Source organism: Canis lupus, chromosome 9 (assembly GCF_011100685.1).
Source record: "Canis lupus familiaris isolate Mischka breed German Shepherd chromosome 9, alternate assembly UU_Cfam_GSD_1.0, whole genome shotgun sequence".
Classification (NCBI taxonomy): domain Eukaryota; kingdom Metazoa; phylum Chordata; class Mammalia; order Carnivora; family Canidae; genus Canis; species Canis lupus.
This window is the reverse complement of record NC_049230.1, coordinates 10,100,835-10,172,923: the sequence shown is the minus strand read 5'-3', so window position 1 is coordinate 10,172,923 and position 72,089 is coordinate 10,100,835. Positions and strand designations below refer to the sequence as shown.

Genomic DNA, 72,089 nt, shown 5'->3' with positions numbered 1-72,089 from the left:
AATATCCACAATAGCCAAACTGTGGAAGGAGCCTCGGTGTCCATCGAAAGATGAGTGGATAAAGATGTGGTTTATGTATACAATGGAATATTCCTCAGCCATTAGAAATGACAAATACCCACCATTTGCTTCAACGTGGATGGACCTGGAGGGTATTATGCTGAGTGAAGTAAGTCAATCGGAGAAGGACAAACATTATATGTTCTCATTTATTTGGGGAATATAAACAATAGTGAAAGGGAATATAAGGGAAGGGAGAAGAAATGTGTGGGAAATATCAGAAAGGGAGACAGAACATCAAGACTCCTAACTCTGGGAAACAAACTAGGGGTGGTAGAAGGGGAGGAGGGTGGGGGGTGGGAGTGAATGGGTGACGGGCACTGGGGGTTATTCTGTATGTTGGTAAATTGAACACCAATAAAAAATAAATTTAAAAAAATGCATCTTGTCCTCTACATGGACTTCTTCCTCCCTATAGCCATTCATTAAATAGTCCTTTGTTATATCTATGATGCTCTAGTATTTTTCTAGGTGCTTAATATCCAGAAGTGAGTAAGATCTGGTGCCTGCTCTTTCCAAATGCAAAAGAGCAGTGTTTATCTCAAGTTGCTTTGTTCTCTCCTTGGTAGTTATATACGTGGTGTGAGTTGAAAGGAAGTTGGTAATGAGAGAAGTGAATGGAGAGTCATTTGCCTTGTCCTCCTCCTACAGCATCCTTTTGCAAGTGGAGTAAAGCCCTATGATTAAATTTAAAATATATGAGAGGTACCCACAATATGAAGGTTTTTTTTTTTTTCTCAACACACTGAAAATCCAGTATGTTTTAAGATAATTAACTCAGTAGGATACATTTTGCCTTCTCCTGGAAGATTAACCCATATATTCCAGAAAGCCCTTCTATCGGTTCTTCTCAATTTCTCCGATACTGTCTTACACTCCTCCTGAAGGCTACATTCAAATAAAATGAGCTTACCCTTCTCCTTTGCTTCATGGAAATAACTCAGTCTGCCTAGGCTGACAGGTAGTTCTACTAGAAGAACCTGATATTCCTTCATAACCAGATCAGAGAATTTAATATTTTAAAGTCTTGAGCCAACTTCTCCAAGTTGTTTTGTTTTATCCGTCAGTGCATGAACCAAATTATTGTTTAATGCAGGAGATACATGGAAAGAGCAAAGAGGAGTAATTATTGGTACATATTCTATTTCCTTTAAGATTTTTAAAGGTTAAAAAAAGATTTTTAAAGGTTTTTAAGGTATTTAAACATGGGACAATATCAAATGTTTCTATAATCTTTACATTTAAAAATGCCTGACATCGCCTTGAGAGAGTCTGAACAAGTAGATATCACAAGAGCCTCTAGGAATCTGTACCTTTTCTTTCTAAACCTGAATCTTTCTGGATAATATTGCTGATTGTCTGTCCAGCCTAGGGACCATTTCTCAGATACGGATTTTCAACCCTGGATGTGGATTAGAATCACATAGGGAACCTTAAAGATTGTGATGTCGAAGCTGTATGCTACATCAATTAACTCAAGAGTTTCCAGAGGTGGAACTGAGCATCAGTACTGGTTATTTCTCTCAATGGAGAGAGAAGCAATAGATCTTGATCTTTGTGATCTTTCAGTTAATGAGAAGGGAAGGACAAGGAGACAGAAGTTGAGAGGGAAGAGAAGTAAGAATATGTGTTAACCCTCTTCTGTGTGTTTCTCAACTGAAAGTCAGGCACTGGGTACTTTTTAAACTTCTCTTCTTTGGCATGCAGAAGATACAGCAAGGAAACTCTTCAATAAAAACTTCTAACAGTTTTATCCCTCTTTCAGAAATGATATGGCTATAATCATACTAACACAGAAATGAAGTCAGAAAGGAGTCAGCAAGCACCAGGTCTGCTCACACTTTCACAGATACCACGGATAAATCTAACAACTAGAGATAGAACCTATAATCACATAAAATCGGACTTGAATTCAGGTCCCCACACTTCAAATCTGAAGATCACTTTCCAGTATACAATAGATGATTACTCCTCAGAAGAATTGGTGATGAAAAAAAAAAGAAAGAAGAATTGGTGATGAAAAACTAGTAGAAAGAAAAACCCATCTCAAACCATTTCACTATAGCACATTACCTCTCTATTTTGTGTCATTTCTCACCTCACATATTTACCTTTTTTTGTTGTTGAAAATATTTAAGTTTTACACTCAGCAAATTTCAACTATAAACACCATGTTCTATCAGATCCTCAGGTTGTAGGCACCTTATAACTGAAATTTTATACCCTTTTGTCAACCTCTAGGTATTCTCACTTTACCCCAGCCCCTAGCAACCACTTTTCTACTCTTTTTACAAGTTTGACTTTTTTTTTTTAAGATACCACCATGCGGTATTTGTGTTTTTCTGGTTTTTTAACTTAGCACAATTGCTACTGAATTCATCTTTGTTGTCATAAGTGACAGGACTTCTTTCTATTTTAAGGCTGAATAATGTTCCATTGTATATACTATACCACATTTTCTTTATCCCTTCATCCACCAATGGACACTTAGGTTGTTCCCATAATACCTTGGCTACTGTGAAGAATGCTATGAACATAAGATTACAGTTCTCTTTGAGATAATGATTGTGTTCCCTTTGGAACACCACAGATTAGATTGATAGATCCCACAGTAGTTCTAGCTTACACTTATTGGGGAACCTCCATATTGTCTTTTCATAATGACTGTACCAGTTCACAACCAACAGTATAAAGTATTCCTTTCCCCCACATCCTTACCAATGCTTATCTCTTGTCCTTTTCCAGTGATTTTGTGGTTTTGATTTGCATTTCCCTAATGATGAGTGATGTTGAGCACATTTTGATGTTGGCTGTTGGCCACTTGTATGTTGTCTTTGGGAAAATGTCTATTGAAGTCCTCTGCCCATTCTTAATTGACATATATATCTATATCTATCTATATATATATATATATATATTTTTTTTTGCTGTTGTGTTGTGAAACCATCTTGTGTATTTTATATACTAACCCCTTATGAGATACATGGTTTGTACATATTTTTTCCCACTCCATATGTTGCCTTTTCATTTTGTTGATGGTTTCTTTTGCAAAAGCTTTTTAGTAAAATGTAGTCCCACTTGTTTAGTTTGCTTTTGTTGCCTTTGTTTTTGGTGTTAAGTTAAAAATAATGTATTTCAAAAAAATATTAAAAAAATAATGTGTTTCCAAGACCAATATTAAGGAGCTTATCCCCTATGTTTTCTTCTAGGAGTTTTATTGCTTCAGATCTTGTGTTCAAGTCTTTCATTCGTTTTTTTCTTAAGCTAGCCATGGTCAAATTCTGTGGCTCAAAACTAAGAATTTTCATGGACAGGGATTCTTTGGGGTAAGATTCTTCACTTCATTTCCACATCTTGCTGTCCATAACACAGCCTAACTTACAAGTTAGGGGACTCTGGGAACACAGATTAAGTTGTCAGAATGATAAGATAGCTTAATTGGTCAAGTAGGAGCTAAAAGAACTGATAATCCAGTAGGACTCCCCTTTATAGCAATGAGAAGAGAATCCAATGCACAGATTTTGAGACAATGATAGAATTGGGATTGAATTGGGCCAATCTTCCTAACAAAGGGGTAAATCCAGGATGTGAAAAATAGCAGGACCCTGGAGGAGAAGGGTTTCCTTAGGTACATCTTTCTTGATAATTGAGTAATTCACAGAAGAAAAGCTAATGTTGGAAGCACAATGAGCAGAATCCAGCTACTCAGAAGAGTTGGCAGGCAAGCATGACATCACAACATTGCTATAATGCCAGGAGAGATCCAAATAGTTTCAAGAAAACCAGGCAAGAATATTCGCCTCTTAGCCTGAGCCAGCAAGCTGGGAATGAGGAAGCTTGTGGGCTGACAGGGATCACTTAGTCAAGTGGACACTGGGTAGATGCCAGGTAGATAGAGTATAGTCAGGGGCATTACTGATTCCACTCAGTGCTCGCTCTGAGGATTTAGATGTATTTCTTGCTATGACTTTGAAATTAGGCAAAGTTGAAGAAGTTTGCTTTTTCATTTGGCTAGGGTTTGAGAAGACTGTGCCTGATGAGGGCCTTGATTAATCATTATTGTGGCTCATTCTCATCAGAAGGCGATGGACGATGGGCAAACTGTTCTCAGCAGATTAGAAAATCAGATGTCTATGGCATTCAAACCCCTGCTTCACCTTTGCACAGCACAGGGCAATACTGGTCTTTATACCTGACTACTGACTACTTTTGGATTCAAGCGGTCCAAAAGATGCCCTGAAAGGTGTTCTAAAACCTCATACACAGAGTTATTACTGGATTTAATGACCTCAAAAATATTGACATTAGGAGGGGAAGAGAAAAATCATAGACAACTCTGGAACAGAGAAACTATTGACGTAGTCAACTGATGTTTTTAGTTACTTAAACATCACAGATCAGATCCAGTCTGTGCTATGACATAACTACATGGATGAGCTGAAGACTGATGTAGCACTGAATGCACCTCCAACCAGAACTTGACAATGACCAGAGACCTATGAAATTCTTATTTCTTGATCATATTGTATTCCTCATTTCTTGGTCCTTTTTTTTTTTTTAATTAATCTTTGCAAGGCAATATTGTTTCTTTCTGACCTCATGGGACTCTGCCTTCTTTGGCATGGAGTTTCCCTGGTTATGTTTTCAGGATACTCTGAAGGACACGAACAATCACATAACAGAAAGGACACAATCCTCATTCATGTTCCAATTAGGTTAGTGCACCTCAATTATGTTTCTTGTTCTCCTGTTGTTTGTTGTTATTACCCTTCCTGTATTTGTTCCCAGACACCTTAAAAACATGAGTCAAGATCACTTTTTAGGTGATAGGAAGGTGGGAAAGGGGAAGAGGAGTCGGTAAGAGGGCATGAAGAATTTTGCCTTATTTCCTGTATTAAATTTATTAAGCTTAAATTTTATCCCAGGGTTCTACATCTGTTGCATCTGTACCTTCATTCTTGTATTTAATTGCTGAAACTACATGATAATCAATATTCAGGCAACACTGTTTGTATTGCAATAATTTATTTACTGTTTTCAGTGTCGGGGGCTTTTTATATGCCCTCTGTGTCCCATCTTTTATGCTTTAAATGAGTCCTTGGGAGGAAATCTCTTATTTATACAAAGAGAGAAAGATCCATACAATTCTTATTTATTAGAAATTCATATCTAATTTTCTCTTTGTCCCCCTGAGGTGTGTGCATGTTTCCACAGATATTGTTAATGTATCACAAAACCATGCAATAATTGCCCTGATCATATGGAATTTTTTAAAGGAGGTATTTAGATTTTTACAATTCTACTAACCAAGAGCAGCAACTTTTTCCTATAAAAGCTAGATTGTAAATATTTTCAACTTTTCAGACCACATGATCTCAGTTGCACTCAGATCTGCCACTGTAGTGTGAAAGCAGCAATAGACAATATATTAATGGATGAATGTATCTGTGTTACAATAAAACTTTATTTATAAAAATAGGTGGCTGATCATATTTGGACTACAGTGTATAGTTTCTCAAATGCTGAGCTTGAGTTTCACTCTAAACTCACGTAGGGTATGACTCCCCAAATAAAGGTATATAGATATAGATACCTAGAGGTTTTCTTTAAACTAGAGTTTTATGAAGAAACAAAAATAAGATTTAAGGAAGGTTAAATAATAGATTGCTTGAAATTCACTGAAGTTCACTGAACCATCTGCTATGATGAAAACTGCACACATTTATTGAAAACAAATGGCAGGTACATTGAGATGACTTCAGAATTAGTTTCCCTCTTTAATCCTTAACCTCATGAGAAATGGAGTGGCTCTGGAACATACAAGTTGCTTTGGGAAGCACTGTTTCTGGCCTCAGAATCATTCTCAGTGATCACAGATGTGTTCTTTGCCTAATTATCTCTGATCTCTGATCTCTGAGATCAATACAGCAGATGAGCATTGCAGGATTGTGGTCTCTCTGTCGGATCCTTGCTCATCTACATCCTAAAGACGAGCTGCATGAGTGTAACATATTTAGTTGGGAAAGGATACTTTCTTCTTGAAAATAGAATTAAATATCAAGTTCTTATTATACAGAAACATTGCTCATCCTGTGTAAGAGCATTAAACACTGAGTGTGTCCCAAGACATACTCCCTCAGACACAAGTGTGAGCTTGGGAAGCTACTCTTAATTGATTAATGTCCAGTATGTGTTCTTTTCCCTTACTGATGTCTCCTCAGGAAGAGAGAGGGCCATCGAGGTCTTGCTACTCAAAATGTGCTTGGTGGACCAGTAACATTGGCAGCATCTGGGAGCTTGTTACAAATGCCAAATCTCAGCCCCTACTCGGAGTTCTTTAAACATAATGTGTATTTAGGAAGTTTCCCCAGGTTACTCATATGTACATTAAAGTTTAAAAGCAACAGTCTACATAATCCATATTTCCAACTATCTTAAATCAGTTGTAGACAAGGCATAATGCAAATAAATGAAATCACAAAAGAATGAGTGAATGCATGTCATTATTAAATGAGCAAATGTTTCCATAGATATATAAATGAGTGAATGAATGAATAACTTTCCCTGAAAAATCAAGTTTATAGAGTGACTAAGTAGTTTCATTAAGATGAAGTGAAGTTAATTATGTGAAACCCACTCCCAAACAGTAAAGACCTACATAAAAGACAGTCTAGCATTGATAATACAGGCCATCTGGTGACACATCGCTGATAATGCATAGAACCCAGTAATAAAGTCTCCAATGCTTACATAATTATGTTCATTTATTGTGCACGTAGCTTAAAAATCTCAGCCTTCATTCGTAAAATGCATGGGAAAGTGTTCATTAAGGACATTGGTGGGTGACTGCATGTTATTGTGTATGTGGCCATTTCCAACTATTGTTCCTTCTGTGTGAATTGAATTTTCCTGTGAGCGCTTGCTCTTTCCCTCCCCCCTTCTCTCACTCCCCTCTCTCTCTCACACACACACATACAGACACACATCTTCTAGCAAATATGTACAACTCTCGATCTCTCCTCCATGCTGGGGAATAGAACAGAGTATCTTCATCTTTGTGTACGACAGAAAAATCTTGGCTTACCAGTGTGGTTGACTGGGAAATGTCAGTTTGAAGAGATGACATTTTCCATCCTTTGGAATGAAAAATACATATTATTCAGTTCAGAAATACCCTTATCTTCAGGAACAGATCATTCCTCCTGTTAAGAGTGTGCATTGGGAAGGTTTTAGGCAAAGTTCAGCTCAAAGAGATAAAAACTGCATTAACTCAATTTTAAAGATATACAGTTTATTCTGATAGGCTGGAGGACCACTGAGCTAAGGAACAGACAGAGTGTGGAACAGTTGGCATGGAATGCCCAGGAGTCAAAGAAATAGCACATTTCAAAACTTGACCTTGATGATGTTGAATAGATGGGCATGTAATGGGCGAGTGTATATTCAAGGTGTTTACACTTTAGCTGTGGTTTAGATTTTGCATAGGATAATAAATTATTGAAAACTGTTTATCTCCAATACATTGGCAGTTAGCTGAGGAAGGAACCCAAATTCAGAATAAACTGAAATAATTCATGTTAACAAGTTCTCCAGGTCATTTATATGCACAAGAGAATACAGTAGGAAATGGAAAGGCGAAACCCAAAGACAAGGCTCGACATTTGCAGTCAAGAAGGGTTAAGAATAGAGGCTATATTTTAGTTTGAAACTAGAACCACATATTTAAAATATAAATATAAATCACACATCTAAGAGCACACATGTTAAATGAAGGTACTGCTTGGATATATCTGGGAGAATATAAAATTTTTAGCACAAAAATATTGGGTAAATTGAATATATTTGCTAGACCTTCAAAATTATACTGACTACAATAAAACATTTATGAAAACTAGGCTGTTAATAATTCAAACTAGAACAAGTAAAATTCATAAATAAGATAAACAATTTAAAATATTAAAACCATTCAAAATTAAAAGGAAATGACATTTCACCCCTCTTAAAAAAACACATTTAAAATTCATCCTCAATCAATGTTAAAAAAGGATGTGATAAAGCTAGCAAAGTTATTTAATGCTGTTGACACTATAAATTGATTAAACCATTTGAGAAATACATTTTGAGCTACATTTAGAGAAACAACACATTTGTAGGAAATCATCCCAAAGTAAGAAATATATGAAGTGACTTATTGCATTTTGATATGCAATAAGAATAGAGGAAGTGAAATTTCTCACATTAAAACCACATAATTCCAGTGAAATATTGCATGACTGCTTAATTATTATGTATACCTGTGATAATATGGCAAATGCTTATACATTTTAAAGATCATAAAATGAAATTGAATCAATGAAGATTAAATCCTTAGAATAAATGTAAAAAATATACAAGACTATATGAGGAAAAATTTTAAACCCTATTGAGAGACATAAAAGTAGACTAAAATAAACGGAAAAGTACTTTCTGTTCTTAGATAGGAAGATCAGATATTACAAGAATGTCAGAATTCCCTAAATGGACTAACCTTAAAAAAAACACAATCACAATGTATTATATTGGAAAAGCTTGGGGAAATTGGCATTGCCGTGAATTGCTGTCAAGAATCCAATTTTGCACCTTCTGAAAGAAAATTTAGCATCACCTAACAAAAATATATTTACACTTGCCTTTTGACACAAAATCTTACTTCTATGAACTTACCCTGAAGATACATGTACAATAGTATGAAACTACATATGTCCAAGGTTATCCTTTCCACTGTTGTTTAGGAAAGATGGTCTCTTTAATAAATGGTCCTAGAACAATGAAGTAACCATTTGAATAAAATCAATAAAATTGTATTCATACCTCATGCCATACATAAGAGTAAAGCCCAACTGGACTGGGGATATAAACGTGAGTATTAAAAAAAAAAGAAAATAGAAATAAACTATGCAAATAATAGAAGAAAACATGGATGAATTCCTTTTTGACTTTGATAATAGAAGCTTTCTACAATTCATAATCAATAGGCAATAAAATAAAAACTAACAAATTTTCATGAAAACAAAAATTTTGCATGACAAAACCACCATAAAGTCATTAAAAAATTGATAAGGAGAAAATATTTATAACATGTATCACTGAAATATTTGCATATTTTGCATATTTTTAAATATTGAAACCAAATATTTCTGGGAAAATGACTTGTTGGAAACAGGAAAAATTATTAACAAGGAATTCATAATATAAGGTAAAAATGAGCATCTAACATTTGAAAAATACTTATAATTAAAGAAATAAAATGTAAAACACTGAGCTACTATTTTTTACCTAATGGACTAACCATAAAAAATAAATCGTGATGTATTGCATTGGAGAAGCTTGGGAAAATTGGCATTGCCATGCATTGCTGGCAAGAGTGCAACTTTGCACATTCTGAAAAAAAAAAACAGCATCACCCAACAAAACTATATTTTCACTTGTCTTTTGACGTAACAATCTCACTTCTAGGAACCCACCCTGAAAATACATGTACGATAGTATGAAAGTACATATGTCCAAGGCTCTTCCTTCTGGCACTGTTTGTAATTGGAAATAACTCACAAACCTAAATGGCCATACTTAGGAAGGTGGTTAAATAAATTATGGTGCATCCACCTAATGGAGAGCTAAGCAGCTGTTAAAAATGGATAAGATCTCTGTGGAATGATATAATGGTAAGAAAAAAATATATTCAAAAGATGACCTAGAATATGCTAGTCTTCATGTAATAAGGGAAATAAGAAACTAGACGTGTATATTTTTATTTGTAAAACATAAAGAAAAGATCAGGGACTAAAGAAGATGGGTCACTTACAGAGGGATGGTTGAAAGAAGTAGAAAGAAGGAGTAAACAGGAATGGGGTTGTAAGAGTGAGCAGAAATGCTATGACATTGTGTGTATCCTTTTGTGTAGCTCTGATTTTTAGAGCCATTGTAATTAACCACCGTCCCTAACTAATGCAATATTAAAATCAACCAGAATGTACTAGGAAAACCTCAAAATGTAATAAAATTATATCAAATGAACCTAACTGTATTATAAATAAATTATAAAACCATATTGGAGGAGTGGGAAGGAAATAAGTAACATAAATAACTTTAGGAAACAATTTGTTGACTGAATCCTCTACTCTAAAGATGAAAAAAACTGAGGGCTCCTAGATAGCTCAGTTGGTTGAGCATCCAATCCCTGGTTTTGGCCCAGGTCATGATCTCAGGGTCATGGGATCATGTCCTGTATTGGGCTTGGTGCTGAGCTTGGAGTGTGCTTGAGATTCTCTCTCTCCCTCTCCTTCTGCTCCTCCCCCCATTCTTGCTCACTCTATCAAATAAATAAATAAAATAAATCAAAAGAATTATACATAAATACTAATTCCATTTAGTAAATTTATCTCTCACCTTTGTGAGTATCATAACATAACAAAAATTTTATGTGAGTATCATACTGAAGGAACAAAAGCCTTTTTAAATGTAATGAGAGCTGAATGTGTCACTGGTGGAGGAAGAAGTTACGAATAATGAAAGAGGAAGGCTAAAATGAACTCTGTGGCACTGGATTGGAACCAGAGTTATCACTATGAAATCACATGCTCACGTACACACAGACACAGATTTGTGTATATGTCGACATTAGCATATGGCATACATTTCCCAGCTCTGTCTTCTAGAAGGGCCTGAGAGCAGTGAAACCCTGATAATGATGAGCACCACTAGCACCCAGACATTGGTTCCTAAACATCATTTTCCAATCAGAGGAACCAGGCTTCCTTGAGGAAGTGGTCAATTGCAGGTCTAGGGCAGAGAAAATGCACAATGAGCCTGGAGTGTTTGTAATACCAAAAATAAGAGTGTGTTCAGAAAAGGATGAAGCATAGTGAAAGGTCACAGCATCCAAACTGAAGGGGGTCCTAATGGCCAAATATAGAATAATCTGAGCAAAATAATGATAATAATTGCATTGGACTATCACTCATGGAACAAAATAATCATCCATGAGCCCACACAAAACTGAGCAATTGAATGAAAAATGAATGTCTCAGAAGGGACAGTTCCTTCTTACATAGGATTTCTATTTTTTTTAATTAGTTATAGAGCAGAAGCAGGGGGAGAGGCGGATGGTAGTAGACAGAGAGAGAGAGAGAGAGAGAAAGAATCCTCAAGCCAACTCCATGTGAGCATGAAGCTCTATGCTGGGCTCAATCTCATAACCCTGAGATCATGACCTGAGCCAAAATCAAGAGCCAGAGGCTTAACCACTGAACCACCCAGGTGCCCCCATTAAATTTCTATCAATACAATTAGGAAAAAAGAAGGGAACGGAATATCACCTGCAGGTAAACATCACGGTAATAGTTGTTGCAGGCAACATCTACCAATGAACACTAAAATTATTAAAATTATGTAATTTTGAGAAGAATACTATATTCACACAGCCTCAAAGTATCTTCCTCAGGATATTTATTACATTCTCCTGGATACACAAGGAAAAATGATAATTTTGCAGTGTATAAATTCACCTAAATCAAGAGATCAAGTAGTAACACACAGTATCATGAGTGCCATGATAAGATGCACTGAAGAGAACACAACGTTACTTCTATGATGTTTTTGCCCAAAATATAGAGCTTCAGTCTAAGGAAGAAAGAAAAGTATGGACAACCGCAAATTGACTTTCTACAAAACAGCCGACCGGTAGTCATCAAAATTGTCAAAATCTAGAAGACAGGGAAAGATTGAGGCATTGTTACAGATTGGAGGCAACTCAACAGACATAAAAACTAAGTATGATATGAGATCCTTAATCAGATTCTGCAATATAAACAGGATATATGTAGAAGAACTGGCAAAATGCAAATAAGGTCTATAGTTATAGTATTTTGCTAATGTTAATTCCTAGTTTGATCATTTTAGTACGTCTTATAAGATGCTAATGTTGGGGGATGCTGAGTGTGTTAAGGGGATCTTTGTGTTACTTTTGTAACTTTTCCGTAACTCTAAAATTAGATCAAAATTTAGAACCTTGAAGAATGAATCTATACTATGATTTCTCAGATCTATGGCTAACTAAAAACTTGGTATTCAAAATTTGGATAAAAATTTTAAAACAACATGGAAGAGTCAAAACAGGTGTTAGAATGATGGATATTGAGGATATGTATATAATCGTATATTTAAAACTATTGTCAAAAAAATAAAATAAAATAAAACTATTGTCTGCAGTTTTGGATGTGATTTGCATATGGCGGGATCATGTCTATTGCTAATGGTTCCTGCAGGACAGGAGCATCATTGGTAAAGCCTAGTGAAGATTTTGGGAAATGCAGATGTATAATTTACATAATCACAGCATCAGAAGCTCTACATTTGGCAGGGGCCTTGGAGAACCTTTGGCCAATACAATATCTCACAAGAATAATTAAATAATAACAATTGCTCAGTTTTCCTCTAATCGCCCATATACTGTCCTCATTTTAAGCAACATCTAACTTCACTCTCTACCTTTACTTCCTGAAGCGTGTTTCATGCAACTCTTCCTCTAAACTATCTAAGATGCTTCTTATATTTCCTCAACTTCTTTGGAACTTATTATCCATTGTTATATTGTCATCAGAGACTAACTCACTAAAATAAAAACTGAAAATGGAATTTAGGTGTTATCTTCATAGTAGCACACTTTCGTGGAGAATCTGGTGTTAGCCTAAGGCAATTACTAATAGTAGAATATCAGGTTGTCATAATATTTGGCTGATGTGGATTTCTGAAGAGAGGGATAATTATTTCCGATTAGCCCCAAGAAGACACATATGCATAATAAAAAAGCTCACATTGCTTCTTTTTTGTTGAAAATTGATTTGTTTTTCCTCCAGCAAGACAGAACAGCAATAGGATGGCATTTTCTTTCAGAAAAAAATGGATCTTGAAACACTAAACTCTACAGTTTATAAAATCAGAAACATTTCTCAGAAAGTAAAACAAAAAAATAGTTTATTTTTATTCCTTCAAAAGTAGTTAGTGCTTATTTTGCTGGGTAGTATAAGGGAGAAATGTATTAAATGAGGGAGAGGAGAGGGTTCTCAGAACTCCTGGACCCTCACCACTCACTCCATCCACTCTCCTCCCCCAAATGCTCAGATAATGATTTCTGAAGATATGTTCTGGGTCATTTTCTAGTAGATTTTGCTAACACTTGGCTACAGAGATTTTATGAAAGTCTTTTCACTGCCTGGGAGAGATCAGAAGAGAATTCATGTTGCTTTTGGTTTGTATCATTAAATACCAGTGCTCCTTTTGTTTGCCAAACCATACAACCCTAGGTGCCATGACATCCCCTTCTTTGATCAACCTTACCAACCTCCTTTCCATTCCTCTGCACCAGTAAAATTATTCTTTCTTTAGGCCTTTTGCACTTGCCATTTCTCCCATCAGGAATGATCTGGTGGCTCTTCCCATGGCTGGTTCCTTCCTCATTTTCAAGGTCAGTCCAAATATTATTTCCCCAGATAGACTCTCTCTGCATAACTCCCTATAAACTAGACCTGACCCCATCTTTAGAAATAGTTTTCTATTACAAAACACCCTATTATCAAGGTACTTGTGAATTCCAAAATCACCTATTTAGTGGTCTTTTAAAAAATTTTTCTGGTTTATTCCCCCTATCGCCATGAAAAAGCAAGGGTTATAAAAGTAGAGGCCATATCTGCTTACTCTGTTCTAGACATTGTCCTAATGGTACCTCTTGGAAGTTGAAACTATTACCATATTAAAGCTGAGAAACTTGTTTCAGAGATTAAAGGTCATATAGCCACAACTCAAATTCAGGCAGAGAGAGTACTCTTAGCCACTTTATTGAACATCAAGGATTCGATAAAATCAGGTACATGATATACTTACTACAAGATCGGGCACATCGCACTTAATAAATAGCTATGTGATCCCATAAAATCCTCAGAATTGCCTTAGGGAAAACATACCTTATCTTCATATATATAATATATATAATAAATGAGGTCCTAGTTGCAACTAGAGGGGTGAAATGATTTGCCCAAGGAAGTGGTAGAAATAGAGTCAACAGCTTGACCTGCTTTGCTTAGGTCTTTGCCAAGACACTCAATCCCTGGTAAACGAGGTCAACCTGCTGGAGTCCATATTGTAATCAATTTTATTTGACTCCCAAACACTTTCTCTCTTTCTCCCAATATTATATTAGATAGGCTTATACCTCAAGACCTATGCTGAATTTAATTGAGTTTATTGAACTTAATTTCCCCCCTATTAAGACTAAATTTTGGATATTCCTAAAATAACAGAAAATTTGAGATGTTCATCTTTTGACAAATTCATGAAAGCAGTCTTGTATTAAATCAATCCTTAGAACCCTGGGAATTGTATTGTTGCAAGCACAGCATTATGTACCAGCAAACAGCTGGCCCAGCCACACAGCCATGTGTACTTCCATGCCGAAGGGAACCAGGTGATTGCTCTGACATTGCCAGCATTTAATTGAAGTCTTTTAGACAGAACAAGATGTTCTGTGAGCTCTGTTCAAGGTCTACTCCAGGACTTCACATAAATGAGCACAGTAATTCTAGACAATTAAAGATAGACTAGGAACACTCCCTCACAGTTGAACCTCAATATCACTGTCAAGGGGACATTAAGAAAAAAAAAGGGGGGGACATTAAGGATGGGAAAGTTTTTTTTGGGCAAAGGATTGAGATCTTTTACTGCTTTTCAAGAGATTGAAGAGCAGAGAGGACACAGGGAATTATATAAAACAAGTTGTGTCTAGGTGGATAGAGAACCACTTCACACATGCCACTTAAGGCACTTTTTGTTTGTTTTGTTTTTCAGAGCGCTTTTTTGTTTGTTTGTTTTTTAGTATCCCAGCAGGATAAGTTAGGGAGTTAAAATAATTGTTTTTGGAATTCTGCAGCACGTCTTAACTTTGATGATAAAGAATATATTCTAAGGGCACTAAATGTCCAGATCAATTTTCCCTCGTTGTTTATAAGCACAGGATAACTGCAGAATCTCTGATTTACCTACTTGGAAACTGTCAAAATGTTCACTTTCTAAAGAATAATCAATCAGGGTCTGGAAGCTTATCTGTGAGCTCTGTGGATTATCTCTAGCATGCAGAACTTTATGTCACACCCAGCTTCATCATTCTCCTTCACAACCTACTAACCTTTATGTTCCTGGGATTTCTTATGCAGATAACAGATCTCCCATTCTTTAAGTCTACTGAAGAGTTTTTAATTCCAAGATTCAAAAGTTGGTTAGATTCCTATGAAAGATATTTAGAGGTATTATACAATTTCCAATCACCCAACCAATCTCTTAAACATTATGCGGTTCCAGCGCTTTTAAAGACTTGATTTGCTTGGTACTATTAGTTCTGTATTAGCCAGGAGGTAAACAAGTACATCGTACACTTTTATGGTTATTTCTGACAAAATTGTATGGTATGAACTAGTCAAGAATACAACTGATACAACAGTGAATTACAGGCCACAAATCAGATATTTATACCCATGATGGCACCAAACTATTTCTTAATTTATACTAACGTAAGCTACGAGAAAGAAATAAGAAACAAAATTTATTATTAGCTTCCCAGAGTTTTGCATAATTTAATAATTACTCCATTTTTTTCTAACATGTTTTGATTCTGTTTTTTTTTCTTTTTATATTTCAGAGTTAATAACCTTTGCCCTTCAACATCTACATTTTGTGTGATTTTTCTAGCTTTGTTTTGATAAAGAAAGGATCCCCATTTCCCTTCAGCCACTTACTCTCCATATTACCTTGGGCACATCATGTATCAAACTCTCTCTCTCAAAATGTTGACAATTATAGTACATTCTTCAGAGTTTCCAAGAAGATTGAGTTAGAATTTAAGTAAAACTCTTAACATATTACTTAGCAAGAAATACAATATTACTACCAACTATAAAGAGAAAAAAAATAAGGCTATGCTTTTAAAATGACTATTGCCAATGATGATAAATTTTGAGCACTTACTATACATTTATACTGTGTGTTTCAGGTATTTAGGATCTCGTGTAATTCCCAAGAACAGGGTACTATTAGTATTCAGTTTTACAGGTGTAAAATAATGCTAGGCAGGGAAGTTAAATAACATCCCCAAGGTCACATAGCCAATAAATGATTGAAATCATGATTCAGACTGTGTTAGACTAACTCTGGAGTCTACATTTGTATCCATTAGGCTATGCTTCTTCTTATACCAGTAATAATTATAAAAGAGTGATATCAGGGTTCCCAACTGGACACTTTAACAAAAAAATAAAAATAAAAATAAATAATAAAAATAAAAATAAAAATAAAGAAAAAAAAGAAAAAGAAAAAGAAAAAGTAAAAACTAAGTGGGAGCTCTTCAAGGTAGTAATCAAGAAAGTGCTTCACATTCTAAGGCAAGATCAGATATTGAAACCTAAGTAGGGATTATGGGTGACACAGAATAAACCAAAACAGCTACCTGACATTAAACAAATACAAATCAATCAATCAATCAATCAACCAAGTAGAAAAATAATATAACTTATAGTTACATAAATATGTAAGTAAATATTCAGAAGTTGGAGGCAACAAAGTATTGATGTATGTATATATTATATGAAATAAATTATATGTAATATATATTTGTGATAGCAATGTATTAAAAGGTACTATATGAAAATACAGTGCATTTGATCTAAAATTATCATGTAAAGTGAGATCAAATATTATAAATATTTCCTTTGAAGATCATTTGTATCACCCAGGATATATTATTAGTATTCCTCAAATGACAATTAAGACCCCTAAAGAATACATTGCAGTTAACTGGTATACGTACACATATCATTGTTTATACTGAAATATTTTGAATGTATAGTCTACCGATAAAATGACAACTCTTGGGATTATCAGAGAAATTCATCTCTTCAGCAAGTTCTAGCAAGTCTACTACTACTTTAGTTCTTTACTGATCTGACTGTAGACCACTCTGAATCTGTCTGGAGATTTCAAAGCATTAACCATCATTCTTTCCATCTTAATTTGATCAGCATCTACTAGTATCCCTCCAATCTGGAGTGACTTCTGAGAGACAAGTGTATTTTCACACAACAGAATCGTTCATAGCTTATTGATTGGAATTAGAGGCTGGTATGTAAGGATGCTTTGCAATTCCTAAGTTTCTATATATACTGAATTGAATTCACCACTGCCACACATGAATAAGAAAGGATCTAGGGGGTTCCTCGGTCGCTCAGCCAGTTAAGCATCTGACTCTTGATTTCGGCTCAGGTCATGATCTCAGGGTTGTGAGATGGGTCCCCGCGTAGGGATTCAAGCTCAGCATGGAATCTGCTTGAGATTCCCTCTCCTTCTCCCTGTGCCCCGCCCCTGTGTGCTTGCTCTCTCTCGCTCAAAATAAATAAAATGTTTTAAAAAAAGGTTCTAAATAAAGCTAAAATTCACCTTGAATGAGTGATAGGATATTCAATCTCAATTGTTACTGGTCTATCTCCCTTCACCAAAGAAAACTAAGGAAATGTATTATGCTAAAGAAGGCTCTCCAGTCCTCAGTGCAAATGCAGTGCTCCATGGGTCACCATCCAAGCTGGTCCTCTTGTTAGGAGTTAATTGGACAGTTAGGGAGTTGGGGCCAGGATCCCCAACAAGAAAATATGGAGTCAGGACAGCTAAGATAAAACAGCACTGATACTCTGCTTTGCAGCCTTTGCATAAATGACTTCTGAAAAATGTCCTAAAATAAGACAACCGCAAAGCATTTGTCAATATCATAGGCAAGAGGCAGTTAAAACCTACAACCCCAGATGTCAGCAAAAGAACACCATCAGCATGTGGGCATTAACCTAATAAGTTATATGACCAAAGCCCTGATTGGCACAACTCAGCACACCCTGATTGCTTAAGATAGTTCTGCAAAGAGTTCATAAAAATCCCAATACTTAGAAACTCTGGGGGCAACCCACTTAGGTTGGGTTGCCTCTCCAGTAACTCTGTACTCTTGCTTAATAAACTTTGCTTTGCTGCCCACCACTCTTCATTTGATCTACCTCCTCATTCTTCCAAGTGGCATGACGGAGAGCCACAGGCACTAAATGGGACAAAAATCATATAACACCCCCCTGTCATGGCTGTGTCTCCATCATTTCCCTTGAGTAGGAGGACCCATGTCTTAAGTAAAAATATCAGCCAAATATCCATAAAATGGGAACAGTTTGCATGTTTGAAAAATATTTTAAGAGTATCTGTGCTCAATATTCATAGATATGCTTGGCTTCCTGTAGCATAAAAATAAACTCTTCACTCAAGTAATTGTTAAATAATTAGAACTATGTGTTCCTTTCTGCTGCTACCAAAATGAAATCTATTGGCAGTTGACTAAGGAGATCAGCTAGCTAGATTGGAGTGGGGGGTGAGGGGAATCAATTGTTTCATACATATTATTAGGGACACTTAAACAATTTTATGTACTTTGTAAAAGATGTTGTAATCAACTTAAATGTTTCCAAAACCTTCTTCTGTTCATTTTTAATGGATACGCAGGAACAGATTTTATTAATAAAAAAAAAAGAATTCTGAAAAATAAAACATTTTGCAGGGGTTCTTATAATTGACATTCAAAGCAAATTAGAGGTGAATTTGGATGAAAAGTAAAGGCATCCTCTCTGATTGAGGAAACACCAAGATGGGGATTGGGGGTGGGTGGGTTACACATTGGCAAATACCACATAATGAACTTTATGAATGAGGGAAGAGAGACCTCGTAGGACTTTCACGTTTGAAGGCATATTCTAAGGCACACATACAGATGAATCTGTGAAATGAACAGGAAGCAACCAGATGTGTGCATGTCACTGTCAGCAGACAGAGAGACCTGCAGAAATGCAGAGGGCATACCTGCCCCTTCATGTACATCAGTAGTGACCAAACATTGGGAAAGTGTCTGCTGAATACCAACTAGGGAACCTATTATGCTTAAAAATATTGCCTTGGACTTGCCTGATAGCCTTGGAGCTGTTCAAGAAGAGCATGGTCAGCGAGGTACAGAGTGTTGGTTCTCTCTGTTTTCCAACTGCATGTCACGATGAGTAACACAAATGGCATTTTTTCTTGGATTAGACGTTGTGTTCATGACTATTGGTTTACTGGCTCTCACAACAAGTTTGTGTGGAGGGAGTTTTATTAGCTCTGTTCTACAATAGCAGAAACTGAAGGTTAGTTTAAATGACTTGCTTCATGTTCTCTCCACCTCTCCAAGTCCACCATCCAAACCAAAAAAAAACAAAAAGGAAAGAGAAAGAAGAAAGAAAGAAAGAAAAAGAAAGAAAGAAAGAAAGAAAGAAAGAAAGAAAGAAAGAAAGAAAGAAAGAAAGAAAGAAGAAAAAGAAAGAAAGAAAGAAAGAAAGAAGAAAAAGAAAGAAAGAAAGAAAGAAAGAAAGAAAGAAAGAAAGAAAGAAAGAAAGAAAGAAAGAAAGAAAAGAAAAAAATACATTGAGGAAGCAAGATTTTCAGCTCAGCCTTGAGAATTTTAGGACATAATTCTATACTTATCAAAATTCTATGGTGTGAGATTTTTCTTTTCCTTTTAAGTCTTAATAAATAAAGATTTGTAAGTGTCTTGAGCAGCCACATGCTTCTTTCTGTATCTCAGCTATGCCTACAGAAAGCCTCAGTGGTGTTGTTGTTTAAAGATTTGATTTGTCTCAAAGAGAGAGAGGGTATGAGCAGGGGGAGAAAGAAAGGGAGAAGCAGACTTCCTGCTCAGCAGGGAGCCTGATGTGGGACTCTATCCCAGGACCCTGGGATCATAATCTGAGCCTAAGTCAGACGCTTAACTGACTGAGCCAGCCAGGTGCTCCTGAGAAAGCCTGTCTTTATGGCCACATCCAAAGTGACACTATCATGCTAATGGTGAATTATCATAACCTCGTTTATAGGTAAAAGAAAAGTTATAGAAGTAACAGCAAATAGCATAATAATGGTGGTAACTAGAGGCAAAAGAAAAAATTAACTTTCTGTAGCGTTTTCAAATCAGGAACTTTAGGAAAAGAAGAAGAATGAAGTTATTGCCCACCCCACCCCCACCCACCCCCATCCCAAAATCTGCATTTTTCATGGCTGTACAAATATGTTTCTAAAAGGACCTCTAAAATGCATGGCCATGCTATTTCTGGGTGAAGTGGTCAAAATGCCAGCTAGTTTCTGATATCTTTGTAGTATATTTTTCAAGCTTTTTTTTGTTTTGTTTTTTTGAAAGAATTTAGGTAGATTCTCTTGTATTTCCCTTTCTTGTTTTAAACTGGTATTAACTTAATATTACTTTCCTGCAGGATGAGCTATTTATGATTGGGAAGATAAGATGCTGACACCTTAAGTGAATTGCAGACTAATTCAGAACAGCCATTGTTATGCTTATCATTATTGTTTTGTTAAATCATTTGTGGACTAGTTTTTTTTTTTTTTTTTTTAGTTTGAAGCTCCTGTTCTTCATGTAAACATTTTAGAATTTGAAGGTTTTCAGTCATCTATCACCAAGGATACAAAGCAAACTGGTTTTATTTTTTTTTTAATTTTTATTTATTTATGATAGTCACACACAGAGAGAGAGAGAGAGAGAGGGGCAGAGACACAGGCAGAGGGAGAAGGGAGAAGCAGGCTCCATGCACCAGGAGCCCGACGTGGGATTCGATCTCGGGTCTCCAGGATCGAGCCCTGGGCCAAAGGCAGGCGCCAAACCGCTGCACCACCCAGGGATCCCAGCAAACTGGTTTTAAATTCCAAATAACCAAACCACCGTAACTTGGCTTTCTGGATTCCTGGGGGAAGGAATGCATTTCCTATAATACTCTACCTACTTATCTATGATCATCTATTAGTTATATATAACTATGATTGAGAACAGTATAATTCTATAATTGAACATATTCTCTGCTAAAAAAATAGAAAAGTGGCAGACTTTGGCAGCTTTTAGAATTCATTTTTCATGCTTCATGTGTGTTTAAACCTAAGTAATGATTATTTCTCAACTTCTCCTATTCCAATAATATTTCATTTGGAAAAGCCAATGTCATTAGCATGGCAGTGGTACTCTTCTCCCTGGAAGGAATTAATGTCTCGTGTATTGGTATTTGTGGGGAGACCCCTCACCAAAATCATTATCAGTGACCCTTCTGCATTTCCTTATGCCCCAGACCACATCCTTGAGAGTTATGTCAAAAGCATTCACTCCGAAATATAAAAGTAATTCTTAAAACAAAAATAAAATAACTCAAAGAAAGGGCAAAAGATCTGAATGGCCACCTCAGTAAAGAAGTTATACACATGGAAAATATGCATATGAAAAGATCCTCCACATCATATGTCATTAGGGAAAGATAAATCAAAACAACTGTGAGGGATCCCTGGGTGGCTCAGCGGTTTAGCACCACCTTCAGCCCAGGGCGTGATCCTGGAGACCCGGGATCAAGTCCCACATCAGGCTCCCTGCATGGAGCCTGCTTCTTCCTCTGCCTGCATCTCTGCCTTTCTCTCTCTCTGTGTGTATCATGAATAAATAAAATCTTAAAAAAAAAAAAATCTGTGAGATACACACACCTATTAGAATGGCCAGAATCCAAAACACTAACAACACTAAACACCTGTGAGGCTATAGAGCAGCAGGTGAGCCACTTTGGAAGATGGTCTTTTACAAAATTAAACATCTTCATAGCAAATAATCCAGCAATCATGTGGCTTGGTGTTTATCCAAAGGAGTTGAAAACTTACATCCACACAAAAACTGCACACAGATGGTTTGTTTATAGCAGATTTATTCTTAATTGCCAAAACGTGGAAGCAACCACGATGTCCTTCAGGAGGTGAATGAATAAATAAACTTTGATCTATCCGAACAATGGAATATTATTTGGCATTTAAAAACAACAGCAAAACAAAACAGAAGAGCTATGGAGCCATTAAAAGACACAGAGGAATCTTAAGTCCACATTTCTCAGTAAAAGAAGACAATCAGTCATTTGTATGGAATATGGAGGCTACATACTGTACGACTCCAACTATGACATCCTGGAGGAGGCAAAACTAGGGAGACAGTAAAAAGATCAGTGGTTACAGGGGAAGGCTGAGGATTGGAGGGATGATGAGAATAAGCACAGAGGATTTTTAGGACAGTGAAGCTATTCTGTATGATGCTATAATGGTGGATATGTGACATTTACATTTGCTAAAAAGTAAAACCCATAAAATGTACCATACCAAGAGTGAACCTTAATATAAACTATGGACTTCGACTGATAAAGATATAGGAATATAGGTTCTATTCTGGGTAGTGGGGTGGGTTGTAGATAGTAAAGGATGCTGTGGCACATTATGTAGGAATTCATGATACTTTTCATTTAATTCTGCTGTGAACCTAAAGCTGCACCAAAAAAAAAATAATAATAATAAATCCTATTTAAAAAGAGGGGGAAATCACTTTCAAAATATGCTCATAGAAGGTAGCAGTACAGGAGAATGTTGGCTTCTCTGTCAATATAGCTCTTAAAAGAAAACGACCAGTTTCTCTAAATCCAAGTGCTTTAAACACATTTATCCTTCGGCATTGTCCTTGAGTCCATTAAAAATCTCTTTTATTTCCTCAATCTGTGCCATATTGTGTTGAAAAAATAAAGGACTAGCTTTAACGATGAAGGAATCATTATAAATCATTAATAATTCAAAACTATTAAACAACAAAATACAATAGCGGCATTTCTCTTAAGGGAACTAGGCAATGTGCTCTGTGCATTTTGGAGGCTTTATTCTGGCTATCGTTTATCCATCTCTCTGGCACAGATGTGGTTATTTTCCGCCTTTTCCTCATTTGCATTCTAATAAAGAGTTAGCAGTGAAAAAGAGATTGTAGATTGGAACATTAGAGATTCAAAAGTATTTTTAAATATTCCAGAAAGCAAACTTGAATGTTCACTCTAGGTTTTGTGGTAAGACCTGTCCCATCTGTGGAACTGGAATTTTCGCATTTTCTACTGCTGATATCTAGCCCAGCCATGTTGAAAATTAACAACTCTGGGTCAATTCAAGTGTTTCTTAAAACTCCTCTGACCAAATGGCTGAAATTAATAATGTAGGAAACAACAGATGTTGGTGAGGATGCAGAGAAAGACGAACTCTCTCACACTGTTGGGTGGGAATGCAAGCTGATGCAACCACTCTGGAAAGCAGAATAGAGATTCCTCAAAAAGTTCAACATAGAGCTACCCTGCGACCCAGCAATTGCACTACTAGGTATTTATCCAAAGGATACAAACATAGTGATTTGAGGGGGCACATGCACCCCAATCTTTACAGCAGCAATATCCACAGTAGTCAAACTACAGAAAGAGTCCAGATGTCCATCAACAGATGAATGGATTAGAAGATGTGGTATATACTTCTTAGGGAATATTATTCAGCCATCAAAAAGAATGAAATCTTGCCGTTGGTAGTCATCAAACCTTGCCATTTGCAATGATGTGGACAGAACTAGAGGGTATTATGTTAAGTGAAATAAGTCAGTCAGAGAAAGACAAATATGATATGATCTCACTCATATATAGAATTTAAGAAACAAAACAGATGAACATAGGAGAAGGGAAGGAAGGAAAAACAAAATAAGATGAAAATGGAAAGGGAGAGGGAGGCAAACCATAAGAGACTCTTTACTATAAGAAACAAACTGAGGGTTGCTGGAGGGGAAGTAGGTGGAGTGATGGGGTAACTGGGTGATGAGCATGAAAGAGGGCACTCAAAGTAATGTGCACTGGGTGTTGTATGAAACTGATGAATTACTAAATTCTACCCCTGAAACTGATAATACACTAGATGTTAACTAACTTAAATTTAAATAAAGAATTAAAAAAATAAAACCCCCTCTGACCAAAATTTACACAGCTAGCTAGAAGAATCAGACCAGTTATTTGGGGGGTATGGTAGTGGTTATTCTCCTAATGGTGGCAAAGATATTTAAGAAACTAGAATCACAGAATGTAAAATTCAGCATCATGTTAATACTGAAGCATCATTACATTTTTCTCAAATTATGAATGGTTTTAATATTTGGGATTAGAGGTTTATAGTGAAGGGCTAGTAGGGAAGTGAAGGTCAGGGAAACCAGCACCCAAGTGGGAGCTTCAGCACTAGAACGGATTCTCAGGATCTTGCTTACAGTGTCTCCAAATCTCAAGAATCCCTGAGATTAAAAGAAGAATAAGAACCCCTGGGAATCTCCTAATGATTTATATCAGTCTGAAGTTCCTATGTGGATAATTATCAAAAGTTCAGTGAACACACATTCTGCTTCAGACATCCTGTCAAGGCCATTCATCCTTCTGTCCAGACTTCCGAGTTGGACTCCAATACCTGCCTTTCTTACTTGTTAACCCTGAATCAGATACATGAGCACATTCTGGAAACTGTAGCTCTCAGTTCCTTCTCTGCACTTACAGGAAAACCTGAGAAGGAGCTGGCGGTGATGTCCAGTGAAAACAGTCAAGTGCATGTACCATGATCCTGCTTCTTTCACTTTAAGTATCCAATTCAATATATCTACATACGTATTTTTTTCTACATACATATTTTTAAAAGCAATTACAACCCTGACGTATATGCCTGAATGGCTTATTTTACTATTTGGAATTTAAAATTCAAGAATGAAAGAAAAAGACGTTTGGGTATACGGAGCTTCTTGGATCTATAGATTATTGGCTTTCATTAAATTTGCGACGTTTTTGGCCATTATTTCTTCCACTAGTTACCCCCTTTCACTCTCTTCTCTCCTTGTGGCACACTCATTACACACACATGTATGCTTGGTAGTGTTTCAGAGATCTCTGAAGTTTTGTTAATTTTCCCATTGATCTATCTTCAACTTCATCGATTCTTTTTTATTTTCTTTTTCCTGCCCATATGACTCTTCTGTTGTAACTGTCAAGTGAACTTTTCATTTTAATTATTTTACTTTCCAAATCCCAAATCCTCATTTTTTTTTTCTACAACTGCCATCTCCTTAATACGAGTTAATACAAGTTTCTGTTCATTGAATCATTGTCATCATACTTTCCTTTTACTCTTTCAGTATGGCATTCTTTAGCTATTTGGATTCCTTTGAATCTAAAACCAGGGCTGGGGGGACATACACACACAGTTTCTATTGATTACCCCTCTTTTTTCTGAGTTTGAGGCACATTTTCCTATTGCTTCACATATTTTTCTGTGGAATATTGCATATTTCAGACAATATTGGCTTTTTTTCTCCTGAGAATTGTTTTGGCTTTTGTTTTGTTGTTGTTGTTATTGTTGTTGCTTTGTTTTGTTTTTCTTCATTAAATCTGTGATGTATGTCTCCCTCTAAATGTGTGGCTTTGGATGTTTCTGCTGAGTTGTTTTTGTTATTTTATTTTTATTTTCAAGTTTGCTTTCCTATGTGTATTTCCTAGGAATAGCTTACTGTTCAGTACAGGATTAAAGATTATTTTCAAACACCTCAAACTTATGAGTCTTTCTACTCTCTGCTGACAATCTGTATGCAAGTTAAGGAACAGATTCAAACAGGCTGCTTTAGATTTATCCTTTTTTCTTTCTTTTTTTCTTTTTCTTTCTTTCTTTTTTTTTTTTTTTACTATCCATAGAACTTTCTTGTGTCTCCTTTGAGCGTGTGCCCTGGCACCAAAGGCCAGAGATGTACAAGCAGCTTAAATCCGTTGTGATCTCTGCTGTATACCCACATTGCTTCTGGCCAATCCCAGATGTGTAGAAAGCTTATCAAACCCCCTATGTGTGCTCATTTACTGGAACTCTTGTTTAATCACTAGCTATGCAAATTTAAGCAAATAGAGCTCCTAGCCTCTCTTTTCACTTGCATCAGGATTGCCCTTGTATTAGTTAGGGTTCTCCAGAGAAACAGAACAAATCAAATACACCTACAAACACACATACACACATATATATGAAAATACATGTGTATTTTTGCATATTTACATTTAATCATGTGTTTATGGAAACTAGGAAGTCCATAATCAGGTATCTGCAAGGCATCTGAGACCCAGGAAAGCCAGTGGTTAGTTCTAATCTGAGTCCAAAGCCTTGAGAACCAGGAGTGTCCATGATGTAACTTCTAGTCTGATAGCAAAAAGCCAACCTCCAGCTCAAGCAGTAAGTCAGAGAAAGAGAATTCTCTCTTCTTCTGTCTTCCTCCATTTTATTTAGGCTTTCAACAGGTTGGCAGATTCCCTACTTGGGGAGGACAATCTGCTGTACTTACTCTATGGGTCCAGATACTAATATCTGCCTGAAACATTCTCACAGACACACCCAGAAATAATATTTAACCAAATATCTGGACATCCTGTGACCCACTCAAGCTGACCCATGAAATTAATCATCACAACACTTTAATAATAGTGTTCTAAATTCTGTGTAATCTTACTAGCAGTGACAGTGACAGCCTGCCTCTCCCTGGCTGAATTATCATGGGCAGAGCCAGTGAGGTCATGGGATCCATCCTAGGCAAGAACACCATAGGCTCATGCTGTTCTTACCCAAAGTTTCATAGTATTCATGAATAGATGCTGTTTACACTGATGTTCGATGTTGGGTGATTTCTAGGTTTTTAGCAATCTGAAATGATTGTGTTTGACAGTTTTGCCCAGTTTTATGGTTCCTTTCGGTTAGAAGATAGTTGGCTTCCTAATCCCATTATGCTGGGAAGGAGATTTTATTAACTATAAATTTATCTAGAGTATATGACTCCTTTTCAACATATCCCTTTACCATTCCAAGCCTGTGCAAAAAGAGACACACACAGAGGATGAGAGAGAGACAGAGAGAAAAAGAGAGAGAGAGAGATCAGTGATCCAGAAAATGTATCACTTCACAACACTTCAGCAAAAAGATCTTGCCCTTTCAACTCAAATGAACCTTGCTTTGAATCTTGGAATTATAACTTCCTACTATATGTACTCTGGAAAAAAACACTCAAACTCTTTGAGCCTCCTCTGTAAAACAGGAATCTTAGCTGGGTTTTTGTAAAGACAAAATGCCTTGGCTATAATGTGTACTTAATGAATGCTCGTTTTCTTTATTATACCCCTTCTCTTTGCTTTCCATAAGCATATGCTATGTGTAACTGCCTGATTTTATGTTTGGTGTTTAAAAACTGCATTAGATCGTGTATTTGGTTATTGATGTTTAAAGAGTACATAGCTAGAATTATTGGTAATTCAAGAGACACAATGGAGAAATGGTTTCTGAAGCAACCAACACCCCTCTGGTTTGATGCCCAAGAATGCAGCCCTATTCTTGTGTTTTTACAAGCCTTATGTTGATTTATGTTTGCAAATGTACTTTTGGTAGTTTTCTTAGGCTATATTCCCAGTGTCTTGCTTTAGATAACCATTGTATATATATTTTTTGCAGTATTTTCTAAGTGTTACAAGGAAGAAGGAATGAAGGGGATAAAATGCATGTTAGTTTTTGTGGGATAAATTCCAAACCAACTGATTCTAGTGGAACTTCCCTTTTTTTCCCCCCAATCTTTCTCTTGGTCAGTTATAATATCATTACATATAGCATTAATATCATTACAGCACTCTCAGTGTTTCTTCTCTGAACAAATTCACTCAACCACAACTAGTTACTAGACTAGTATTTCAATTCTAAGTACTGGTCACGACTAGGAAGTGAAGCAAAGAAAAAACCTTTGTAATAACAAAGGTTATAGTCTCATTCAGAGAATATATCCATTTTCCTGCATCTTGCTTATATACATTTCATTTTATGTGTATGCCTAAATACATTGTGAGTTTGACAAACCTATACCGTAATTTTGAAAAATGAATCTGCTTTTCTCCATGACTATTAACTCTTAATAGTAAGAGACATGATTTATTTTCCCCTTGAATTATTACCTCTCTCATAGGAGAGAGTATCAGACATCAAAGATCAACCTGGCTTTGTAGAAACAACACTGGAATTGAAGTGGAAATGGAACACAAAGTTTTCTCTGTCCTGCCCTCATTGTATGATCTTGGTTAAGTAAATCAACTTCTCTGAATTTTGCTTCCCTTCTATTCAGTAATGAGATTATTTAATCCCGAAGTTTCCTATTGCTGATAAAATGCTATGACTCTGCAATCCTCTTACATTGGTCTGAATTTTATCTATGATGTCTTTAAATATTTTATAAAATAAATGCTGCTATTTGCTGTCTGCCTGATTATACCTAAGGTTCTCTGGTATATTTGTTCCATTAGGTGTTGGATGTTATTTTCAGAGATACGATTTAAAGTTTCCAGGCAGCTAGACTAATCTCTTTTGAGATTGGGACCTCATTTGGTTATGGCCTCACATTAATAATCAGTTTATTGTACCATGAACTTCCCCACTAATTCATCTTATATTTGTGAATCTATATTATATCTATATTTATATCAATTTCTAGATCGGGACATTTAAGAATATGATTTGAGAACATTCCAGAATAGGATCTCTTTAGTCCTGTTCTTAAGCCCTAGAGTACCTTAAGATTTATTTCTTTATTTAGAACAATCTCTTCTTTCAGTGCACTAAATTATTATATCCCATCTACCTAAAAGCTTTGAAAATATCTTCAAGTGTTCAATTTACATCTGGTGGTGAGAAGAGGCATGGGGAACATAAACTACTGGCCAGACCCTGTTCAGAATTCTTCTATTTGCTTAGCTCCATTGTGACTCCAGCAAAGAGTTAAGCTAAAAAAAAAAAAAAAAAAAAAAAAAAAAAAAAAATCCTTAACTCATGTACCTTCAGTGTTCTGTGGGAACAATGGAATAGAAAAGTAGCACATTATAGGCCTCACCCAAAGAAGGGGCTCAGGTTTGTACATTTCAACCTCATCTAGTCTCCATCTTATTAATGGTTTAATTTTGGCAGCTACACACCCAAGAGTGAAAGACATAAAATCCACAATTTTACCACAGCTGTTTCCTACTTCCTCTACAAAATTATTTAAACACCTTGTGACCTAAGGGGAAAGGATAAATGAATGACTTTCCAAATGAATTATCTCCTGTCTGCTGTGTCATTTCAGAAGTACTTGCTAATGGACAGAATAATCTTTCACAATTATCTTTCATGATCTGGAGATTTAAAAACTGTACTTAATCCCTGTTCCTATGTTTTCATTCTTAGAACTGCACTTTACATAGAAGCAGAATTGCTATAAGAAATATGGAATCATGCTTCATTTGAGAAAGCAGAGAGGATTTACTAAATACTCTAAAATCCTTCTGAAAATCTTGTCTTCAGGAGGGAGCTTCAGGATCACATCTTTAGGATTTGGAAACGTAAATTGTGCTGCCAAAGAGTTTTCTTTTTTTTATAAGTAGTGAGCTATACAAACATGTTTTGAAATACCATTTTGAGGATACAAAGTCCAGATTCATATTAAAATTCAAAGGAAATTGAATTACATAGTGGTAATAACACCCCTACCTGGTCATCTGTTAGTAATGCCATGGTAAATATAATTTCAGTGATAAATCTCTGCCAGTACTACCATGTCCCTGTTCCACAACCACAGAGCATATACACATACACAAAAAGGAGTAAGACAAGGAGGGGGGAAAAAGCCACTAAAACACCTCACATAATAAGTCAACACTTATAGTATTAAAATATCAACCCTTTGGACAAAAGAAAATAGGAATGATAACTGATCCTAAGTCAGGTACAATCTTGAATATTTCTTTCATCGATAGAGATCTTGCAGCTGAAGTTATGTGAGAAAGGTTAATTAGATTAAAATTAACTCTACCACTGACTATGGGGATCTTAATCATGCAAATGCTTGAATCTTACTATTTTTTTTTCAGCTTGATACCCAGAGGTGATGTTTGCTTAGCTCAAAATGACTTTTTTCTCTTGGCCACAACACCCAATGGAATGTGTCTCCGGCAGCCAAAATTGAACATAGTTGATTGAACAAGGGTAAGCACTTGAAAGGAATGGGACCAATAAGATCCTCTCCCCTAAAAGCTGGACAGAATGGCTAAGTGGTTCTCATCAGCTTGAGAGAGAGAAAATTTCCGAGGTTAGCACAATCATTTCACCTGAATTCACTATTGGCAAATAATGCCATTCCATGAAAAGGTATGACGGATATGTCCAGAGAGATTACAAACATCTCATCCTGGGTTCCTTAAAGTCTCCATTTCTTCATTCCAGTTGTTACCTACTTTCTAACCCTGATTTCTAGAGACATTGCTCACTATTAATAAGCTTCTTTTCTGATACTTAAATGAACAAAAATTGATTTGAATGGTTATACCCCCAAATTCCTGTCTCATACAGGTAACTATAGAATATAATAACTACTTTAACCTAACTATACCTAATTTTAGAAATGAAAATGAAATGTAACAATGTGATGACAATTCTGAGAAATAGAAATTCTAAAGAACATACTACAGTTTTTATTGACACATTGCAGATAGTGATTATTGAATAATTCTTGAATCTTTTTTACTCATTTAAGGGTAAAATTTTTTAACAATATATGTGAGTAGGGTATCTTGAAAAAGCCACAGTTTAATTGGCATACAAATCACAAACTGCTTTGGGGAAATATTTTAATATTAATCTGGTTTGTGTCTACTTAGTGTGAAAAGTTCCGAGTTTTTTCCCTCTCAACCAATATTCTCTGAAATTTCTTGCTCTCAGAATGTGTAGAAAGACAACATATTATCCTTTCTCCAATCGGAATCATCACAACGTTGGTTAGGCTTTTATTTCTCCTATAAAATGTCTTTTATTTAATAGGATCTATTTCCCAGGTGTTAAATTTTCCAGAAGAATAATTTCCCTTGTTTTAACTCCTGGCCTGTATGGCATTGGTCTCTCTTGACTAGTTACTTGCATATAAAAAGAGTTAATTTAAATTCAAGTCCCGCAACCTATTTTCCACTGTTTGTAGATGACATTACGTAGTGGAAACTAATATAGGTCCTTGTTAAAATGTTTTTCTATTTCAAAAGTGATTTATTTTGAATTCAATTTCCCAGTTATTAATATAAACATCTAATTCAAAAATGTAATGTCTTAATAACAAAGTCCATTGAATTGGGACAAATTTCTGTCTGTTTCAGGAGACTGGGGTAGAAATCTTTATATGGGTAGAGTTCTATTGTCATTTTAACATTAATGCATGTGGTATCATAAAATCCATATTGGTATAAACATTAGTCACTAGGCCACAGACTTCCTTTTTCATTTTATATATGTACCAAAATGATGCAAAACATGTTACACTAGGGGGTAGCTTTTTATACTTCTGGGTCACCACTTGTTGGAAGAGAGAACAATGGGCTAGATCTAGAGAGAAAGAGATCTTTCTTTCTTTCTTTCTTTCTTTCTTTCTTTCTTTCTTTCTTTCTTTCTTCTTTCTTTCTTTCCTCTTCCTTTCTTTTAATACTGGCTACAAGTAGGCAAGTTTAACCAAGAGGAAATTTAAAATATCATCTTGTTAACATTTTTCCACATCTGCAAGGCCTATCCTTAGAAGATTTAATTTTAAAAAGATTTCCTCTTATCATGAACAGGTTATGACATAAGCCAAGTACTAAATTCTAGTTTAATATCTTCTTAGAGCAGTTTTCTTAGAATCCTGTGAAGTTCTGTGTTGCTTTATTCTCCCCTTCTTGCCTGCCACTTTCCAAAACTTCCTGACTCCCTTTCTCCATGATTTGTAATCTCTGTGATCCTTCAAGGCTCACATAAGACCTCAACAAAACTTTTCTCAAAGTTCAAGGCAACAGCTACTTCTTCCCATACTTGATTTATCATAATAGGATTCATGCTTGGCATTTAGTGGTACAAGGAGAAATAAACATTTATTAATGAATGGTTCCTCTTTGGTAGATATTTTTAGTCTATTATAATTTCTAATTCATCTCTCATTTATCTAATTTGGTAAACTAATAGAATGATTCCTCAAAGTACAGATATTACAATAACAATATCTTCTGTCCTTTGCCATCACCCAAGTAAGCTTTGAAAAACACTTATGTTTGTCTTACAGAGCCAGTCTTCTTTTGATTAGGTCTTAAATAGCTCCTAATTCTACTGAACATACATGAAATCTGTAGGATTAATTTTCTTTTTCCCTCCTTTAATTAGATCCTTCTTTTCTTCATAATCCATTATCATTTCTTGAATATAAATAAAAAATAAATAAATGGACAATTAAGCTAAAAAATAAAGCATGACATCATATTGGGCAAACAAGCTATCAACATAGGTTAGTTAAATAATAATTGAAGATATATGTATACAGTGCCACAAGACAAGGTATGTTCCATTGGTGAGGACAAAGGCTCATGTAGTTTCACAGGAGAGAGAGGTTACATTCATCATGAATGAACTGAGACAACTGCATAGAAGAGGGGACTTTTTCTCTGGGCCTAGAAGAATTGTTTGAAATGGGAGCAAATGCATTTTAGGCAAGAGAGGTAAGTATGAAGAAAGGAAAGGAAGTAAGATAATGCAGGGATTGTTGGATTGACTAGCTAGCAGCAAAGAGCAGACAAGATTAAAAAGAAAGATGAAAAACAAAACAAAAGACTAAAAGGGAAGATGGATTGTTGGACAGTAGAAGGTCTGAATAGCATGCTAAGAATTTAAGGGTTTACCCTTGAGGAAATGAAAGAAACTGAGTTTTAAAACCAGAATTAAAGTGTCACATTCAAAAGACTTAGCTTGTTGCAGATTTAGTTAATTTGATAAGGAAGAGACTGAAGGAAAGGAGATGGGGACTGTTGATGGAGCACTGAAGGGAACTATGAGAGCTAAAGTGAATATGTGGCATCACCAAAAGAAAAAACAAAAATAACTGCTGCATGACATGGAAAGAGGAACCCACTGGGCTTGGAGACTCAAGGAATTTTGTAAGGTTAAAGCATCAAAAGTCCCAAACTGATACTAAAAGAAAACAGAAAAAAGAGAAAAGAAAAGAAAAGAGAAAAGAAAAGAAAAGAAAAGAAAGAAACAAAGAAAGAAAGAAAGAAAGAAAGAAAGAAAGAAAGAAAGAAAGAAAGAAAAGCATGTCAAAAAGAAGAGGGAATATTCATCTTTGGAATTACTTAGTAATGAAAAGTTTATTCCCCTCCAGTGGAGAGTTCACAGTTACACTGGTATGCTCCTTTCAACAACTAGGGTCTTCCAACTACTTGAATACCCTTGATTTTAGAAGTATTCTTTTTCAATTGTGTGAATCTACATAGCTCCTGAGAGTAAGACGCTACAATGTATTGAATGCACAGCACACCAAATCTCCCAGAATATCCTTTATGGGGACAACTCTCTAAAAAACTATTGAAAATGTGTTGAATTTACATACTCATAACCTGACACAAATTTCTCCTTGTTGCCCAACCTCTGACCTTCCCCATACACACACATACGCACACACACTCTCTCTCACACACATTCTTTTTTTTTTTTTTTTAATTTTTTTATTTATTTATGATAGTCACAGAGAGAGAGAGAGAGAGAGGCAGAGACACAGGCAGAGGGAGAAGCAGGCTCCATGCACCGGGAGCCTGACGTGGGATTCGATCCCGGGTCTCCAGGATCGCGCCCTGGGCCAAAGGCAGGCGCCAAACCACTGCGCCACCCAGGGATCCCTCTCACACACATTCTTAACTGGCTTTTTAGGCTGCAACAGAAGTCCCTTTGTAAGTCTGCTGAAGGAAGATGCGATTAAGATAATTTGAAATAACCATTTTTCCCCACCTGGGCTTATTAAAGCTAGATGTTTATCTAGAGGCATTCTGCACCTAACTATAAGCTGGGAGACCCCAGTGTCAACAGTAGTAGCAAAAAATGAAAATTACTATAAAAATTCCATATTTTAAGAGAAAGGTATCTTTTAACAAAGTTTATAAATTGAGATATGCAAAATGAGTTTGTAATCTGTGGAAAATCTGTCTCAGGATATTTGATATAAATGCATTATATGTAGGGGTACATACTTTTAAGAGCAAAACCAATGCTCTTAATTGCTCATAAAAGAGTGAATAATTAATAGATCTATTAAGGCATACCTTCTATACTTTATGAATTTAATACTGAAAAGTAGTATAAATAAGAAAAAGCATTGAGCAAGGAAAACAGGCTATTGAACTGAATTCTGAAGTGTGTGTGTGTGTGTGTGTGTGTGTGTGTGTGTGTGTGTGTGTCTGGAGGTGGAAGTTTGAAATGCTCTTAAAATTATTTTTATAAATAGAATACTATCAGAATACTATTTTAAAGAAAAATAAAGTTAGGAATTTTAACTCATTCACAAATGGCAGGTTAGGAAGATGATGGAGACTTAAATTGGGAACTCATTTAAAAAGCTGCTCTGGTAAATCCATGCTGTGGATACCTCTCCTCTCCATGTATGTAGAGATGGCCACTATTGCAGGAACACAGGTTATAAGTAAATTCTAAATAAATTGCAAAGAGCTGAGGGCCAAGACGTGTGGCCATCCAAGTAGAAGGGTAAAGTACTTTTCTCAGCCACGCTGCTCATTCACTTGGTAAATCACAAGGAAACTGTCCTCTGTGGGATCTCAGAATACGTTAGTTCTCAAGCACAAGGGTGAGAACCGTCTTGACATACTTCCTCTCAGGGTTAAATAATCTGGATTCTGAGAGTCCATGGAGAAAGAGAGATGAATTAGAGGAATTAACCTGGGAACTTATCTTAGTCACATGTGTGCATTTCAGCGAGTGCAACAATCTAATTGTTTTTTTTTTTTTATAGTGAAAGGTTATCTCTAATTCGTACTGATAGGAAGCCACGAGCTGTGTTCTGAACAATTTACTAAATATAAACGGCTGATACATGCTTTCCTGATCCAAATGAGGGCTTTTCCTACTTCTCACATTTTGATGGCTTGCTCACTTGTTTGTTTCTCCAAATTCTTTGCACTGCAGATCTTGGATCTGTTATCTTTGTACAAAGCGAGCCAATTGGGGAAATCCGCTCTCACTGCTCCTCTACTGAGGAAGAACAACAGTGGATTAATGATTTCGATGTTTCAGGCAAACTAGCTAATTTACATACAAATTAAAATTTAATGTAACCTATGATAGTTTTATTGCATGTTATTGCTTCAAAAAAAAAAAAAAAAGAAAGAAATCTTCCACCCCTTGGAAGTTTTTCCTAATTAATTGTAAATCTGTCCATTGCATCCTGCCCTAATTAAAAAAAATTAATTAATTTAAAAAAATAATAAATGCCATGATTCCTGCTTTACCTATCATCCCACAGTACATATTGACGTCGTTTTTATGGGCGTAATGTTAGTGGGCAAAAATGTCAATGCATAACATTAATATGTAGCAATATTAATGCCAAACAATGATTTAAGCCGCAGGAGAATCTTATAGGTCAACTTCTAGTTGATTGCTATCTTAATAGGAGAGTAAAAAATGTTATACATCCCAATACTCCCAAAAGTGATTCTCCAAAGGGTGATTTTGTCCCTCAGGGTACGTTTGGCAAGGTCTGGAGAGTTTTGATTAGCCTGGCTGGAGGGGGTTTACTACTGACATCTAGTGGGTAGAGGTCAGGCCTGCTGGTAAACATGCTGAATTACAAAGAACGGGCCACCCCTACCCCAAAAAACAATTCTCTAATCAAAATGTAAATAGGATTCCTATTTTCCCTTTTCCTGCACTATAAACTAACAAACTTTTTTTCACTGATGAAGGGTTTGCTTCCTATTTTAGGGAATTGTGTATATGTGTGTGTGTGTGTGTGTGTGTGTGTGTGTGTGTCTGTAGGCTGAGGAATGTATAGGCTGAAGATAAAATAAATTCTCTCGACTTAAACAAGCCAGAAGCAAAACATGCCTTCCTACCATTGCCTAATATAATAATTAAAATTACTAAATCAAATTTCAAAATCCAACTTACTGAGAAGAAACAAAGAGCATATGTTCTCTGTAGAGTATTAGAATAATGCATTGGGTCACCATTAATTATTAAATGAAGCTACAAGTATGACAATAGCAAAAATATAAAAATGTAATATGTAAAAAAATGTTAAAAAGTAACAAAAAAAAGTAAAAATGTACATTTTTGTCCCTTATTCATAAAATGGCAATTTTCTGCAATGGCTAATCTCTGAAGTTGGGAAGGACAAAAAAGGAATTTGATGTTCCTCTTTACATTTATGATTTAATTTCCAGAGTGACTTCTTATTGTAACTGAAATTCTTTCTTGACTAGAGGTCCATCTGGGACTATTTATAAAATAAACTGTATTTCACAAGTCCTTTGCAAAGCTAATCAACAATGACAGAAAATAGCCTAGAATTGCCTTGGGCTAATTGTGGGTAGAAACTGTGCAAAGAGACATAAGGGAACCATTTGGAATGATGGAGATATTCTATATCTTGATAGGGGTGGTGATTGCATAAGTGTGTGTATTTGTCAAAACTCATTGGATACACTTAAAATGGGTGCACTTGAGTATAAGTAAATTGTATAATAATAAAGCAGGGTGGGTTTTTTTTTAATTGCCTGCTTTGGATAATAAATCATATGGCTATTTTACTCCTAAATCTAGTCAAAGTAGCATCTCACACTCAGATTTGGTAATCAAGTAACACATTATTTTATGTGTGCAATGGCTACGAACAACTAGAACATCCTCTGTGTGCTCTGCCCATACCAAATCATTTCCTTCTCTTTGTTTTAAAGATGAGGAAACAGAACCCAAAGATTTTGATAGTAAAAATATCCTTTACTTTGAAAAAAAAAAAAGAATATCTAAGGCATTCACACTATTATAATTACATTACTCATAGGTAAATTATGAACTCTGGAAACTAGCTACCTTGCTTTTTTTTTTTTTTTAAAGATTTGTTTATTTATATTAGAGAGAAAGTGGAGGGAGGAGCAGAGAGAGAGGGAGAGATTGAATCTCAAGCAGACTCCCAACTGAATGTGGAGCCAAATGCTGAGCTCAGTCTCATGACCCCAAGACCATGACCTGATTTGAAATCAAGAGTTGGAGGCTCAACCAACTGAGCCACCCAGGTGCCCCTGGAAGCTAGCTACCTTTCTGAAGGACACACAGTTATATAGTGAATATGCCAAGAACACAATGTATACTTTCCTTAGCTTTTCACCATGATGTTTGGGCTGATCCTGTAATACATTAGATCTAACCTGGATGGAAAGAGAACTGTATGAATAATTAAGTTGGGTCATATATACTCCAGATCTAACCTGGCATAGTTGGGATTTCTGACATAGGGTCACTATAGATGCTATTTTCTCTGTCATTTTTGACATAATGTATTGCATTCTATAACCTAAAAGAGCTCATGACTATTTGTTTTTACATTGAGATGGGACAGACATCCTTTCCTTTTAACACAGGTACAAATCAAGATACACCAAGTAAAGACACCTAAAATTGGTTTATCTTAAACTTAGCTTGATGATGGAAAAGTTGATGAGACAGTGTGTCAGTGAGGTTCCTAATAGGAAACAAATGGAATAATCAAACAAGGAAAACCTGAGAACATCTGGTTGACAAAGGACCCATGTGGGGGTCTGGTAAGGAAAGCACAAAGATAAACGGCATGAGAGGGCAGCAAAATGATTATATCACTCCTAGGATCAGCAGATAAAATATAAGGTGCTCCATTAAATTTATATTTCAAGTAAATAACAAATAAATGTTATAAATGTTTTAGTATAAATAGGCCATGTTCTCTTGCTTTTTTTTTTTTTTTTCCCTAAATCTTGTGACTCTAAGTCTACTCCTCTCTACCAAATAAAACACAGAAGAACAGAGCCAGCTTCTGGGCAGACCAGAAGACAGGGATTTGGACAAAGCAGATAAGATGTCACAAGTAGAGGAGAGAGAGAGTGAGGGACCCCCACAGTGAGGGAGCCTGTGGATGAGGCATCTGGCCTCACTTTTCTCCCACCGCCTGACTTCGACACAAACTTCCCAGTGTCTGAACCCCAAAAGACCAGCTTCCTAAGACAGAGCACAGGAAAAAAGGAAGGGCAGAGTGAATCTGGAGGAACAAATAGAAACTATCTAGTCCAGAGAGGATTACATTCCTAGCATAGCCAAGGCGGTGGCCACACTTTGGACAAAGGAATTTAATACCTGAAGTGACACCTGATTCATAAGTGAACTTAAAATTCATTTCAAAAATAAAATCAGTAGGAATATATAAACTGATGTACATAGTATATTTTTATTCAAAATATTTATCCTGTGTAACACAGTTCTAAACAGGGAACATAAATTGTACCAAAAAAATACATGAAGTGACTCAATGGAATACTCAAGAAAACCAGGTTGCCACTTCTTTCAAAGAGGAAAAATAAGTCAAAATGGAAACCAGATTACAGCATCCACATAAGAAAAAAAATTATGATAGTCCGAGCCTATGGCATTTCTCTTACAAAAGCAGGTAAATGAAGGTCCAAACTTCTATAGAGTAAATCCAATATTCCTTTATGGATAGATTGTTTTAAGATTTAAAGACTTTTAAAAACCATTCCAGATATGTCACTCTACAATTATATTGCTTATGGTAGCCATTGCTTATGATGACACATAAATATTTTCTGACCAAAGCATTTTGTAAAATTTATCTGCACTCATGATTTCAGATACCTTAAAAATGTTCATGATAAGGGAAAACTTAAATAGTAACTTACACAGTACGATCACAAATCATGATAAAATAAACATGCAAAAGCATAGACACAAAATACATGTGCATACATATCTATCCGGAAATACATGCACAAAAACAATGACATTACTTGTAATTCTGGATATAGGAACTACGGGTGACATTTTATCATATTTTTACTTTACTTTCTAAATGTACCATTCTAAATGATTTTTTATAATCAGCCAAAAGAAAATAAGTAACATTTTAATATTCTTTTGTGAGGGTTTTATGTTCTAGAATAATCATTTTAATTGTCCTTTTACATTACTTGTGATTCTGGTGGAAAAATGATTCAAAAGAAGAACATACTTACTCTAGGATAACACGTTGGAAATACCCCAGAGAAGAAGACTGTAACTTTGTGTGTTCTTTTAGTTTTCATAGTAAAATGGAAATTGTTTGTAGTTGTTGCCAAGAATAAGGCTTTGTAACTTTGAGTTTGGCACACACCATATACTACATATCACTATCCAAATGTTGCTGGAAAATCTGAAGACTTTTTTAGACACTTTTACAAGAGTGAGCGAAGTATTATCTTATCACAGTTAACAATTATATGTTCATTCTCTTGAATGAGTACAGGGGAAAACATCAAGGGACATTTCTGGCCTGGCATCCTGAGTCTCCATATTTGGCATTGGAATGACTATCACTCCATAATTGGGCTAGTGTCCAGGGAAAGTAGAAATGGCTCACGGTAGGGGACATGCACTTGGCAGTGTTTGGGCCATTTCTCAACATTTCAGTAACTGGAATGCCTCATTTCTCTGTGTCGACAGTCCTGAGTAACATAGTAGTACCCAGGAGATCATTTAAACTCTAATTTTTTTTTAAAATAGGTAGCTTTTCCAGGCAAGCATAGCATTTTGCATCTTAAGCCCTGTCATCACCCATAGGAAAAAAATATATATGATGTATTTCCTTTCATGCATCTAAGTTCAAATTTTTGAGGTCATTCTTTTTTTTTCCAAATAATCGCTGGATACAGTCCTTTTTTTTTTTTTCTCTCCTTTCTAAGTTTCAACAGCTTACCCTTAAAAGACATAGATTAAAGAAATGCTAAGACTTGCATTTTTTTCTAAAACAAAGATTAGTGCTCACTGTATGAAGCCAATATCCCTCTATAGGAAAAAATAATATTAATAATTAGAGGATTTCTAAATTGCTGAATAAGGATGTGGCAAGTGTTTTATTTTTTATTTTTAAGTGCATTCTGAAGTCTCGGGGTGTGGCTTGCAGCAAATACAAAACAGGACATTGTCAAGTTAACAGAGAAGAGAATGTGAGGCCCAAATTGCTTATTTCAGTTTGAGCTTCTGCTGCAGGTGGATAAACAGGGTCCACTGGAAGGGCCCAGTATCATTTACTCACTGGGTGATAAGAGAATAATGTATGGTCCCTACCACTCCATGTTAATTACAAAAGAAGAATAGTGTTCTTTTTAGCTCCGTGTCACCAAACTATGTGAGACAGTCAGGAATATTTAGTGTTTAGGGGAGAGAACTGAATCACAGTAGCAACAATTTGGTCAAATTATGTTCTTGAGGTCTTTCATTTGTCCTCCCCCAAAACATCCATACTTGTTGTCGGGCATATTCAGCAATTAATAATTAAATTATTTTAATTTTAAAATTAAAATTTTTAGGATAATTTTCAAAAACTTTCCTTGAAACACATACACTCCCACCGTTACATGCATACTTTCCATATGCCGCATCTATTAGAATTAACTCAAGACAAAAAATGAGAATGCGTCCCTGTATATTAGGAAATTCTTAAGGCTAGCAACTAGGAAATACTCACATAACAAACCTGTAAGCAGTATCTCCATCCCAAAGAATGGAAATGTGAATAAATTCAGGGGTAGCTTACTTTTTCACTGTGGAATAACCACTTCAACAGGATTTTAGTTATAGAAGTTAATATTAGGACCTGGGTTTGATTTGGGAGGGGGAGGGCGTTCCGACACCTGATGCAGATTTTCTAGTATTTTAAATTGGTTATACTTAACAGATCTAAGTCTGCACAGCATTCTTCTTTGCTCTTGTTTGATTTTGCATTCCCTTTATCAAATTCTAATGCCTTATTGAGGGGCGAAAATGTGTCACTAGGAGGTAATGCATTTGGTCCTTAGTGATTTGAAGGAGAGACACATGGACACAATGAAAATGCAATCCTGACCTTCCTCTCCTACTGGGTGACACAGAATGAACTGCGATGGCTACAGTTCCACACATTGCTGCTGTCGCATGTACTGCACTTGCAAAGACTGTGTAGCCTATCTTTGTGAAATATGCCAAGGTACTTCCTCTTGTGTACTAATTAAAGAGTGGCCTAAGGGATGCCAGAAGGCAAGGCTACTTCTCTGGCTAAAAAGTGGGTTTCTCTGAGGCCCATGGGCACTCCAGGCTTTGGGGCTCCCCATCAGATCTTTTCTGGGGATACCTGCTCTGACCATGACTATTCCAGGACCTAAGAGTTCCTGTATCTAACTGTTGTCATTAGCTAATCTTTCTATTTTATTTTCCTTCTATATTTTCTGATGCAAGAACTCTGAAAAGATGCTTCATGTGATTTGGGAAAACAGAGACACTGCTCTGGTTTTATCCTCCCATGAGATACTGTGGATATGAGAGAGCAGGCATAGCATTGGGAAAAGCAAAATCCAGGGCACCTGGATGGCTCAGTGGTTGAGCATCTGCCTTTAGCTCAGGCCCTGATCACAGGGCCTGGATGGGGTTCCCTGTGGGGAGCCTGCTTCCCTCTGTGCCTATGTCTCTGCCTCTCTCTCTGTGTCTTTCATGAATAAACAGATTTTTTTTTAAAAAAAAAGGAAAGGAAAAATCCAAAATCTTAAGGAGAAACAGCAAGTTAAATATGGCAGATTTCTTCTCCTCCCCAGCCTCATTAAAATAACAATAAAATTAACATTAAAAGAAGGAGAAAAAAAAAGAAAAAAAAATAAAAGGAGAAACTCTACAAAAACAAAAAAAATAGAGAGAACTCAAATACAATTCAGAAATTTCAACAGACTTTAAGAAAACTGCAGATTCAGGAAAGGAAAAGACTTGGCAGATAGGAAGAATTTGCAACCTAAGAGTTTGACTGGCCCTAAAAATCTCATAAGAGTTAGACTCCAGACTATGGCTACTACCCAGAGGTGAGGTAAAGTGGAGTGCTGAGTATACACAAAGTAGTTGAAAGAAATGGGAGCCTCAGTTCTGAAACAACAAGGAAAAGAAATCTCTCAACAATGTGAGGGATCCTGGGAGTAGATCTATCTCACTGGAGCCTCTGATAAGACCACAGCCTTGGATTTCAGTCTGTCAAAAGAGAACCTGGAGTAGAAGACCCAGATGAGTCATGCCAGCACCTGACTTACAGAAACTTAGAGATCATAAATGTGTTTTAAGCCCCTGGGTTTATGGTAACTTGCTATGCAGCATCAAAAACCAATACCGTCTCTCAAACTCCTTCCCATATCCTCCACCTGGAATTTTAGCAACTAGGAGTAGAACCCCATCTCAAGAAGATTAAAGAATTGTTTGCTTTAAAACCTAAGAGGTGTGATTTACTTGCCAGAGGGACTTCTAACTAAATGGCCAGCTGCAGTCTGATCACCCCACATGCAAACCCATTAACTAATATGCATCTTGTACATTATATGTATGTTATGGAATTCCAAAGGTTTTTCTAGAGTTATACCAGAGGATCACCAGAATTTTGAATAAGAATTTCCAATCTGAAGACACCAAACAAACAAATTAAAGGTATCCAGAGAAAACAGAGGCAATTCAGATGAAGAAAGAAAGAAGAAAGAAAGAAAGAAAGAAAGAAAGAAAGAAAGAAAGAAAGAAAGAAAGAAAGAAGAAAGAAAGAAAGAAGAAAGAAAGAAAGAGAAAGAGGAAAAGGAAAGAAAATTAGAATTCAGGTTCCTATAAAACATGTCAGATCCTTTTTATTTTCAGATATCCTTTTGATGCTCAATTACTTTTGATCATCTGTTAGCTAGGTACTATAACTTCTTTGTAAGGGCAGAAAAATAAATGTTTTTTTCCCTTATTACTTCTTCCTGATTCGAGGACCAGTGCTAGTTCAATCATTTTCATTTTGTCATAATAGAGACCTAATTCAAAAATCTTTTCAAAGCTTTGTGATCTTTTAATGCCAAATAAACATACAACGAAATTGTAATTTTTAATCTGATAGTCAAGAGCTGAAAGAAATGTTAGGATAAATGAAATGAGTTTTGCTAGACATTCCTGAAGGAGGTATTTTTAAATGTTACCTTGTGATAACATATGTCAAATGTATTATAAGCATTGCTATAATCTCCTCTGAACACTACTTGTCAAACTTACCTCCAATAAAGCATAAACTGCTGGAGGATTGGCTAATCACAAGTAAAGACAGAAAGTAAAATCCTTCCTTTTTTTCTGTTGAATCTTCACAAAAACTTGCACTTCTGTTTCTCATCTTTAGAGAAAACTCATGTGTTTTTCTGAGAAAAAATACTCTTTGAAATATTGAATTAATAAAAAAGTTCTTAATTATAACATTTTTTAAAAAGATTTTATTTATTCATAAGAGACAGAGAGAGAGAGAGAGAGAGGCATAGATAGGCAGAGGGAGAAGCAGGCTCCATGCAGGGAGCCCGACGTGGGACTCGATCTCGGGTCCCCAGGATCAGGCCCTGGGCTGAAGGCGGCACTAAACCACTGAGCCCCCGGGGCTGCCCCTTAATTATAACATTTTAATGATGATTTGCCGCATGTGTTAAAAAAAATAGAGAGAGTGTAGTAATTAGGCACTCTACAGATCTTTTCCCCAGAATATAGAAATCAAATAAGAATTCATTGGAAAACCCCTGATCTCCTACTTTCTTCTTTAATTAATACTTATAAATTATTTGAAGTATTTTCCATTTTTATTTTTGGATATTTTAATTTGGAGCCCATCATCTGGTCTACAGATTGTGGAGTCCTGGTAAGAGTTTAACAACCAGAAAAAATATAATTAAAGCCCTAATGTGTATTTTTTTACAGATTTCTTATACGTAAATACTATCACAATGGTCCATTTTAAGCTACAAACGTGCTATCACTGAAGGCGAAGTTGGAAAGAGATGCTCACAATTGGTTCTCATGAGCCAGTGCAAGTCAGCTCCAATATACCACTGTATTTAACCAGTATATTTCATATTTCAGGCCCTATGATTCTCAGATGCTTTAATTTAAAATAAGTATATGTTCAATTTAAAAACATGAGTATATCATAGAGCTTGTGCCAATGGATGACTTACTTTTTTTTTCCTCTGGTGGTGATTTGAAATGTTTAAAATATTACTGATTTTATGCAAAAAAATACTAGGATTGCTTTGATGATTTAATGTTGCTACATATATTGTTGGTGCTAATGGAAATGATCAAAATTAAACTTGGAAAATTAAAATTTGCTTCTTTTTTTCTTAGTGATTTCTCTAACTCAAAAGCATCAATATACACCTTTTTCTAATCTCTAGAAAATTATATTAGGGAAGTATGCCCTTTTAAAATTGATAGATACCATCTCCACATTATTTGTAGTTTATATAAAATTCAGATCCATGAAAGATTAGTAAGAAGAAAAATAAGAGAAAGTGTTTTGAATGTAGCCCAATAACAAAACAGTAATTCTATAATTACACAAACACCGAAATCACCAGTTCTAATTTCTCTACTTTCTCTTTCCACTATTAACCAACGTGATTTACTGAGTCTCCTGGTTTCACTTGTGCTCATGAAATTCCTCATGATTCTAAAAGCTGAATGGAAGTATGATGTAGAAAATGATTGCAAATAGAATTTTTGTGTACTAATTAAGACTAATGTTGTGTGACAAAAATGCTCCTGGTGATCCTGGAAGGAAAGTGAGCCAAGTTTATTCATGAGAAAAGTGCTGTTTTCTCTGCTCAGAGAGAGAAACTGACTCTCTGTAAGTCAGGCTCCCCACCAAAAACAGACCCCTACATGGAGATGTATGTACAAAAGATTTCCTTGGGAGAGGTCTTAAGCCCATCACCTATAAGGAGCAAGGAGAGAAGGACTGAAGGAGAAGCAGATGCATCACGGGGTTTAGCCAATCCAGAGGGAAGTTCTGCAACTGGAATGGTCCTTTCAAGATGCCTCAAGTCAAGGCAAAGGAGTGAGACCTGATGCAGAGACAAATCACTGAACATAGACCATCCCCAAGGAGGAGACATAAATTCTCTTCAGCCAAGGACAATCCTAGAGAGGGACTCAGCTGTGTCAGCAGGAGATACTCCCAGCGTCTAGAGTGAGTGCCAGGAATGAGAGCTTGGATCTGGAAGTAGAGATGCTGAGGACCCTGTTCAGAGCACTGCGAGTACAATCTCATTAAACAATGAACCTCTTATCCTAGCTCTACTTCTTTTCATTATTAATATTCTATTTCAGTTTTTTTGAAGCTGAGGAGATCGTAATTGCTTCTTAGTCATTTACATTCTGTTTGGAAGTGAACAGTTTAGTTTCTCTACATGTTATTATTTCTAAAACTATTTTCTTATGGAGTATCATTCCTTAGCATGAGATGAATGCTACTAGCAAGCCACTGAATGCAGATAACAGATACAATATTAAGTGTTAGAGGAAATGTTTCACCTTTTGTGTTTTTCTTTTTTTTTTTAAGATTTTATTTATTTATTCATGGGAGACACAAAGAGAGAGGTGGAGACACAGACAGAGGGAGAAGCAGGCTCCCCACAGGGAGCCCAATGTGGAACTCCATCCTAGGACCCCGGGATCATGACCTGAGCCAAAGGCAGACACTCAATCACTGAGCCCAGGTGCCCCTCACCTTTTATGTTTTTAAGAAATGAATTTGTTTGAGTATGATTTTTATTACAGTCAATCGTGAATGGCAAAAGTTGGAAAAGCCCTTTGATGTTTCTTGATTAGGTAAATCCAAGCCATTTATATTCCAGTTAATTTACACAGTAACATCAGTGAGGTCATAAATAGTGGGTTGTATTTCACAGGAGCTAACCATCACCTTTAAAGTCCAGATGTGGGATCCCTGGGTGCCGCAGCGGTTTGGCGCCTGCCTTTGGCCCGGGGCGCGATCCTGGAGACCCGGGATCGAATCCCACATAGGGCTCCCAGCATGGAGCCTGCTTCTCCCTCTGCCTGTGTCTCTGCCTCTCTGTCTCTCTCCATGTGACTATCATGAATAAATAAATAAAATCTTTAAAAAAAAAAATTAAAGTCCAGATGTCCCAAGGGTACGTCTTGTGAACTAGTTATGAAGCTTTCATGGTAACAGGATAGGGAACAAGTATTAATTGGATAGGAGATGGCATCCAACATGGATTACACTTTATATTCTCAGGGTTTTCAAGGTGAATGTCTTGCAGTTATATCCTAGTTTTTGAACTTGTTGAACAAGAGATAGAGATTTACCTTTTCAATGTGCCTGTGTTATAACCTATTTTATTAAGTGTGTGTGTGTGTGTGTGTGTGTGTGTGTTTATGTGTGTATTTGACAATTCTGGCTTCAGTTTTATCTCTCAGGAAAGCTAAAGTAGTGGATATAAACCTACACTTTTCTGTTACATAACAACATGTGATTTTCAAAGAGGGGAAAGTAACTATTTAGCCTAATGTGGTTAAAGAATTTCAGGGTTAGATAACAGCCACATTTTCTACTTCTCTTTCCTTGCACATTATATTCAATTTTAACCTCACTGCTTTCTAGATGAAGCATTTGAAACATAAAAAAATTACAGTTCTTGACACATAAAGGCTTAAAATAGTTATTAATGATATTCTTCCAAAGGTAATTTATTAATGTCATCATTGGCATCTTGGATCATCATAAATAGCCTAGAATCTGAATTTTGCCTGATACAGTATCTGTTCCCAGCTAAACTACTGGTCCTCATAATCTATGATGTTCATCATTATATATATATATATAATGTATATATATACATAAATTTATTATATATATAAAATTCATAATTCTCTCTTTATATATATATATATATAATTTTTCTTGATTGGGAGAAAATTTTCATTTTTATCCCAAATATTCTGAATGCATAATAGAAACATTGTCAACATCTGGTGGAAAACTCCCACCAGAAATTAATTACATAGTGAAATATTGCATTTGACTGTTTCCAAGAATCCAAAACCTTCATCATACTGATAATAGGCAATTGGGCACTCAGGATATTGAGACAGAATAATTTCCTAGGCATTACACTAGGGAGGAAGACAGATTTCCAATGGGCCCAGAGCTGTTGGAAAGGAAACAAAGAATAAAATTTCCTAGTCTATCTCTTTTTCACTTCTAAAATGCTAAAAATCACAATTCTCTGTCACCCACACTATTTTATTTTGATTTAAAGTATATTATCTACATAGTCTCTATATGTTTACTAATTGTCTCTCTAGTTATTTTAGAAGTTATTGAGCGAAGGCTATTTAAAATTCTCTATAAATACTGTTGGAACAATTGGATACCTATATGGAAAAAAAAGGAACTTTGAGCCATGCTTGTGCCATATACAAAAATAAACAGAAAGTGGATCATGGACCTAAATGTAAAATGTAAAGCTATAGCATTTCTTAAAGAATACTTAAGGGGAAAAATGGCTTGTTAAAATTGGCTGTGTAAAAATTCCTTAGACTCAACCCAGAAAGCATGAACCACAAAAATTGATAAATCATATTTTATCAAAATTAAAAATCTCTGTTCTTCATAAGACATTGTGAAGGGGATAGCATGACCATAGATTAGCAGAAGATTTTTGCAAATAATATATCTGATAAGAGACTTGCATATAAAGAATTTTTAGAACTTGAAAATGCAAAAGCAAACAATGGATTTTTTTTTAAGAATAAAGAATTTAGCAAGCACCTTACCAAAGAAGATACACAGATGAGGAATAGACACATGAAAATTGGCTCAACATTATTAGTCATTTAGAAAATGAATTTTAAAAACACAATGGAATATCACTTCCTACTAAATAGAATTGCTAAAATTCAAAGACAGACCATACGTAGTTTTGACAAAGATGTGGAATAATTGAAACTCTCATGTACTGCTGGTGGGAATGTAAACAGATAGAACCACTTTGGAAAAATCATTTGGCAGTTATCTAAACATTTAAAAATAAATCTACAGTATAACCCAGCCATTCTACTCCTTGGTATTTTAAGGGAAAGCATGTACCCATATAAAAACATGTACAGGAATGTTCACAGAAGGTTGATGCTCCTGTATGTGAAAGGATACCAGACTGACAAAAATGTATTTGTCCATCAACAGGAAAGTGGATAAAATAATTGTTTTCTATACATAATGTTCTATTATAATATATTGTTATAAAATAATATATACAATATAAGTAATTATATTATTATTTCTATATTATATAATTACATACTATTATATCTTAACATTATATATATCATGGGCTATTAGTAATACAAAACAATGAGTTATTAATAAACATCACAAGATGGCTGAGTCTCAAAACAAATGTGCAGAGGAAAAGCAGAAAGACAAAGAATACAACTGTATGATTCCATCTCTGGAAAATTATAGGAAAATTCAAACTAAAATATAGGAACAGAAAAAAAAAGATTGGATACCTAGGGATGGGCGTGCAATAGAAAATGTAAAGAAGAATTGTAAAGGGGTACAGGAAAATTTGAGGGGCTAACACATATGCTCAGTGACTCTATTATGATAACTGATTTACAAGCATCTAAATAAAGCAAAATTTATCACATTGCAGACTTTAAATATGTGCAGACAATTATACCTCCATAAAGCTATAAAAAATTTGGAAAAGTAGTTGTCACTAGGGGAAAGGGAGCAGTCTATGATAGAGAAGAGCTTCTGGGATGTATCAACATTCTGTTTCTTGACTTAGGCATAAAAAACCCAGGTGTTTTTTTTATTACACTTCATTCAGCTGAATAAGACACTATTTTATGTTTATGCACTATTTGTTCATTGTATTTCATAATTCTAAAAGTTTAAAAAATAATATATACATTATATTTGGAAACTATAATTTCTTTAAAATAGGTAATTATCCCTAAAATTCATGAATTTTGTCATTATTCCTTAATAACAGCCTCAATAATTACTCATTACTTATAATTATTTCTTCATAATTGTATAATTCCTTAATAATGCCAACCTGGGCCTTAATAGTGGTATATACACACCCCTTTATGTGAATTTATAAATTATGTACAGTTTAGGTTTCTTTTGGAAATTGAAGCTGGTCTTTACTTTACATTCCTATGCAAACTGCTTTTAAAAGATAAACCAGAAAACTACAATTGAGTCATATCTCTTTGAGCCTCGTTGGTGGTCCATGCATCATGGAAATGTCTGTTAATTTTTCCGGTGGTACTGCTAGGTTTATGGCAACATTTGGAAGAGTGGCAACTGGGAATAGTGTACTATTTTATTTTATGTTATCTTTATGGCTTAACCATATTCTGTAGCCATTAGGTACAGTGACTCTCTCATCCCCTGGGGTACAATATTATATTTATTGTACGCATTTATCTTGTCTCTGGTGGTTCATTTTCTTTTCCATCCACGGTGAATTTCCTTTCTGCCTTCCACATTACATCTAGGAGTCCTTGCATTCAATTGCTCAAAAGACATTATTATCATGGAGTGAAGTCTATATGAAGTCTGGGAGGAAGTGTTTGTATCTATAAATGGCTTCAAGAAAATGTCCTCAGTAGTCAAGGAGAATGATGATCATGTGTCCAGAATTTAGAAGTGGGAAAAAACTTATAAAATATTAGTGTCCATAGAGCAAAATGAAAAACACATCCAAATGTTATGAAGGAAAAACATAATTTATTAAAAAAGGAAACATTTGAAGCAGTGACGGGGATTGCTTTCTCAGTGATGGTCCTGGTCTGTGGCACTAAAGAGTATCATTTTTCTTTTGAATAGGCCCTAGGTCTTATGGATACATGATTATTTCCATTTTGAAGATTTATGCCAAGGAGTCTTAATGCTAAACCTGAGACAACAGAGAGAATCAGGTTCAAAGTGAAGGTTTAGATTTTTGTACCGTGTATTTTGTACACACAGTAAGAGCATCAGCCATACTAAAGCACAACATATTGTGACCTAATAAGAAAGAACATACAAATCTGTATACAAGAGAAGAGTCTCTTATGGAACAGGTTCCTTTATACTGAGAACTAGCATGGACACTTCAAATGGTAATCTTTCCCATTTGCACCATTCATAAAGTCATAAACTCAGAAAGACATATTCAAATAAATTGTATGCTCTAGTGAACTTACTCTTCTCCTCCACTACCTTTCTTTTATGCATGTTTTTCATTTAACCATGATACAATCATCATTTGATTTCTCCTTTTCTGGACCACATTTAAAAAATAGTTAAATAGCATGTCTGCTTCAGGCCTTCAAATTACTTATCATTAAAAAAAAAAAAACCTATGTTAAGCAAAATGAATAGGTAAACGAACTTATGGTTTTTTGGCAACATAGGTTTCAAAGACACTTTTTGTTTACCCAATAAAATAATTTACCTCTTTTGTTTATGAACCCATTTCACTTCAAGTATTTCCAGGCATCTCCCTGCAATTAAGTTGCTTCTAATTTTTTCCAGCTGTGATCTTAGTTTGTGGGGGGCATTCAATAGGCTATACCAGTTCTAAGAATTACACTGTCACTTATGTGCAGAAGGCATGATACTATACATAGAAAACCCTACAGACTCAACCAAAAAATTAGAAGTTCCAAGTGAATTCAGTAAAGCTGGAGGATAAAAAGTTAATACTCAGAAATCAGTTATGTTTCTATACACTAATAACAAAGTAGCAGAGTGAGAAATTACTAAAACAATTCCATTCACAAATGCACCAAAAAGAATAAAATATCTAGGAACAGACTTCACCAAGGAGCTGAAATACTTACTCTTGAAATTATAAAACATTGATAAAAGAAATTGAAAGCAGCACAAATAGTAAGCTATCCCATGCTCGTGAAATGGAAGAATTAATATTGTTAAGTGTTCATACTGCCCAAAGCGATCTACAGGTTAGAAACAATCCCTATCAAAATGTCAATAGCATTTTTCACAGAATGAGAGCATATAATACTGAAACTTGTATGGAACCACAAAAGACCCCTATTAGCCAAAGCAATCTTGAGAAAGAAGAACAAAGCTGGAGTTATCACAATGCCAGATTTCAAGATACAGTATAAAACTATAGTAATCAAAACAGTATGGTAATAGAACAAAAAACAAACACTTGAATTAACTGCGTTACAATGGCAATATACCTGTCTATGAACATTTCAGAGCAATGTGAATTAAAGAGAGACAATTGTACTTTCATTCTTATTTGAATCATTAAAAGTCAAATAAAAAAAAAGACAAATCAGTTATGCTTGTTGAGGGTGACATCTGCCGCCAATTAACTTCTTATCGTTAAATTGAGGCAGGGGGGAATGTTGCTATTTCTTTGAGATAATCCTACAGGTATTTATAGTTGTTGGGCAATTCTCAATACTTTCATTTTTTAAGATCCACATAGTATATGCTATAAAATGCATTACATTATATTACTTTAGATACACATAGTTCTTCTTACTGAAGTTTGCTCACGTACAATGCAAGGTTAGATTTAAATGATCCCTTTGCCTCATTTTCTACATGAGAATTCAAGCACGCAGCATAATTTTTCATCAGGTTTATGCAAAGGTCAATACTATCCATTCAATTAATGGGTTAAATATTTCTATCCAAAAATAAATTTGCTAGAATAGTGCAGATCTTGTGTTTCATTTTGAAAATAATACAAGCAATTCCACTGTTTGGAAAATGTCTTCTGGAGAGCTCTCTCCATCCCACAATCATGATTTGTGAATGATACCACCAGTTTGGCAAAGTTTTCATCTCTTCTGGGGAGAGAGAGGTGGAAGAAAGCACAAATTGTTTCTAAATTACATTATTTTTATTGTTTTAATAAAATGAGACTGACCTTTCCTTCCATCAGCAGTTGAAGGTACCAGTGTGTAGGAAGGCATATCCATACATCTCTAGAGGAAATCCATCTGTAAGAAAATAATGTTTCATGACTTTATCTGCAAGGAGGCTCTAAATAGGGCATAGTCATAAAGGAGTCATCTGGGACAGTAGACCTACCTAATCTGTCAACTGTTAGAGCAAAACAAATGAGATACTGTTTCACACTAGCCAATATTTACTAAAGACCTACCTACATTGTTTTAAATCCTTGAAACATCAGAGGCAGGGTCAGTCCTAATGTCTTAATTTCATGGATGAACAAACAAAGAGTTCAGAGAGGTGATACAGTTGTTAAAAGACAGAGCTAGGCTTTGCTTCCAGGTTTGTCTGGCCCCACAGCACATCCTTTTTCCCATTATGTTAGTCTTATTACTTCTTACTTTGAAAGCAATATAAAGAAGCTATTTTAAGAGTAGGTGAAGAGGTCACTGGACCTCAGCCTTCCTGTATATGAAATTGCAAAGGAATAAACAGAAATAATAACAACCGAAAAATATACCTTTACAGCCAGCATCTCAAATAAGAAACATCCAAAGTGGGACCCAAAGCAACGACTTCAGCTTTCTCAGAGTTATTTCATGAATGTTCTTTTCATATTGAGCTGCTCTTAACTTTTGAAAGAAAGTAATTATAATCGTGATGGTGATGATGTTGAAACTTTACATTTCTAACCAACTCAGCATCATTGCATAAGAAATCTTATAATGGTTGGAAGGAATGCTTGTCTACAAGTCTACTCCAATTACATAACAGTAGCACCAATGGGCACTGAGTGATAAATATACTGAAACATGAAATCAGTCCTTTGAATTTAGGTACAGTGCCATTTGTGCCAAATGAAGAACCAAAACATGAAACAATTTCATTTTTAACTTAAAATCATATCTTGTTGCAAAGCTGACATGGTTTTACGCTATCATGGTATCATTACATTATAAGCACAACTCCAGAAAATGATGAACAGTAGAGCAATCAAATCCATGAAATTGTTTATCTCTGAGAGATCGTGTCTCGACCCTCATCTAGCTTTTGTTTTAATGTCGGCATTTTTTTTAAAAGGATCTTAAGGTTCTTAAAGCCACGTTTTATCCTCTGCCAGATATCAGGACTGTTGTTATTTTATTCAGTTCTCTTCTCATAATTTCAGAAAAATCTGAAAACATAAAGGTTAATTAATTTCTGATGTCTTACAAATGATTGACACAGTCCAAGAGTTAAAGAAAACACATTTTTTTCCAAGTTTAAAGACCTGAGATGGGATTTCAGAATCAAACGTGCCTGCGGATTGCTTTTCAATGGTGGGCCTTGCTCTTAGATTGTCCTTTTTCCATTCACCATTCCAGGTTTTTTTTTTCCAAAAATCTCCTGTGAGGTCCGAATAGTAGCCAGCATTCTGTCTTTGGCTGATGAGCCTGTACATTTCCTAATCCAACACTTCTCTTAAAAAAGGAATGTAGAAAGTATATTGCAATTAATAGTAATGGGGGTGTCCTACAATTTTCCAAACCCTGGAAACTTGCCTGCTATTCTTTCTTATTCCTTGGTTGAAAGCAAAACAATCAAAACCCAAGGAAGGAAAAGAGGCCCGGCTAGCAGAACTTGAAGCTGCTGCCAGATGCTTCCCAACCTTTATCCCTGGGTGTCATTTTGTTTTTACGCCATTTAGGTATACTTGTTCAAAGGCTTTTCAAAAGTGCGACAATCCTGCAAAACGAGAGTTACTACAGCCCAAGGGCACTTTCTCTTTCTTACTCAGCGAGGCTTGGTACACATCTGTTTCCATCCACAGTCACTTGTTTCAAGGCACCTGCGTTATGTCTCAAGGCTCTGTTTTGAGCTGCTCTCAGCGCCTGTATGTCCCTGCTTCCCCTGCTTCGGCAGTGTTTTCCTGTCCCTCTTCCTCTGTCTTTTCTAAGAATTTATTTATAGTCCTTGTTGCATACAACTTGGAAACTCAGAATGGGAGTAGAGCTGGCCAGCCGCTCATTTGTCTGTTCTGAAGCCCAAACAGGTTCATTCAACCACAGACTCCCTGGAGGGTCTTTGGGTTCTTGCCTTCTCAGTTTCAGGGGGGCTCCTTGCCCCCAGTGAATTTTTGGGAAAAGCATAGCAGCCTTCACTAATCTTGAATGTACTAGGCATCTAACATGAATCTAATGCTGTGTGAGGACCTGAAGGTGATACCAGATTGTATTACATTGTCCTTACCCCAAGACTTTGTAGCAATTCAAAAAAGATAATTATTAAATAATAATTATAATAACAATAATAAAAGATGAAGAGAGGAAGAAGGAGGAGAAGGGGAATAAGTAGTAGTGGTAGTAGTAGTAGTAGTAGTAGTAGTAGTAGCAGCAGCAGTAGTAGTAGTAGGATTCTAATCCTGGAGCAATTTTTAGGGAAAAAAAAAATATTCCCAAGTCTGGGATAATCAAGGAGGGCTTCATTCACCAGGTGAAACTCTAACAAGACATCAAAGAGAGGATAGAAAGAGTGGAACTTCCTTTTCTTTTCTTTTTCTTTCTTTCTTTCTTTCTTTCTTTCTTTCTTTCTTTCTTTCTTTCTTTCTTTCTTTCTTTCTTTCTTCTTTCAGATCTTATTTATTCATTCATGAAAAAATACAGAGAGAGAGGCAGAGACATAGGCAGAGAGAGAAGCAGGCTCCACTTAGGAAGCCGGATGTGGGACTTGATCCCAGGTGTCCAGGATCATGCCCTGGGCTGAAGGTGGTGCTAAACCACTGAGCCACTCAGGTAATCCAGGTTGGAATTTTCATAAGCGATAAAGAACAGAAATCATACTGATTCAACAACACTTTTATCCACTTTTTCCTCTATGTATCCAATCTGCTAACGTGTATTTAGTACACGCAACATGCCAGATATTTTTGTTAAGGCCTCACAAGGACAAAAAGATGAGCAACCAAAGTCCCCACCCTAGCAAACAAGGATAAAATGTATTGAGGATGCAGCAAAACAATGGTAACAAAGGTGATATCTGCTTGAGTCAAGAAAGTGCAAAGGTTTCTGGGAGCACAGTGAAAAGAGTGGAAAAATAGCAAAGTACTCCCAGAGAAGTTAATAGTGAACATTTGAAATGAGAGGGACTAACATGACTAAAACTTTATTTTAAATATAAATTAAAGAACCAAAGCCAGAGTGCAAGACTCAAGAAGAGCCAAAGATAAGGAGAAAATCTTCCAAAATTTTATTCTGGAGTCAGTAATAATATTGATGAATGTGGAAGATGCCTCATAAAGTCAGATATTCAGAGATTTAACATTAGAAGGTAATTTAAATAAATATATTCCTGTCCAGGGGTGTCTGTGTGGCTCAGTGGGTGAAGCATCTGCCTTTGGCTTGGGTCATGATCCTGGGGTCTTGGGATCAAGCCCCACATCAGCTTCTCCCTCTTCCTCTGCCTGCCACTCCCTCAGCTTGTGCTTCTCTCCCTTTCTCTCTGCCAAATAAATAAATAAAAATCTCTAAAAAAATATATTCCCATCTGTTCTTATTAGTAGAAGGGCCTTAAGCCATAGCTCCCCCTCAAAATTCAATAGATCAAGTGCACAATCAAAGTGCACTTAGGTTTATCAGCTGATTAAATCCTCCTGACAGGACAACGATTATGATGATGATGACAATCCCCTTTTTACCAAAGAGGAAACTGAGGCAGAGGATGATGAAGCAGCTTTTTTAAAGGCTCACAGCTTCTAAGTTTGCGAGTTGGGCCTAGAACGTGGGATCCTGGATCTGGTTCTTGAATTCTAAACTGTCCTGCTACCATTCCTCAGGCTTGAACCCAGAGAAGGAGGAGGAGGAGGAAGAGGAGAAGAAGAAAGAGGAAGAGGCAAGAAGACATAGTGTTGATTCACAAACTGGCCCCACACACGGAGAGCCAGGAGAGATGGGAAACACAGACAGGCCACTCCAGGTGGGCAGGTGGTGGGTTCAAGAAGCAAAGGGGAGTTAACTTATGAGACTTGTCTCTGGTGCTGCCAAAGGAGTAGATCTCCACACCCAACACCATAATCTTCAGTGTTTCTACAAAGGCCTTAAAGAGGCTCCATCATGTATACCATCTTTCTCAAGGCTGTGTCCTTGGAACCGGTTCCCACTGTCATCCCAGAGGGTGGAATATACATTGTACATTTCAAGGACAGGGAGGGGTGAGGAACCTCCAGTGGCCCAAGCCCAGCTCCTGGGTCACATGTGGTCATGTCCTCTCCATGACCTCCTTCAACACTCCTGGTGACTGGCTCCTAGAATCTCTTATGCAGCATCCCATTTCCACAATGTGCCCTGAGCAATCAGCAAGCAGTTTTGTCAGCATGGAGGTGGCTCATTTGGTGGCCGTCTGGCTGCATTGCGGCAGACGCCACAGTAACATTAGAGACACATGCAAAAGAAAACACGGCTTACGAGAATGATTCTCGTAATGATTCAAAATAAGTACCAATTTTTTTTTCCTCCAAGAGCTCCATAATCCAAACCACTGATTTATTAAGCCCCCTAGGCTGGGGGTCAGATCCCTCAGGGCATTCACTCGCAACCTCATGTGATTTACTAAAGATGATACAGTAGTGAACTTATCAGGTATGAATATACACCATTGGATACTGGCACAGGTAACTTTTTGAGAAGCAATAATGTCCAAGGCTCTTCTATTTTGAAGGACAACTTTTCCCATTAGAGATATTTCAGAGTTCAGTAAGGACAGACTTTGTCAACTATTATTTAAGACTTGTTGGGTGAATTTGGTAATGGCTTCTATGTGTGCTATAATGTCCACCAAGTCAATGGAAGGAATAAAGACAGCAGCAACCTTAGCAGAAGAAAAGAGAATATGCCCATCTAGTCTCAAGGAGAGGGTGGTTGGCAACTCTAGGAACTTGACTGGGTTGTAAATACCATACATGTTGCATGTTGGCTGCAGGAAGCAGCAATGTCAGATGTGAGGAGATGGACTTGGAGCCAGATATTCAGTCCAGAACCCTTCTACCTTCTCTTCTCTTTCAATGGTGCATGTTCTATTCCTGATATAGTGCATTTCAATAGGTCCAGCTTGTGGCAGGACAATGGGGTCCCAGTGGAGATTGAGTAGTTCCCTCTCATCTAGAGGTACAAAGTAACTCACCATTCCCAGTGGGAAGTCTCAATGCAAATTCCAGGACACAATGCCTTTCGCAGGTATGATGGGACTTGGTGTTCTCGGCAGCATGCATATTGATCCATGGTGAGGAGGAATCAGTGGTGGTTTCTTGCAACTTCCATACATTCTTAGTATTGAGTATATTAGCAGGGGTCCCCATTCTGGAATACGGGGCAGATATCTTACTCTTGTAGCAGACATAGAAAAATAGAAGAGGGGCACCTGGGTGGCTCAGTCATTTAAGTGTCTGCCTTTGGCTCAGATCATGATCCTGGGGTCCTGGGATAGAGCCTTGCATCAGGCTCCCTGCTCAGCAGGGAGTCTGTTTTTCCCTTTCCCTTTGCCTCTCCCCACCCCCCACTTGTGTTTTTTTCTCTCTCTCTCAAATGAATGGGTGAGAAAAAATCTTAAAAAAAAAAAGAAAAATAGATGGTATTTAAGTCTAGCTGTGCATTAGGAAGGCATTCCCTTCCCTTTTGCATTTTCCCTAGAGACGTGAAATTGAGATTTGCATGGCTTCCAAATATAACCTCTGTTAGACTACTATTTTCTTGAAGGACTAGAATTTCTGAGTCCCAACTATGAGTAAGAAGTTCAATTTTGTATGATTTATATGTCTTGGAATGGACTGCTTATAAAATAACTTCTAATCTTCGAGACATACGGAGCTTCCATGAGTGACAACTGTCAAAGTACAAATGTTTTCCAAAACTCAGAACTGTGACTTACATTCAGTAAACACATATCAAATATTTTATTCAACTTATTAATTAATGAGGAATCCAGTAAGATGTTACAAGTAGTTCCAATGAGAATTTGACCCACAGAAATGTATATTCTCAAATAAACAAAAATAATTTACATTGCAGCGAACAGGAAACATTTACATTCAAAGTTCAAAGTTGTGATATAGCCAAATTCAATGGCAAATCAGTGAAAACTACTCACCTATTTCCAAGGCCTGGGTGGTTTTCCCTGACATGGAAATTCTTAACAATTAAAGTAGAGGAAGAAATCATAGGAAGAAACAAAATGAAAACAAAAAACATGGCTATACAACAGCTATACAATGTTGTAGGGCAGGAAAATAAATATAATGAAAAAGATTTATTTAAAATATTGGCTTTAAACTATTGTGTTCTGCAAATTTTTTTTGAAGATGCTATTTATTTATTCATGAGAGACACACAGAGAGAGAAGCAGAGACATAGGCAGAAGGGGGAGTGGGCTCCCTGTGAGGAGCCCAATGCAGGACTCGATCCCAGGACCTGAGCTAGAGGCAGATGCTCAACCACTGAGCCACCCAGATTGCCCCATGGTCTGCAATATTAAGTTGTTATTGCTGGTTGTTATTTTTTAAATCTGAGAGTCTTCTTCAACCTAAGTAATGGGTAGCATCCTGTTTTCTGATTTTATCTTTTTTCTTCCTCTCTTCGCTCCAACCCAGGACTAAGAACATTCCATCAAGATGTAAAGCTTCCCCCCAGGGCAGGTCCAAACATAAATAGGTTAGAATGGCTGTGAGAAAGCTTCTGTTGTAGTTGGTGTTAAAAAAGAAAAAAGAAAAGAAAAGAAAAAAAGAAAAAGAAAAAAGAAACAAAAAAAAAAAGGAACAGAAAGAAAAGAAGGAAACCCCCCCCCCCAACAACAAAAAAGAACCTCAGCAAAACGAAACGACAAGAAGCCCCCCCCCCTAAAAGCAAAAAAAAGAAAGAAAATAAAATAAAAGAGAAAAAAAGAAAAGGCCATCTAGAAATTTCAAGGAAATTCAGCTGCCTAAGTTCTTTAAGCATAGTGGAAAGCTTGGTTTCTGGTCATCAGAGTACAATGAAAATCCAAGTGACCAAGAGAATTGCTGAGACTCTCGGCCATTTGAACATGTGTAAACCTTCAATTTACTGAAAAGGACTCCAATCATGCATCTGAAGACCTCACTTTATACATTGTCAAAATGTCAGAATGATTTCAGATGAAAGATTTCTATTTTCCTCCTAGTGTATATAAAACAAAATTAAAGACTTTTTGTCCCCTTTCTCATTTCAACCCGATAAGGTTTAAGGCTTGGAAAGCAATTACATTTATGCTTTGCCATGTTTGGCTGAAAGTTTAAACTTGAAATAGAGTTGAGATTGATAGCACTTATAGTCTGCCACAGTGTAATTGTTATCCAGGTTCTGGAAGCCAAACACAATCTGAGAATGGCACTTGTATCGTGTTTTTTAAAAGCTTGATTCTGTTTCCTCTCATTCACACGAGTCCTGTGCATAAACCCATCTAGAAAGTTTATCAACAACATTTAATGTATAATTCACAGCTTATCCTTCCTTTTAACTGCTTGGGTGGTTAAAAGTAAGGTTGATTTGTTTCTTTCTACATTAGAAATGTACCTTTCAAAGAGGATTTTGTCTCAAAAAAAAAAAAAAAAAAAGGATTTTGTCTCATTTGACATGGTGATGTATGCAGCTTATTTTGTTTGGAATTAGCAACTTTTCTCCAGTGGACTAAGATGACCTTTATCTTGCCATTCAGAAGAGATTATTAAATGAAGCCAACATTGGCTGGCTAAAATTCCACAAAATCATGAAATAAAGGTATACCACCTAAAGTCGGGATAATCACCAAGATATTTTTAAAAAGAGAAAAAGAAAAAGAATCTTTCACTGTGGTTGCTTCTACAGAGGATGAGAGACTGAAGCAAATGGTCAGGAAGGAGGTGAGAGAGAAGGGAGACATCCTTCGTTTTTTGCAAGCCCTCACTTGGATACAGATTGCTTCTATACAACACTAGTAAAAATGAGGTGAATAATAGCTACATAAAAATAAAGATCATGGCACTTCTATTAAATTAAGAATACTTTGGGACACCTGTGTTGACTTAGTTGGTGAAGCGTCTAACTCTCAATTTTGGCTCAGGTCATGAAGTCAAGGGGGGTGAGATCCAGCCCCACAATGGACCCCACAGTGGGCTTGGAGCCTGCTTAATATTCTCTCTCTCCCTCTCCCCCTGCTCCTTTTACCCTCAAAAAAAACCTTAAGAACATTTTGAAATAAATAAATTTAAAAATGAAGCTAAGCAAATTTTGTAGATTTATATCAATTGTCACGGTAAAGTTGTCATAATATTTGAGTGAGAAATTCAAGGTAAAAATAGAGGTATGTATGTTATAATAATCCAACTATATAAAAACAAAAAGCATATGCATTTACATTTCTCTGTGCACTTTTATGCAAAATAGGGATCAAATTATAATCAATGATGTCTCTTCTATTTCTTTATCTGGTTCTTTGAATCTTTGTTTTCATTCTGCTGCATGATAATGTAAGAGGTTACTACTGCTCCTCTTTCCAAACCTAAAATTTTTTTATTTTTTATTTATTTTTTTTTACTTTTTTTTTCAAACCTAAAATTTTTAAGCTTTATTTTTTAGTAGATGAAACTTTCCTTCCAATTAAAAGCTTTGGCAGGCGTGATGGGTTAAGCAGTGTCCCCTCGAGATGTATGTCTGCTCAGAACTTCAGAATGTAACCTCGTTTGAAAACAGGGTCTTGGCAGGTGTGATTAGGTTCAGATGACTTGTACTTGATTAGAACTGGTCCTCAATCCAGTGACTAATGTTTTTAGAAGAAGAAGAGAGGATACAGAGAGAAAGAAGACCATGTGAAGATATAGGCAGAGAGCGGAGGGATATAGCTACACACCAAGGAATGCCAAGAATTCCCAGGAGCTACCATAAGCTAGGAAAAGGCAAGGAGGATTCCTTTCTAGAGCCATGGACTGCCTACACCTTGATTTCAGACCTCTAGACGCTGGAAGTTGAGTGAATAAACTGCTGTTGTTTTAAATCACCATGTTTATGGTTCTTTGTCTTGGCCGTGCTAGGAAACTAATACAGAACTGCGACCATCATCATATCATCATCTCGACAAGAGAGGAGTTTCTCTGGACTTTAGAGTTGGTCTGCTAAGCCTTGGGTAACTCCAAAGGACCCTCATGATTCCCCAGGGAACCACTGCCCAGGAACAAGTGGGAACAGTGCCATTGGGGTATCATTCTTTGCTTTCAGCACATCAGGTACTACTTTTCCTAAACCTTAACCAAATACTTTAAAGGAAAAATATTCTATTTTTACTTACAAAAGTAGAGTGCTATGTATGTTTCTCAAACCATATTTTGCTAAACAATGGTTCCAGAAGATTTTAATAGGAAGGTGAAAATGGAAAGGGAAAAATTTCAGGATCCCAAAACTTTGAAAATATTGTATTTATTTATTTGGGAGAGAAAGATAAAGCATGGGTGGGGTGGTGGGGGGAGAGCAGTGGGAAAGGGAGAGGCAGACTGCCCACTGAGCCTGGGCTTCATCCCAGGACCCTAAGATCATAACCTCAGCTGAAGGCAGACACTTAACTGACTGAGCCACCCAGGCGCCCCTCTTGGAGATTCTTAAGCACATTGAGATTCTGAAAGATCCTGAGGAAAAACCAATTTATCTCTGGTTAACATAAATTCCACACTTTTAGAAAAACATGGAATGGAATTTGGGTAAGCCCTGGAAGAATGGAAATTCAGTTGGCCCCAAGAAGACTACATCGTAGCCTGGCCACCTATTGCCATGAAACGTGGATGTACACACCACCTCCATTTTCTTCTCCTAAGACCAGAAATATTACCTGCCCTGTCAATGCCACAGGGTTGTTAGAATAGTCAGCTTGCTATTGTTACATTTTTCTACTTTATGTCTCTATCCCTTACACTACCTCATACCTGGGATGTTGATCATACCCATATTACCTATCTAAGAAAGCAGATACAAAATAACCAACATATGTAAAAGCATCTTGGAATATAAAATAAAATTTTGTATAGGTAGAAGATTGAATTTGCTACTTGATTTACTTGATTTTTCTAATTTATTGATGCTATGTTAGGAAGTTAAGAACTTTTTCACTATTCCCATCCCCTATAAACTGGATGCCACTTCTGAGGTTAGCACTTGCATCTTGCCAGTTATGTTTATAGAATTAGGGACACTGATAGCATTTTGTTTGTTTGTCAGCCATCCTCCAAAGCATAGGAAAAGGGCATTATTTTCACTGTACCTCCATTCATGTGTCTCCATATTTCTTTTGCACTCTGTACTTCTGTATGTACTCTGTATGAGGGTGTGTTACAGATTATTTCAGACTAGGGATAACAGCTACATGCATATTAACTTCAATGGAAAATGAAATATACATTTATATGTAACACTGGAAGTATTTGTTTTGCTGTGTCACACTGCCTAGCAAAAGGGATCATTATACGAAGGGTCTGCAATTGGCCCATAGAGAGACTCTTCATCACATCTTCAACTGAATATTAACAAAGGGCTATCTTTTTCAGAAAATATAGGACTCCTAACAAGTAATTGAAACAAAGTGAATATTATTAAGGGTTTGACATACCAACAAAGTCTCAAATAGATTAAATACACGCGCATTTATAATTGTGCATTTATAACGGATTTAAGACGACGCATTGTCTAATTGTATTTGTTGCTTAACAGATTCTTTCCAAGTCAAAGATAAGTCCCTACTTTTGAAAATATGAAGATGTTAGCTAAAATCTACACACACATGCAGACACTATGTGCGTATTTTTAAAAGACTAAACGATGTGGTTCAAAAGATTTTTACACTTGAAAGACGGGATCAATTGCCTACATAATTCTAATTTTCCCGTTAATTTTCAATTCTGTGGTTTACTTTTGTTCATTTGGAAGTAAACTTTTAACAACAACAAAAAAAATGCATGAGTATGTACCGCAGTTCTATATGGATCAAACAGACTTTTACACACACAAAAACAACAGTATCCAGCTTCTAAGGTTCTTTTTCATAATATATGCAGAGAATGACTTATTACTTGTCACTTAAAAAAACATACATTTCCTCTCCTGTTGGGCATTTCGTGAAACCATCTCGGTAACATACTGCATGTCCATATGTAGACAATGTGTAAAATAGACCTTGGGTATTTTGCCATGGTTTGTAGTATATGCATTGGTGTTCGCTGCCAACTTTCCATTCTTTTTACCAAAGAAGTTGCCTAAATTGTTAATGCAGAATATTTTAAACATAGAATGTCATCCAAACCTATTTTTCCCTAATATACTTTTTTAAAGGGGAAAAGGTCAGAATATTCCAATCAATTGACGTACTAGATCTAATTTATGCACTGAAGCTCTCAAAACTGTGCGTCATCTGACCATTTTCCATTTGTTGCTAATGAGATTAGTGATAGATTTCTTACTGAATTTATAATCCATATTACAAGTAAAGAGAGAAACAGATTATGGAAGACCAGTAGCTGTTGCAGTATTTTGTTTGTGAAGGGCCAGTTATGGACACCTGGAAATGGAATTGGAAAGACTCTCCAGGAAAACAGAGACAAATCATTAACCCTTTCCATCTTGTAAGAATAAAGAGTAACTTGAGACTGGTAACCTAGAACTATTTTAAGGAATATGGACTGCTTTTTGAGGACATAGCTAGTGCCATCTTTCCAGAGTAGAATATTGGCCTTGCAGAAATGATGGGCAAAATGCTAAAAACGGATTTTCACCACTTGCTGCTATTCCAAATGAGATGCTACGTTTCCAAAGAGTCTTCCATGGAAAGAAAAAGTAAGTTAGTGAAAATAAGAATTTCCATGTGTCTATGAAAGAACAACATGTTCTTGCCAGTAGGACTGGTAAAAGTCCCCCTCCTCAAAAATATTAAATAAAATAAAAGGATAACAACAACACTTTTTAAAAAGAGGAAAAATTTTTGAAAATATGTTTAAAAGGAAAACAACCGACACCGAACCCCCTGAAAACTGGAATACCAGGCTTAGTTCTGTTTGAAAAATCTAAACGAATCCAGGCCCTTTTTTCAGATGCATTTAAGGTTTTGTGTTTGTTGATCTGGTTTTTGTTTGTTTGTTTTGTTTTGTTTCCATTTGTATCTGTTGCTTACAATACAATAAACATTGACAAACTTTGAAAAACACCCCTACTTTTCACACAAATGGAGTATGCCACCATTTTAACATCAAAGAGTATCAGTGCTGCCCAGTCTAAGAATCCAAGGAACATTGATTCAAACATTTCTCCTTCTGCAACCTATTCCTGTTGGTCATTTATCACTGTGAATAGAAGGGAGGAGTATCTAATGACATGTCAGCAGAAAGGCATGAATTATATAATTCCATCTTCTTTTACTCGGTTTTTAATAGGTTGGTAGCTTCTATTAGGTACCTGGGTAACATCAGAAGAGGAGTTTTCTGTAGATTTCTTGTTTTCCCTCCTCTGTAACCTACAGAGGGTGGGACTGGTTGGCCTCAGTGGTCCTCTCCAGCTTTAGTTTTTGATCTAAGATGCTGTCTTAGAGATGAGGATCAACTCTGTAATGAAGCTGGGGTAAGTTCTCGCTTCTTTACACCACATCTACTCAGTTCTAATTCCAGAATTGTGTTCCTTTCTAAAGATTTCAGAGATAGACTCTTTAAAGGTGACATAGCTAGGAGCTAAGGGAATCAAGAAAGGAATGAGATTATGAAGGTTGAATTCCTGTTTCGGCTATCCATACCCTTGGTAAATTACTGCATTTCTCGGAATCTCCACTGTAGGGGTGGGAGTGATCATCTCATAAAGCTAGGCTCAGGAATAATGTGTTAACATATGCAAAGTACTTACAGAAATGCCTGATGGGAAAGTAAGTGCTCTATAAGTGTTTGCTATTATTATCGTCCCCTCTTAATTAAACAACTCAAGGTAGTTGCTGATGGTAAACATTTGTATTTAATACTGTTCCTAACATACTAATCAATTTATTAGAACTTAACATTTACTCAAAAGTTAAAAATAAAACACTGGTAATGAGATTATCATAATTTGCAAATGATAGAGTTGTCTATTTTGAAAACCTAAGAGGCACAAATCTTCAACGATCATAAACACTAACACATTTTTTAAAAGTTATCATAGCTTTTCTGCAGAATAATAATAAATATTATTATTTGGAAAAATAATGGGAACAAAATCTCACTCACAATGGGAGCAAGGTATAAAATAGGAATAAATGTAACAAATTTCAATTTAACAAATGAAAAAATATCTACTGAGGAACAAGACAGAACACAATGAAAAAAGATAGAAAGGCATACTCTGATTATAGATTGGAAAACAGTTCTCTATATTTTAATATACATCAGTCATACCACTAAATAACCCTATCTATTTAAGATATGTGAATTTTATTATATATAAATTATGCCTTCATAAAAAATTCTCCTCATCTGTTTTCAAATTGATAGAATAATTCTGAAATTCACCTATGAAAATAAATATTTGAAAAAATACAACAGAGGAATAAATTGAGATGCATTATCCTATTAAATAAGAAATTGCAGGGCAGCCTTAGTGGCGTAGTGGTTTAGCGCCGCCTTCAGCCCAGGGCGTGATCCTGGAGAGCCCGGATCGAGTCCCACGTCGGGCTCCCTGCGTGGAGCCTGCTTCTCCCTCTACCTGTGTCTCTGCCTTGCTCTCTCTGTATTTCTCATGAATAAATAAATAAGATATTTTAAATAAATAAATAAATAAATAAGAAACTACTGTACATTTGGAACCCAAAGGGATATTCGATTTAATGGTAAAGAATGGGTAGTTCATTAATAGATCCAACATTGTAGCCAGCCTCCAAGATAGCCCCTAGATACTTCTTGTCTCCTGATATTCATTCATGTCCTTATTCTTCCCTTCAAACATTGAATAGTGCTGACCTACCCTACAATAGGATATTGTAGAAATAAATATACTTGGCTTTTGATGAAAGGCAGTGTGCCTTTTGTCTTATTCCCTTTTGCATCACCTGCTTTGGGAGAAGTCAACTACTATGTTCTGAGGGTATACAAGAAACCCCAAAGGAAAAGTCCATATTACAAAGAACTGAGGCTTCTTGAAACAGTCAGAAGCTACTTACAAGCAATTTGTATGAACCATCTTGGAAGTAAATCTTCCAACCTCAGTTCAAGCCTGGAGATGATGATAGCTCTGGTAACATGTTGACTGTAACCTCTGTAAACCTCTTTAAAGACTCCAAGCCAGAATCACTCAGGTTAGCTGCACTCAAATTCTTGAACAATAGAAACTCTGGGACAGCAAAGATTTATCATTGTTTTGAGCCATTAAGTTTTGAAGTAATTTATTATAAAGTAATAGGTAACTAATACACCCAGATATATAAGGATAAATTATCATATGGCTTGCACTTTGATGGGAATAGAGAGGCTATCCAATAATCATATCTTATTAAAAACGAATATACATAACACAGATGTGAATCTTGAGAAGAAATATGAAACCATCAAAGTATTTAAAAATAACATATTAGGATGCATAACCCTGGATTTGAGGACTTTATTATAAGCATTACATTGAAAACAAATCTCAAAAAGAATCATATTAATAGATTTATAATCATAACATGTAAACTATTTTGCATTAAATAGTACACAAGCAAAATGAGAAAAGAAACATGTATCTGGCAGAAAGGTTATTCATATACATAAACACAAATTCAAAATTTAAAAAAAATTAACTTATAATGTAACATTAGATGAAAAAGGTATACATCTGGGCAGCCCTGGTGGCTCAGCTGTTTAGTGCCGCCTTCAGCCCAGGGCGTGATCCTGGAGTCCTGGGATCGAGTCCCACGTCAGGCTCCCTGCATGGAGCCTGCTTCTCTCTCTGCCTGTGTCTCTGCCTCTCTCTCTGTGTGTCTCTCATGGATAAATAATAAAATCTTAAAAAAGAAAAGGAAAAGAAAAGAAAAGAAAGAAAAGAAAAGAAAAGAAAAGAAAAGAAAAGAAAAGAAAAGAAAAGAAAAAGGTATACATCAAACCAACTGGGGTTTATCCCAAGAATAAGTGGATGATTTGCATTAGAAAATACATTTTTGTTTGTTTACTTTTTTGTTTGTTTATTTTGTTTTGTTTTTTCTTTTAGAAAATACATTTTTTTAAATTATGATCTCAAACTAGGAATAGAAGCCCAATGTGGGACTTGATCCCAGGATCCTGTGAGTGTGACCTCAGCCAAAGGCGCATACTTAACCTACTGAGCCACCCAGGTGCTCCAGCTTTTATTTTATTTTTTATTTATTTTTTTTAAAGATTTTCTTTTTTTTTTTTATTTTTGTTTATTTATGATAGTCACAGAGAGAGAGAGAGAGAGAAGCAGAGACACAGGCTGAGGGAGAAGCAGGCTCCATGCACCGGGAGCCCAACGTGGGATTCGATCCCGGGTCTCCAGGATTGCGCCCTGGGCCAAAGGCAGGCGCCAAACCGCTGCGCCACCCAGGGATCCCCGGCGCTCCAGCTTTTAGTAGCTGAATTTTTAAAAGTACAGGACAGTTACAGACTCATGTGAAAAAATTCTAAGATCACTTTCGGATCCAAAGTTAGGTATTCCTTTAAAACATTAATCTCCTCTTAGCATTCAACATCTAATTTTCTCAAGGATTTAGGAAAATGATTGTCCAAGGATGGACAGAAAGGTTTTAGTTCTCATCCATCTTTATAGTTCTTGGAATGATTACTCTCTCCAAATAATGGTCACCTATGTTTTGAGACTACTGTTTACATATGACAAACTTATCGTGTTCTCTTTTCCTAACACCAATTGTTGAAGGTAGCATATCATTTCATTTTATAAGTTGGGTGTCATTAGCTAGTCCTGCAAAGAACTTCCTGAATCACAGTAATAACATGATTCATGCCAGAGAGAGTGTATTTTATGGATGTGTTGGGAAATTTTAAAGTTTGAAAAATCAATGATTGTTGAAATGAAGAGCCATGTTGATAAAAATGCTGGCATGACTTGTGTTTGTTTTTCTAAAAAGCTCTGGTAGTCACAGATCACAAATTAAAATATCATACTATCTTTTAAAATGCTAAATGAAAGAAGCCTGATGCATTTTTGGAAGTAATTCTGGAAGTGTAAGTACCTTTTAAAAATAAATTTAAACACATTTTACTTCTTGGGACTATTTCTCATGTCATCTAAAATAGACAATGAAAATTGGACTCCCCTCAGGCCAATAAATAAAATAAAATCTTTTAGGATTCTTTAGCTTTTGAATGGGATGGATTAAAATGGAACTATCTGGGTAAGACATAAAAGTCAAAATTTGGTTAATATATGTTCAGATTTTTTTTTTTTCACTTTAATCAGGCTTGATGTTTCCTGCTTCCAGGACAAGCATCCAAACTCTAAAATTCCAGGGAGAGACTATTTAGCAGAATGTCTGGCCTCTTCCGTAAATGAAAAGACAGGTAATATTCATAAAAGAACACTTCTATGAAATTTCCATCATCGAGTTCCAGCTAAAGCAGCTTAGATGAGTGTCTATTAGTCTGCATTTTCCCCCATGGTGGTAAGTGAGAATGGGGTGGCCCTTGGAACTATTCAGGACAAATAGTTTTCCTCTCCTCTCCATTAGCTGCCAGTTCTTTCCTTCCATCAGGATTCCATCAACATATTTTCAACAAAACATGACGTTAAAGGCGTGATTGTGATTCCCCTCATTCTGGTCTATAATCTCATTCGACTTTCCTCAACACAGTACTCTGAGGTTTGTTTTTATTCATTTGAACATTTGTGACAATGTGTCCTAAAAATTGTCCTGGGCATTTTTCTTTCCAAGCCTTAAACCTTATCAGGTTGAAATGAAAAGGGATCAAAAAGTCTTTAATTTTGTTTTATATGCACTAGGAGGAAAATAGATGGTTTCACTGGTAAGAACAGATGCTTCACTGTTTTCTGACTATCGAGGCAACTCTTTGTTTTGTGTTCTAAATAGTAAAGGTAGAAAAAAATCCTTACATATATCAGGCTAATATTTATTTTAAAGGAAAGTGCTGTTTTGGGGAACGATGCCTGTTTACATCAGTCGGAGATGGTATTAGTACAGGCACTGTGTGTTTCTCAAACACGAGATACACTCTTGTCTAGGGGTACAAAGGCTTCATCATAAAACCTTGGTTAGAACTGGACAATTGCACAGCTTTGCTTTTGTCTGACTCCATTCTAATCTGTTGACTTTTAAAATTGAATGAGAGACATTGTTTCCTGAGAGGAGGGCATGAAAGCCTCAGAACACAATGAGGAGATAGCATGACTCACCTTGGAGTACCTGCCTTCCAGGTGCTCGCTGCCTGATTATTCTTATTCCAGGTGAAGAGTTCAACTGGTAGGGGCCCTGATTCCTAAAAGTAATAATAGATGAAGTTCAGAGAAAGAAAATCCTACAAAGGAAAGGATAAGTGAGTTAGGAAAAGAAAAAAAAAAAGAAAGAAAAAGAAATGGAAATTGAAAGAATAAAATGAATAAGGAAAGTTTACATTCAAACTAGAGAATTGTGCAGTGCCCATTAAAAAGAGGATAGTAAGATAACCCAAGGAGTGGATTGGTTATTTTGATTGTATCTTCTAAAACTCTTAGGCAGAGAGTTATTTTTGAAGATAATAATCCAAATCTCACAGGACCATTACTCTGGGGGCGGGGGTGGGGTGAGGTGCTTTGGCATTTCATTAAGCTTAAAATACTGTTGTGAATCGAATTTGGGGAGATGAAATGGAAGCTTAAAGGAGAAAGCCAGGCCTTAGTCAAGCATGTGAAACAGGTGATGTGTCTCTTCAGAACCCAGCTAGCAAATGCTGAAGATTTACTGCTGGTGGGTCCTCTCTTGGTCTGTCCTCCCTCTTCCCACTAAACTCCTAACCCAGTTTGGGGTCTGTTAGTTACATTGCCTAGTCTGAGTCCTCTTGCTGCCACCAGTGTTGAGGTGAGAGATACCCATTTCCTAAGGCATCCCATTTGTCCAACGGCATGTAAATCTTCAGACTTTATGCCGGTCACTCTGTGCTTCCCAGTTGCAAACCACCCATAGGCAACACATCTCATGCATGGTACACATGCTGCTTCTTTCAGTGTTAGTATTTTGGATATAATATATAGTCTTTGAGGTTTAGATTTTCAAGGTAGGTATCTCAGACTCAGATAAAGTAAAGGAAGCATTTAGGTTTTTTAAGATAAAAAGCTCCTTGTTTGGGCACTCATGCCAACGAATTAGGCAGCTATCTACAGAAAGGAAATAAACTCAAGTGGTTGAAAGTAGGGTTTCCATAGCGAATGTTCCTGCATTGGTCTGCTTCACAACTTTGTGGCTGACAGATTTCAGCCAGGTTCCTTAACTTCATCTGTAAAATAGAAATAATTGCAGCTACTTCATGGACTATTGTGAGTCTACAATTGAGGTAATGATACAGATAAAATACCTGCTAGGGTTTCCAGCATGCGTTGAGCATTCACTCTGGCATGTAGTAAGCTACTAATATTTGTCTGTGGTGGCAGTGGTTACCATACTCCTGATGAGAAAGAGTGGTGCTGAGTGGAGAGACCTGTTGATAGGTTCATGGCAAGGAGGAAGATGAAACCACGCGTATCAGCAGCGCTCTGGCAGGGAACTGAAAACACAATTAATTCAAATGGTTAATTGGAGAGAGTTCAATGAAGGGAATATTTGCTGAGGTAGGGCAGGATTAACAGAATCATAAAGGGATGGCACCGTGCCCAGAACTACCTTCTGAGGCTCACCAGTCCAGACATAAATCCTCTAAACCTGGAAGAGAGAAGGAGAAAATTGGGTTACTAGAACCCAGAGAGAGTTGCAGATGTTGACGAGGAGTCACCCTGCAAAAGCCATAGTGGAAAAGTGACAGCCCCACAAGAAAGTGACAGAAGGCTACATGCCCACTTTCTGTGCCTCTGATGATAACTCTCACTGGAAGAGCACAGCCAGAGGCCAGAAGAAAGATCCTAGGCTTTGTAGTTCCTACAGTGAAGCTCCCTTGATGGAAAGCAAGCCTGAGAATAAATCTGGAAGGGCAGAGAGTAATGCTAGTGGACCAGAACACCAGATTTACAATTTATTTTTCATGAACTTCGATTCTTGCCAGTATTATGAAAGTAGGATTTAGCACTTGTTATTTAAAGAACCTCTAAAGTTGCTTTGTGGGGCCCTGGAGCTTTGTGGATTGGAGCTTGGATCTTTGACTTACAGCTATATCGTAATACTGATATCTCAGAATCCCTGGGAGCATAACCTTGAAATACTTAGATTCTGCTTTTAAACAGTAAAAAGCCCAGTTTTCTGTCAAACAGGACATCACTAATTTAGATATAGTTCCTAACAAGCAGAGTTTCTGTCAATAGGTTAATTTAATTAAATTATCAAATTTGAAAGTTTATATCAATAAAGTGAAAACCAGATAAAATACATAAATCCAATTTATTTCTTGGACATGTGGACATTGTTTGAACTGTGGTTCCCGTAGAATAAGCCACTACTATGATTCCAAGACTGTACCCCCTTTCAAACAAAGCTCTCAATTCTGCTTATTGTGTTATTTGAAAATAAAGGGGGGATTACAAAATAAATTTGGAGGTTTTGCTACTAACTGTATGATGAATATTGTGCAAGCATTTTTTTTTTTTTTGTGCAAGCATTTTTAATCCACTTTGGCTGCTTGGACTTTCACGTTGGAGTCTAACGGTAGAATTAATTTGGGATAAATGCTGACTAGTGTTTAACATTTGCATTTTAAGTTGTCTCTTCCTGAATCATTATAAATTATTGCAAACTGACTTAAAATGTTAAAGCTAGTATATTCATTACACTGAACAACTCATTAAGAAGATTCCAAGATATTGGAAGCCTTTTTTGCTCCAAAATTTCTTGGAATGAGATAGCATGTCTGAATGATAAACATCTGGAGGACGGGATCTTTTTAGGTAGCACAGACCTCTGCATATAGTACTTCTAAAATAATTGTCAGCTCAGTGGACTTTAGGGT

At 36.2% G+C, this 72,089-nt stretch overlaps 1 long non-coding RNA gene across 1 annotated transcript; it reads left to right on the top strand.

Moving 5' to 3' along the window:
• The first annotated feature begins 28,909 nt into the window (after positions 1–28,909).
• Positions 28,910–61,000, top strand: LOC119873423. Its single transcript, XR_005363993.1, has 4 exons — positions 28,910–29,010; positions 30,009–30,123; positions 55,797–55,936; positions 60,777–61,000. It is a non-coding gene; the product is annotated as an uncharacterized LOC119873423 (long non-coding RNA).
• The last annotated feature ends 11,089 nt before the right edge of the window (positions 61,001–72,089 follow it).